Below are 72089 nucleotides of genomic sequence, written 5' to 3' on the forward strand. Positions count from 1 at the left end.
CAAAATGGGAAGAGACACCATTTCCTGGATGCACCGCAGCTGCCCTTATTTTAAGGGTCTGAACCGGAGGTTACAGCTCAACTCCGTTTTAGGAAGAGCATTACAGTGCAAGGTTCCACGCCACAACAGAGGTCTAAAAATCTACACGCACAAAAACTGGGTGTTTTCACAGGTTAGAATCTGGCTTCTTACATTTGCTTTGGAGGGTGTTCTCCATGTTTGTTCCTCATAGGGATTTTATGTGCCTATTTCCGTTCCCAAATACAATATGGTGAACACAAACAAAGGGCTCCTTCATTGTGACTTTTTCTGCAGAGATATTAAAACCCCTATAAATACTCGATAATCAATATTTCAAATACAATGTAAAGATGAAAGATGTACAATAATCCAAGGCTGCAGTAGGTTTCCTTCAGAACTGAGGACTTCAAACTGGGTGATGAGCACTTCCCTCCGCCAGAGGGGGCCTCTATTAATTTCAGAGGGTACTAAGAGGGTGCATGGTATTTAAAGTAGGATATGTATATTTAATGTTTTACATTTCTAGCAGGGAAAAAGTCTAAAAATGTGTTATTCACTGTAGCAAGGCTGGCTTTCCCATAGGAAATCAGCACAGGGTTACATTATAGCAATGCTTAACTCCAGTTAGGAAGCAGCCAGAAAGATGATTTAAGGACTAATTTTAATAGCAATTTAAAAACCAACTTAATGGTAAAGTCAGATTTCATATTACTATTTTGAAAATGACACTTTTAGAAAGTTGTTCTGATTAAGCCAAATTGGCTCATCTGCCAGTACCTAATATTTTCTGACTGCTGAATGGTTCCCCTGTGGTGGGCTATGTTTTGCTCCCAGACAGTGGACGAAAGGTTTGAGTGTGGATAAATGTTATCCACTTTAAGCAGGATGGCCTGGGGGCCCCTTTCTGACCTTCAAAGGATGCCTTCCCTGTAACTTGCAGATGTAGCTGACATCTAGGCTAGGGGTGGGCAGAATTAGTAAAAATTTGATTCTGTGGAATTCCACTGAATTACAGAGAGAGTCAGTGGAATTCCACTACAAGCGAGTGGGCATTTGGTGCCATTTCCTTAGCGCAGAATGCACCCTTGCGTCCAAAAATAGATGCAAGGATGTATTTTGCACTAAGAAAAAAGTGCAAACAAGTACCCCTCAGCCCCCTTACATACTCAGCAGTGAATACTACAAAGCATGTAAGGGCGACGCCACCAAGTGGTATGTAGTGGTTTCTAAACTTTAGATCCCATTCGCTGTTACTGTTCATGCACTTGGGTGTCTCAAGTCTTTAAGCTGAACTCCTTTGCAGAATCCACATACTTCTACATCATTGGTCAATATTTTCTTGGACTATTGTCAGAGGACAGTGAGAGTGGAAAGAACCGGTATGTTTTTGCCAGTGTCACTCCATGTTTTACTCATTAAATATCATAAGAAAGCTACGACTGGAAAATTAGAGAAAACAAGCACATTGTGTTCCAGAAAGGAATGAAGTACACAAAAAGGGCTGCCTAGAGAGCACAAGTTGCCTTTTTTCTATGTATCTTACACAGGTATATTACTACTGCCATCCAGAGTGCACATGAAGTCTTCTTTTAATGTCTTCCACACCATTTAATGTTCATGCGGAAGGAAGTGTTCTTTTGTCTCTTATAAAACCTCTATTTTTTTTATAAATAGAAATGTGTTTTAAATTATTACATTGACAGGCTAACACAGCCATGGAATATGTGTCACAATTTGCCTTAATTGTGTGACGGGTGGTGTCCCGTTCTTTGTGGCATTACAAGCAGTGCCTGCCACTCCTGTGACTTGATTTCCTGCACTCTGTAGCGTGGACCTCAACTGGCTTAGCATACAGGCATGTAAAGTGGAGAAGTGGCCTCTGGACTTCCTCATACAGCCAATGAAAAAGCAAACTTCATAAGGGCCCTATTGTTGTGACCCCCTGTCAAGAGTGAGCACGACCGACACTGTTGACAGGAGGTCATTTCAAGATGTCCTGCACTATTGTAACTGCTGTTGTGTGCTACTCCAGCGCACCTCACCATCACAATCCCTTGAGTCAGGGGGAGACTCTCCCACTCTAACCCAGGGGGCGTGACAGTGCTGCAACTGACATCATCGTGTCACTAATGCAATGACATCGTTTTTTCAGGACCGATACCCAGAAAATGTCTTCCTGATTTCCCTGCGAGGTCAGAGGAGCATGAAACCAGCAGTGCTCTCCAAGCTCACAGTAAATTGTGTCAAAAGGGAGGTGTCTCCTGGCCTGCAAAGCACCAGGTTATCGCAGTGGGATGCGATTGCTCGGCACTTCCACTACACCCCAGCATTTCAAATTTTGGGGAGGAGCTGTTGCCTCCCATGGGCACAATCAGTCAGGGCTGTTTCCACAACTAGGCAAGACTAGGCGGCCGCCTAGGGTGGCAAAAGGGGGAGGGCGGCAAAAAACATGAGTTTGAGAATATCTAATGCATTAATTCTTCTAGCCTGGGTGACAGAGGGAGAGAGTGATGGTAGTAAAAGTGAGGGGGCAGTATTTTTCAATTCTCGCCTAGGGCGGCAAAACACCTAGAAACAGCCCTGCAATCAGTCTTTCCGCCTCCACACTTTATTTTGTTTTGAAGGTTGTGATGCCTCCCTGAATTTACCAACTCTGTGTGCCCATTTTGAATCTTCTGTGAGGGTTTAGCCCATAGAGAGGCAGAATATTCACATACTGCTTGGAATCTATGCAGGCCAGTAAGGTGGACTCATTTATAAATGTAAAGTGCATGCAGACCGAAACAAAACATCCATGCACGAATTCACATAGGCAACACACTCATGTATGTATGGACCAGCATACATACAAACACCCTTACATATACAAACCAACATATCTGCCGACACCCCACACGCATAAACCCCAAACCATCATCAGCATAACTTCACATTTGGTGACCCCTTCCTAGCAGAAGTGCACATTGCTCTTAATTCCATACAACTGTTGTAGGGAGACTTTGACCAGCACACTGTGACCACAATCTCAGCAGGACTCTGGTTGGTTGTACATTATATTCCAATGGGCCAGGCCTGGCATTTGGCAGAGGAGCACAATTGTTCTGACAGACATCGCTTATTTTTGGCTAGTGCTTCCCAGTATGACCACGATGGAGGGTTCTAGACATGGAATGGAATTCAAGCACAAGCAGACAGATTGCAGCTGACAGATGGGAATTCTTTTCATATGAGGTTACAGTGACAGCCAGACGCAACCCTTTTCGGTTAAGGGTATGCCCAGACATGGGTCCTGTGCTTTCTCTGCCACTGGAGCAAAGCTACATGCAACTGACAAGCCCCAATCAGGGCGAAACTGGTCTTGGGCTGCTTGTGTTACAGGGAGGACCTGGCCTGGCAGTTTGGGCTGAACTGTTCCTACTGGAGCAAGATCAAAACTGATTTGCATATGGCTTAGTCCAAACTGAGGTGGCATGGTGGGAAAAAGAAGGATGGGCTGGAATGCTACCCCAAGCAATTGTCAGTATTTAGCAAGCATTCCTCCCATCACCATGTGTGTGTTTGAGGTTTCAATAAGTGCCAGGCCCATCCCTTGCCTCTTTCGATAGCAGAAACTCCCGCATGTACTGTATTACTCACTGTTTGGCATCTTTTGGCCATAGAAGCCTCAGAAGCACTGAATTATTTCTGCAGGACCGGCTGGAACCCCAACACTTGCAGCACTGTCACTGTTATGAGCAGGAGCCTCAACAGTCACTGCACTGTCCCAGCTTTAGCAAGAGCCTCAACACTCACTGCAACTACAGCTACACCGTCTATGCCTGAAACCAGAGCCTCAGTATGCACTGCTGCTGCACTCACTGCACTCTCTCCCACACTCACTGCATTGCACTTACCCAACACATTGCCCCGGCCCCCACACACTTCCCTTCCACACTCTAGATGTTCATGTACTCACCCACGGATCTAGCCATCCGCCCATGCACTCACTCTTACATCCATGCACTCAATGACAAATCCATTCACTGATGCGGCCCACACACTGCCTCTTCTTCCGCTCTGCTAGAATCACTGACCAAACCTTGTCACCCTACTTTGTCCCGAAACTGTCATTTTCCTTAACAATATCTTGTCTCTTAACAAACTGGCCTTGCTTCCCACACATTATCTTTGCTCCTTCCTTCTATTCATGCGTTCGCTCATTTATCTAGCTATCTGTATGTGCCCCATTCACTCCTTTACCCATCTATTGATCCATGTATACAGTCACTCACTCATTTATTCATCCATTCACTCACTCATCTATTTATTGATCTAGACACTGAATCATTCTCACATTCGTCCATTTGTCCATCCACACACACACATACACACACTGTCAAGGCGCACTTTCAATTTTAGGACAGCCTTTGCGAATACTTGTTATAAATGGGAACTAAGATTTTTCATTTCAATAGCGGTGTTAATTTATTTTTGAAAAGTGCTCTGTGACAGTTTTCAGACATTTCTAAACTGCTTGTGGATGTACGAAGGAAAGGCCACAGTAGAACGAACAGTCTATTTGTCAGAGATGGATGTCGAATATGGATTTGAATTATGACAATGTGATCTATTACCTTTCTGATCCTAGAGTTATATTTTATTGTTCAGGCAAGTGCAAATTGGAAAAACCTGGAGTGTTCTTACCTAACGTTTCCTTTCATTGCATCAAAAAGTAGAAAAAGTACACTGGCATAGTTTATTTTCCTTTGTGTATTTGGGAAGGGAGTAAATGGTGTTCACTTAATAACACACGTTTATTTTTGCAGTGTTTACATAATAGAATGCGGGGAAAGCACATTTTCGCCACTTTTAAAATATGAAAGATGACTTTTTTTTTGGCAAATCAGTATGTTCCATTTTTATGCAAGTAGTACGATAGTACCAAATCATTTAGCAGACTTTTTTAAATGTGTGTTGTTTGTTAAACTATGTATTTCACGTGTAAAATGATTTACAGGCACAAACAAGTGTGCATTTGACGATAAGCAGTGGATGCACAATGTGTTTTCTCATTTTGCCTTAGCGCAATAACCTGTCTGTGATAGGGGTTTGCAGAAAATGTATTTTCTCCATTCAGTATTAGGCAACTAGAATAATAATACAAGCTAGATCGGCCCTTGCTTTTTGCACCACTGCAGTTTCTGTAGTACAACCCTTGGTGGGTGGGGTAATCCTGCCATCGTTGCCCTTTGCCCCCTGTGTAAACGTTGTGGGGTCTTGTCTTTGATGTCTGACAAGTCTATGGAGAGACTGATATAAAGAGGTGGAGTCCCTCTGAGTGGACATAGAAGACCAGGACACGTCCTTCTTGTACATATCATAGAAGAAGTGTTTCTTTTGGGTAACTGTCGGAACACAGCAGTCTGAACCAAGTGTGCTCCGACTAGCAAGCTCTACCACGCTTGCCTTAACCATGCATATTCCTTAAACCATATGCGTGGTTAAGGCAGCGCGTGGTCTAGCTGCTGGAAGACGGAAGGAGGAAGACACGGTGGTGAGGTATGAGGGGCTGTTTTTTATTTTAGGGCTGGGAGGGGGTCGGAGTAGGTTTTAGGGCAGTGGAAGGGGTTGGGGTGGCTTAAGGGACAGTGCAGGGGGGTGGTGGTCGGGGTGGTGTAAGTTAGGGTGCAGGGTTTTAAGCCTTAGGGCAGTGGGAGGGGAATGGGTATTTGGGTTTGTTTTTAGAGTGGGGGGTCGGGGTAGGCTTAGGGCAGTGGAAGGGTTTGGGGTAGTTTAAGGGACAGCGCGGTAGTGAGGGGTCGGGGTAGTGTAAGTTAGGGTGCAGGGTTTTAGGCGTTAGGGCAGTGGGAGGGGAATGGGTAGTTGGGTTCGTTTTTACGGAATGGGGTTCGGGGTAGGTTTCAGAGCAGTGGATGGGGTTGGGGTAGTTTAAGGGACGGTGCCGGGATGGGGTAGTGTAGGGTCTTAGGCCTTAGGGCCGTGGGATGGGAATAGGTAGTTGAGGTAGGTTTTAGTGTTGGGGGTTGGAGCTTGTTTTAGGGCACTGGAAGGAGTTGGGGTAGTTTAAGGAACAGTATGGGCGGGCGGGGGGGTAGTGGCGACCTTAGCCACACATACCCCTTTACCATTCATGCTTATACCACAAATTTGCGTGGTAAGGCATGCATGGTAAAGGAATGCGTGGTTAAGACGCATTTGTTGTTGGGCTGCATGGAAGAGGCGCGCGTGGTAAAACCATTTGTGCTTCTATCATACAACCGTTTCCTTCATATCTTTAACATTGCAATTAGTCTTTTTTTTAATCTGGGAGTAGCCTGAAGGCCTTGACGAACAATGTGGAGTGTTGATAGTCTATAATTTTCTGATTGGCAGCAATGAAGTTTCTTGAAAGTGGATGTTATGCATTACGAGTACAAATGTATATTTACCTAAAATGCCCTACAGTACACTGATGCAAACCATAAATATATTGTTTTCTCTTGCGTCGTTAAAGTACATATTTTGCCATATATCTTCTACCTACAGGTGTTGTGCAAGTTCTTATACTGTTAACATTTGTTGCAGTGTACCCTTTCACTCTTTAGAGTGTAGCAGCACCATATGCAAACTATGAAATACATATTAAATTGAAACAAAATTTGGTCACCTAGCCATACACTAAAACTGAGAGTGTGTTGGTGAGCAATTCGGTTAAAATGATTTAGTATTAAAATTTCATAAGAATGGGCGAAATTGCTAAGCAGCTTTAACATGGGGATGCCCTATCCGTGAAAGAATCGAATATGTTGCATCCCACTTTTGGAGATTGCATTGGTTCCATGGGTACAGTAAGGTGGAACTTGAACATTAGACCAGTGCTTAAATTGTTTTTTAAAAAAGCGGCGGGCCCTCATCTGGAGGCAACTTGCAACAGCCATTGCCCCTGCCTGCGCTGCCAGTGACAGTCTCAACACAATGTAATAACCATCTCACACCTACAAGTATGGCATTTCAGACTATTCCATGTCCTCAATACTAAAAGAATGGCTTGGGTGGAAGGAGTTAGTCATTTTTACTGTATATTGAATGAATAAACAACTGTTGTTTTCCTCATCTCTAAATTAGCTATAGAGCTCCACCATGTGGCAGACTGTCATAAGTCCCAGTGTGGACAATTAAGTGCGGGTGTTGAACACCAGAAACCACCGGCTCAAATTAATCACTGCATTAGACACAGTTATATACCTTCTATAGAGGCATGTGAGGCTAACCTTGCCGTCAGTCCGTTAGAACGAAATAGAAATTGCCTCAGCTGGACACACCACTAAGCCTTGAGGTTTTCTTCATCAAGGTGGAGTCAATTTTAATGCATTCAGTACTTGGTGATTCATATAGACGTGCCAATGGTGTCACTCCCAATATCACGCTTGGGTGTGTAGTCTTTATAATTGTGTTACCTAATGTGGTATTGCCTAGAGATACTGACCAGTCAAGATTTGCATATTTTTAATAGGAAATGCAAGAGGGTTCATCTGTGTGGAAACTCATTTGTGGTTTCTGTAGTGACCTGGAGACAGGGCACTAGGACCCTGCAGAGGGACACTTGGGGACCTGAGGTCAACCGGACACCACATCCGGTCAAGGGTGTGGGGAGGGGCAGAAAGGGCACGAGAGGGAACGAGGGTGGACATAGGAACAAGGAGCTCGTGGACAGAAGAAAATAAAGTAACAAGATCACCTTTACCTGTGTCCTGTGTCTTTCTTGGGGACACGACAACTGGCGACGACAGGTGGGATCAACAGAAAGCAAAGAACGTCGTTTTCCCCGACACGAAGCTGGCGTGACAAACCAGGAGCCCACCCTGGTCCGCCGGACGACCAAAGAAGAATCGCGATGATCGACGATAATCACGATCATCGCGCCGACTGCACGATAAGGAGGGCCAGGAGCCCACCCTGCTCTGAGGAAGCAGTGAAGCTGAAACGGCGCGGGAGCGCACCCCGGCCGTGGAACAAGCAATGCGGTAAGCAATCGCAAGAGAAGCGAAATTTAAATAAGTGAAGCGCCGCCTGTGAGGAGAGAAGTGCCTGCACCACAGCGTGTAAGAATAAGACTGAAGGAGAGAGCGCGCGCGTTATTTAAATGAACTCTTGCGAGAGCGGCGGCCATCTTTAAGTCAGGCGAAAAGGGCCAATAAGAGCGAGGAACAGCGCGGCGGCCATTTTGGAAGGTCAGGCAGACTGGGAGAAGATCGAAACATCGCGAGATTACGGCGGCCATTTTGAAGTCAGGCAAAACGGGCCAATAAGAGTGAGGAACAGCGTGGCGGCCATTTTGAGGTCAGGCAGCCATTGGAACTAATAGAAAGAGTGAAAAAGAGAGGAAAAAGAGACAAAAGAAAAAAAACCATTGAAACAAAGCAGGATACGGCAGAAACAAAAGGCGAAATAAAAGAAACAAACAAATAAATAGGAATAAATAAATAAAGAACAAGGTAGAAGGAAAATGGGCGAAAATGAGGAGAAGACGAGCACGCAAGCCATATTCCGCAGGCCTCTACCGTTCAGCCTATCGGAGCCACAAGTGGGCATCCGGTGGGAGAGATGGATCAGGAAATTTGAGCGCTACATGAGCACCACGGATGTCCCGGATAACAAGCAGCTGCACCTGCTTCTGAATCTTGCAGGGGATGAAATAGAGGATCTATTGTTAACATTCCACACTGATCAGACGGCGGACTACAAAGGAGTGATAAAGTCTCTCACTCAGAAGTTTGACCCTCAACGAAATGTGGATTTCGAGAGATACACATTCAATGCTGCGTGCCAACAAGGAGAACAGAGTCTAGATGACTTTGCAACGAGATTAAGAAAATTGGTCACATACTGCGAGTTTGACAAATTTGACAATGAGCAAGCGATAAGACTGCGGATCATCGAAGGCTGTCAATCGATGGAGTTCAGAGCACGCGTCTTGAAGGAACCAACAACGCTGGAAAAGATATTGACCGTGGCTCGCACGGAAGCAAGGGTCACAGAGCACACCAAGCAGATGGAGCTAGGAAAAGAGAAGAAAGTAGCGGTGGCACATCGCGTCACTGGGAACTTCAAAAAGAAAGAATTCCAGGCGCAGACTGTACCAAAGAAGGGCGAACAGACATGCTACCGGTGCGGCCTCGAATTTCCACACGTCGGTGCCTGCCCTGCCATGGGTCAAAAGTGCAGGAAGGGCAACAGGTAAAATAACTTTTCAAGCACGTGCATGACAAGACAATTCAGAAGTGAAAGAGGCAGAACAATGAGAGCAAGGATGACAAGTAACAGGTACGCACGACACATGGAAACAGCAAATCGTAGCTCCTCTGACGAAGCAGAAGAAACGGCAGCTCCTGTGTCAGAAGCAAGATTATACCTCATGTCAGATGCACCAAGAGAAGGAAAAAAGACAGAACACATTCATCTTGTGGAAAAAGAACAAATAAAGAAGACAGCAACAGTGGACATTGGCATAGGGAGCCACCAAGCAAAGTTTGTACTTGACAGTGGAGCAACAAGCAACATCATGTGCATGTCAGAATATCAGAAAATGAAGGTGAAACCACAGCTAGCACCGTCAACAGTAGATGTGTTCACTTGGGGTTCCAAAAGGCCAGTAGAAAACATGGGAAAATTCACAGAGATCCTGACGTACAAAGACAGATGCTACCAAGAAGAAATACATGTGCTCAAAGGAGACATCCCAGCACCATGCCTGCTCAGCAACGTAACGGCACAGATGATGGGGCTACTAGCTATGACTTACCACATGTCGGAAACGAAAAACATTCTACAAGAATACCCTGCCATACTAAAAGGTCTTGGTAAGCTGAACGGGAAACAAATAACACTGCACATCAATGACGCGATTAAGCCAGTAGCTCAGCATCATAGACGAGTACCAATACATCTCCAACCACAAGTTGAAGATGAAATAACTAGCTTACTGGCGCAAGACATAATTGAACCAGCGGAAGGACCGACGCCGTCGGTGTCTCCGATCGTGGCCGTTCCCAAGAAAAATACCTCAAAGATTCGCATCTGCGTGGACATGAGGATCCCAAATACAGCAATTGCAAGGAAGAGTCACCCGGGGCCATACCTAAACGACATGATAAGCTGCCTCACTGGAGCGTGCCGGTTCTCAAAGCTGTATTTGTGCAAAGGATATCATCAGCTAGAACTAGATCACCAGTCCAGATACATCACAACATTCTCCACGCATCTGGGCCTATTTAAATACAAGCGGCTAAGCTTCGGAATATCATCTGCAGCAGAGATATTCCAGGAAACAATATGGCAGGTGATAAGGCCAGTGCGGAACAGCCTTAACTACAGTGATGACATTTTGGTATTTGGAAAGACAGACAAAGAGCATGACGCAGCGTTGCGTCAAGTGTGCACACAATTAGAGCAAGCAGGTCTAACATTAAATGGAGAGAAATGTGAGCTGGGGAGAGGTGAACTAGTGTTCTTCGGACACATTTTCTCTAAACAAGGGATAAGGCCAGATCCCAGCAAGGTTGAAACACTGAAGAACGCAACTGCTCCAACAGATGTTGCCGAAGTAAGATAATTCCTGGGCCTCGCTAGCTACTGTGCGCGATACATACAGGATTTCGCCACAGTGAGCACACCAAGAGAACTGACAAAACAAGGGCAGAAGTTCATCTGGTCCCAAGAATGTCACAAGGCGTTCGAAGAAATAAGGAAAGCAGTGATGACGGTGGAACACCTGGCCTACTTCGACCCGCTACTGTGCACTGAACTGACGGTCGATGCCAGCCCGGTAGAACTAGGAGGAATTCTAGCGCAGCACCTGCCGGGGAGAGACACACAGAGAAAAAATGTTGCGTATGCGAGCAAAAGCTTAACAGACGTCGAAAGAGCATACTCACAACCAGAGAAGGAGAGCTTAGCAGTGGTATGGGCATGTGAACATTAGCACATGTTTGTTTATGGCAAATCATTCACAATAATAACTGATCATCAGGCGCTAGTGACGATCTACGGCAGCCCATCAGCGAAAATGCCACCCAGGATTGAACGCTGGGGCATAAGACTGATGGACTTTTATAGCAAGATTATGCACAAGCAAGGGAAAGAACACAATTCGGCAGACTACATGTCGAGACACCCTTTGCCGCAGGTCCATGAGACGACATCAATGGCGGAAGAATACCTCAACTTCATACTGAAGCAAAACACTCCAGCGCCGACAACACTACTACAACTAGCAAAGGAGAGCAAGGGCGATGCCACGCTGCAAACAGCAATGGACATAACAAGAAAGCAGGGATGGAAGAACGTCAACAACAACTGCACCTGGGGAACAGGAGTATGTAAAGAAGAAGTGCTGGCTCTCAAGAAGATCCATGAGGAACTGTCAGAAACAGATACAGGGATAATGATGAGGGGGACGAGAATAGTGATACCAAGCGCACTCCGAAGACAACTGGTCAATGTGGCTCATGAGTCACACAGAGGCGTGGTAGCGACAAAGAAATTACTAAGAGAGAAAGTGTGGTTCCCGGGCCTGGATCGCATGGTAGAAGAGACCATAGCGACATGCCACCTCTGTCAAGTGATAGGACCACCAGCCAAACATGAGCCATTACATATGTCGGATCTTCCAAGAGCGGTATGGACAACACTAGCAGCTGATTTCTTTGGGCCCCTAGACACAGGCAACTATCTGCTTGTGGTCATTGACGAATACTCACGGTTCCCGATAGTACGTCAGGTCTCATCAACATCAGTCACAGCAACACTACCGATATTGGATGACATCTATGCAGCATGGGGCTCACCAGAGACACTGAAAACAGACAATGGTCCGCCATTCTCAGGAGAAGAGTTCCGCCGATTCATGGTCTATCTAGGGATAAGCCACAGGAAAATAACACTGCTATGGTCTCAAGCAAACGGAATGGTGGAGAGGTTCATGGGGAACATCAAAAAGGCAGTTCAAAGGGCAAAGATAGCACAGATATCACTTAGTCAAGCACTGTGCCAAGTACTACGTGATTACAGAAACACACCCCACAACTCCACGGGAAGGTGCCCAGCAGAACTAGTACTGGGAAGAACGAGCAGGACGAGGCTACCACAAATGGAAGCGACAGTGCCACCTGATCATAGAAGCATTGCAGATAGGGACAGAGAGGCGAAAGAAAAAATGAAGAGATATGCAGACGCCAGGCGACACGCCATCCCATCAAACATACAGGAAGGAGACATGGTGATTGTACGTCAACGGCAGCACAGAAAATCAGACAGCATGTTCTCCAAAGACCCGCTAACAGTAACAAGAGTAAAAGGCCCCATGATCACAGCGGAGTCAGAGCATCAGAGGATAACAAGAAACAGCTCCCACTTCAAAGGATTACAGTAGGAAGGGAAAGGAGAAGATGACACAGAGACAGCAGAAAAAGGACAGCAGGAGCATCACAAGGAAGAAACAAGAAACAGAGAGAGACTAGAGGAAGAGCAACAGACGGAGTTAGGCACAAGAAGAACATGCCGACGCCCAAAGAGACTAATAGAAGAAATGTAGTTCTGAGAAACACACTGAACTATGCCACGACAGACTTGCATCCATCACCTACCTACAGATTTGTTTGGTGTCACTTTCTCGTCATTTCTGTGACACGAGGGGGAGATGTAGTGACCTGGAGACAGGGCACTAGGACCCTGCAGAGGGACACTTGGGGACCTGAGGGCAACCGGACACCACATCCGGTCAAGGGTGTGGGGAGGGGCAGAAAGGGCACGAGAGGGAACGAGGGTGGACATAGGAACAAGGAGCTCGTGGGCAGAAGAAAATACAGTAACAAGATCACCCTTACCTGTGTCTTTCTAGGGGACACGACAGTTTCCTTCAGATCAGTGACTTTTTCCACTGCTAACGTACACCCAATTTTATATCATGTTGGGTTATGCTTGTCAGTCACGGTTCTTCTGTTCAATGGTAGATATGGGCGAAATCTGATAGAAGGCAGATTAATGCTGGTTCACAAGACCTCGAAGATGACAAGATAGGAGCTGAAGACCTGCTGGTTAAACATGAACCTCAAGATGAAGTTATTTCTAATCGTCAGCCATGGGTGTTGTGTTTATGATAAATGTTCCACTTCTTAAGGCACGTTTAATGCGTGTCAGAACAGAATCATGAACCTCCTGTCACAGTACAGAGTTCTAACACCTCTGTGCTGTAGTCGTTTATACATTATTTACTTTAATTGCATTTTTTATCCAGAATGAAGCACGAGAATTCTCGTGAATCGATGGTGCCCCTCAATCTGTCCCAGCCTGCCAGCCTTGGGCTGCCCATCCTACCTGAGGTTTCTTCTGCAGGCCCCTGACTTGCCTTAGGTATATTCATCCTACAATCCTTCTTTGAGTTGTGCCTACCACAGGGGACAGCAAAGAGCAATTATCTGCGCCAACCATCTGTCTGCGGCCTGTCACCCTCCTCATATAACCTTACCTGCAGTCATTCAAACTTCATAACACCCAGCAGGGCCAATCCCCTAAAATTTGCATGTAAAGAGCGTTTGCAACTGCACTAGCCCTGCAGGGCAATGAGCGTGTGCGTCACGTTAATGATTGAAGGTTTTGGCTTCTCTCTCTGCAATGTGATGAAGCGTAGCCAACCGTGCCTCCCGTCTCGCGCCAGACGTGAAGGCTCACGGGATACGACATCTTCCTGAAACATTACTAAATTGTATAGAGAGTGAATACTTTTGCTGCTCAAGGGGGTTGTCTGCCACTGTAAATAATTTAAAACAAAGCCTCGTGCTGTGGTTGAACAGTATTCCCGCCACCTCTTGACGTTCGTTACGTTTCCATTTACCAGCCACTTCCGTCGCCCTTCCAGGATCTGCTTGCCAAACACTCTCCTGATGACGTCTGCTAAACATATTAACCCCGATGACAGCCGGCGAAGGGGTTTCCCTTTATAGAATATAGCCGAGCTTGCTTCCCTGACGGAAGCGAAATTTGAACCGCGTTTCATCATTCCCAAGATTCCCTAACGCAGTTCAGGAAACGAGGAGGGTTAAATATGACACTCGTGTCTTTGTGGGCCTGGTTCCCACTACCAGGGCCTTCCCCTTGTTATGAGGAAAATTAAATAGTTTTCTATAAACATAAATGGTCCATTAATAAAACCAGGTGTGCAGTCGTTGTAGATTATCGTATTTGCCAAAGATGATTACATCTTTGCTCTTGCACAAACAGAAACGCATGAGCAAATTAGGGTTTATCACAGTTTGGTAAAATGAATCATGCGGAAAGCAATAGAAACCATCTGCAAAACAGCCTGCATGTGCCTGGTTATTACAACTGCTGTCTGAATTGCATAATCTTTGTCAGCTGAGCTGTCACTGTTGGTGCTCATTACTATGTGGTGTAGTAGTAGTGCAAGACAAGAGTAGATGAGTATGGCAGAATATTGTATTGTAGCATGTGTGTAGCACTTACTACCCCATATAGGGTCCTGGAGGGCTTAAACACACAGATAGCAGTCCACACTCTGTGGGGTTTGTGGTTGGTGGGGGGTTATTTTTGCTTTGCGACTAAATGGAAAAATGTTCATGTCCTGCATGATGACCACTAAGCTGCTGCTATTTTGTTATGGGATGCAGTGCCTGGCAGTGCGATATGTAAATGTAAATGAAAGATAGATGCACAAATTATAATGGTAATAAGGACTAAAACATTTAGGCAGCTCCGCAGAACCATCCTAGCCATAAGGGCATCAGGATGCTCAGTGTGTGTACACATAAAACGAGGGGGTTATCAGAGAAGGCTCAAACATCCATTTGGCAATATGCGGCAAGCATAGCCTTTTGTTGAATGAGTAGGAGGATGCCGAAAGGGAAATAACTGGAATTTTTGACATAAGCAGTCGAGTTTTTTTTTTCTTTAAGAAAGTATACTGTCTATTTCTGAATCAATACACCCCATGAACAAGGAAGGAAGCATTAGGCCTACACTATCTTTAATGGCCCATGTTCCACCAAATCCTCCGAGGCCAAATGAATCCAACATTTTGAAGAGGGGGGTTGAGCCCAAAGCCTCTCTCAAGCTCTCAAAGGTTACCATAGATGGATGTACACTAGTCCAGTTTGGATCAGACGCTGCACGTGCAAGAATGAGAGACAAAGCGATAGGTCGGTTGCTAACTTGACAGTGCAAGGGTGGATCAGCCTGCCTCATGTTAACTTTCTGTCTTAACCCCTCCATGTGAACCTAACACATTTCTTAGATACCAGTCAGTCAGTCACCTGTATTCAGCTATAATAGTTTTAAGAGCACAATACAATATATAGAAACATATTAAAAACTCCAAAATATTGTACACAGGATAAAGTGCCCCACCATACATTATCTGGATATTGTAAGTCATTGAGGAGTTCCAAGGCCGAACTAAAATAGGAGTATGCCAGGACCATAAAATCGAACATTTTGATCCAAGCATAGCAATTACATTTTCTAAGCAGGTATAAAGGAGCAATTAACTCCATATGTTTAGATTTTCAGAGCACACCTGATATAGCTGATCACTGCATGGCAGGCTTGTTTTAACCCAGCTGCTGTAAAAATACCATAGCCATTTTGTGTTATTAATGTTACCGAGTTGCAAAATTGAGTCCAAGCAGTTTTTTTAATAGTATTATGCACGGTACAAAACAGTGTAAAGTGCATTGAGGAGAAAGTAAACCAAGTTCCATATAATGGAAATGCGAACACAAAATGCATTATATTAAACATGATATATGTGTGAAATTGAAGCTAAAATGAGAGTTCAATACTTAGGGCCCGATTCCGATCTCGTTTGGAAAGCATTGCGACCGAATCGGTTCTGCAATGCTTTCCGGACGACTACGATTGGGGGAGTCCGACCGAGCGAGTACGATGTATCCGGATGCTTCGGATACGATTTGGTCGGGGTCCTATTGACTTCAATGGGAGCCTGTGTTCTGAACGCAAACACAGGCTCCCATTGAAAAAAGGGGTTGTTGGGGAAAATCATGCACCCTGTGGCGGGCACCCCATGCTGCCTGCCACACTGTGCATGGGTGAGAAGAGGGGACGCATGGGTAACCCCACGGGCCTGATTCAGAGAGTCCCGGGTGAAGGGGTGCCTGCTACGGGTCCCCAAAGTCCGATTCCAGCAGCTGATTTGTTCCGGTCAAACCGAATCGGAAAGGCTGTCCTATTTGTTCATCGTAGATGCTCGATCAGAAAACCAAGTCCATAGAGCTGTACAAATCGGATCCGGAAGGCTCGTCCTGTCCGAATGCCTTCCGGAACCGATTCGGTCAGCGCTAACGGTTTCCAGGCATCGTACTTGGTAGTTTGGAACTGGGAACAAGTCAGCCGCAAACAAGGGCTCCAGATCAGATTCTGCAAACTCAAATCCGATTCGGAGCCCTTCTGAATTACATCGGAATCAACCCCAAAGTCTATGAAAGGCTCCATCCCATTTGTGATTGATAAAATGGAGCACAAACCAACATTCTGCATGTTTTTCACCCTCGCATTACGCACTTTCTCACAGTGAGTGAAAAACAGATGTTTAAAAGGCCTTTTGATGTAGTTTCTATACACTCAGAGTTAGAAACATGGGGACCCCTAGAGTACTAACTGAAGTAATTGCTAACATGTTGTCTAGACTTAGGAAATCTTGAATGACTGGCATTGAGAAACTAGTTTATGGCTTCACCCAGTTTGCAAGCCGTAAATCGATGGCTGTACTTTGATCAACTCTTCCAAATAGCTCAGTCCCACTTGAGAATGACAAACATATGTTGACGAAGCTTGTAGAATGGCTAGAATTCTGCATTTAAAGTGGTTCTCAACATTCTGAAGTAGTTCAACGTTGATATACCCAAATATGCCTACACTATTTTGGCCCACAGAGATACATTTGCTCTTGTAAATTTGTAGTATGCCTTTAGCTGGTTTATGGGTTATTATGCTGCTTAGATGCAAAACGAAAGAATGATTCTATGTCTCCATGCAGTCGCTGAGACCTTAAATTAGCTAAGCGGCCTCAGGTTAATGCAGAATGAAACAAGATTCCTAAGTAAGTAAAGCTTTTCATTTTGGCTATCTGTACTACCCCTATATTGTGATCCCAGAGAGTCTTGCTCATCCAAGTTAACATAAGGAGGCATCCTGCTGACCTTCTAGAAATTCCATCAAGACAACTTCCACTCTCATTATTAGTAGTGAATGACATTATAGGGTAAAAATCGAGGCAATGTGGTTAAATGAGATATACCTTACTCCTGTACTTCTGCTAGGACAGCAGTATGGAACAGATTTGGTTGTTCTCACTTTGTTCAATTTTAGCCCAGATCTCTTCTCGGTATGTTGTACCATTAGGTGATGCTGTTGAAATTAATTTTATACTTTGAAGTTATATGTTAGTGCAGATAATTGTTTTAGTGAGTGGAATGGCATATGTGCTAAAAACTGATTGGATAAAAATGGAAAGCATTGATGTCAACTTTGTCTTGGCTTTGTTATGCTCTGAGGAAGGTGACGGGCTGTCAAACAACCTGGCTACCAGTACGACTACATCCAGGAAAAGACTTGAGTGATGTCCAGAAACTTCTGGATTTTAAAGCGCCCTCACTTGATCACCACAAATTAGCCATTGCTTTTCCCCATCTAGAGCACATGCCACACAAAGATGTCAGAGGTGGCTCTCTTTGCACAGCTTTTCCTTTTTTAAAGTTGCCCTCCTTGTCTGGTTTGATCTTCATTTTTAGTGATTCTGCCTTTGCTTGATTGGGCTTCACCACGTCTCTTCTTTAGAGCCGTGACACTTCAAATTTCTATTCAAGGACTCACCACCTAAGCTTATACATAATGCACAAAGCTGAGAAAGTACATTTATTCTCCTTCCAGTTTTTATTGATTCATCGATAGCATGGGCACATATATAGGGTACAGGGTAATTTAACAAATGCGATTATAAAATTCGCAAATATTGATAAAGACAATAGTTTTGTTGTGTGGAAACACACATATTTGGTATGTTTCGACAAAATGTTTTTATGTAGAACCCATGGCCGAACTACTCATTACTTCTTTTAGTGGAAAGAAGTAAAATAAATTAAAAGTGTGGCTCAGTGAATGTTTAGTGTAGAGGAGCAGAATATTATATAAATAGACGTTTGTGCAGATGGGTTGAACTTACTGTTATAAATGACGGATTTTCAAAACCACAAATGAAAGCCCCTTAAATCTAGAAATCTTGATACATAAATCAAAACCCTTCTAAGTGTTTGCAACATTTTCACTTATCTTCTTAAATGTCTTCTTCTTGTTGCCCTTCTTTGTCCGCATACTTCTAGCTGGAGAACGGCCTAAGCATTTCTGAGTAGTGAACAGGGAGGGAGACGATTGGTTTGAGATATTGTATGTGCATGCAAGGGTGGCAAATTTTCAATAGTTTAAAAAAAACAAAAAAAACATTGAAATATGGCTACCCATGCAGGCAGGTACGTGCACAGCTGCACGCATAGGCAGCTATCGTTGAATGGTTTCATAGCCCATGCAAAGACTGCCAAGGCACACATGTACATGCATATATTTGTTGATGAACAAGTAGCCACCCGGTAAAAGTTTTAAAGTAAATCAAACAATGGGTGCTGTTTGAAGTGCCTGTGCTGGTTTTGGCGCACTGCAAACAACAATTAAGGCCTGATAGCTTACAACTTACAAGTGTAACACCTGATTGGGAAGAGATGGAGATTTGAAGTTTGGGTTCCCTGAACTCAGAATTTAAAAATACATCTTTTAGTGGAGGCAGTCTTTAAATTGTGTGCTTGAAAATGCTAGTTTTAGAAAGTGGTACAAAAGGGGGTGGTGATGGACGGAGCATCAGAACCAATCAAACACTCACACCCAGTCAACAGATCTGGGTTCGATCCATCACCGTTCTTTAGTCCACTCTGCCACCCCAGTTCAGACATGACCATATGCAAATCAGTCTGACCCTGTGCCTCATGGGAACAGTCCAGCCCAAACTGCCAAACCATGCCTTGGTTCTGATGCTCTGTCCATCACCACCCCCTTTTTTACAGCTTTGTTCGCCATAAGTTGGCAGGGTATGCTCAGACATGAGCCCCTTGCTCACTTTGCCACTGGATTCAAGCAAGCCTGGCTGAAGACGGCTGAAATGCCAGAAACCGGTCCCAGGAAGCTTGTTTCCGGTCTAGGGAAGGCATGGCTTGGCAGTTCGGGCTGGACTGGTCCCATGAGGCACAGGGTCAGACTGATTTGCATATGGCCATGTCTGAACTGGGGTGGCAGAGTGGGCTAAAGAACGGTGATGGATCAAACCCAGATCTGTTGACTGGGTGTGAATGTTTGATTGGTTCTGATGCTCTGTCCATCACCACCCCCTTTTGTACCGCTTTGTACGCCATAAGTTGGCAGGGTATGCTCAGATGTGAGTCCCTTGCTCACTTTGCCACTGGATTCAAGCAAGCCTGGCTGAAGACGGCTGAAATGCCAGAAACCGGTCCTAGGAAGCTTGTTTCCGGTCCAGGGAAGGCATGGCTTGGCAGTTCGGGCTGGACTGTTCCCATGAGGCACAGGGTCAGACTGATTTGCATATGGCCATGTCTGAACTGGGGAGGCTGAGTGGGCTAAAGAACGGTGATGGATCAAACCCAGATCTGTTGACTGGGTGTGAGTGTTTGATTGGTTCTGATGCTTTGTCCATCACCACCCCCTTTTGTACAGTTTTAGAAAGTGGGCATTGTCTTGCTTTAACATTCTGTGCCTCTACCTGCCTGTTGAATCCACGTCTGGTTTAGACTGGCAGTTGAGCTGTATGTGCATTCACTCTAGACAGTAACACAAAGGGAAATGAGGTGTGCCCTGCATTTCCTGATGGCCCATCATCAGCCTGAAGGGTCTTCCTGAGCTAGAGTGGTGGGAGGAGTTGTCACTGACACCTGATTAGTGCTCTGCCTGTCCTCACACAAAGCTGTCTTCACCCCCTGTAGTGTGTCTGGAGCCTGGTCAGGGAAAGGCAGGGTCCTGTGCACTACAAAGACTATCCGTTGAAGTCTGCCTACTTCAAAGGCGGAAACTGGAATAAGTACTTGAGCTGTGACCCCATATTTGAAGAAAACTTCTGGACTAAGAAGAGATTCTGCCAAGAAGAAGAGCTGGAGAAGTTGTAGGAGGGGAACTGCCACTCTGCTTGTTGCTGTGTTGTGCTGGCCTACTGCTTGCTGTTTCTGTCTTGGAAAGTGAAAGGACTGGACTTTGTTTTCATCATCCTGCCTGCCAAGGTTCTCCAAGGGCTTGTGTGTGCTTGCATCCTGTTAAGAAATCTCAGGCCATCAAAGACTTCATCTGCAGCCCTTGAACTCCTCTGCTAGGAGTTCTGACTTGCCAAGTGGTGCCATTTCCAGTTCTGGGCCCTTGGAGGTGGCTTCTGCTGCAAGAAGAGAAGAAAATTAATGTATCGACCTTCAGTGTCTGTTTTTTATCACTGCAGGTTTGCTGTGCGGTTGAATACCCAATACATCATCGCGGTGTGCAGAAGAATCGATGCAGTACCTTATGTGTACCCAGAAAATCGCTGCAGCCAAAGTTCTGAGCACCATGTGTCTGACGTCCGAGGCACCTGCTCCGACTCCGACGCAGGCCCTGCTGTGCGACTGAAGTTTCGATGCATCACCTTCATCATGGCTAGGAAATCGAGGCAGCACCTGTTTCACCGCTGCCGCATCGACCCAGGGCAACCAAATTTTTCACACATTGCACCTGTGTGACAAGTCTTCATAGATGTTGCCCAGCAATAAAGAACAGAGACTGCATGTCCAAAGCTTGACGCAACACCTTGCCTCGCAGAAAGGAATCGACACATCACCTCCCCTGACAGCAAGGAATCAGTGCGTCACCTCCTCTGCACTGCAGCAAGGAATTGACGCACTACCTCCTCTGGCACTAAGGAATCTACGCATCACCTTCCCTGAGAGCAAGAAAGTGACGCATCACTTTGTTTTCAACACCTCACCTCTGCTGCGCATGTTTACATCTTTTGATTTTGACACCTCCCAGGTACTTCCATGTTTTCTATGAACTGAACTATTTTGACCCTTTTAAAAGTGATATCTTGGTATATGTAGCTTGGATGTTTGTCATTTTGGTCTTGTGTTATTCAGGTAAAGATTGGGTATTTTTCTAAACTGGGGTGGTGTCCATTTGTAGTGTTTTCACCGTGTTACTGTGGGTTTATGTACAAATGCTTTACACATTGCCTCTGAGATAAGCCTGACTGCTTGTGTCAAGCTACCAAGGGGGTGAGCAGGGGTTATCTTGGGTGTGTAACTTCCTTACCCTCACTAGAATAAGGATCTCTATTTGGACAAGGTGCAAGTCTCTGCAAACTAGAGACCCAGATTTCTAACACTGATCTATCACATAATGAGTGGCTTGGTACTCATTCAGTGATGTGCAAGAGAGAGGTTAGCATTGTAGTTCTTTCAGCTAGCAAGCTTCTAATACATGGGATGTTCTGTGAGGCCCTCCAAGGAGAATGGTGAAATGAATCAAATTAATTGCTATTAGAGGTTGCTAAATGTTCATATTTACCTCAGCATAGGCAGTAGAGGTATACCATGACCAAATCACCCCAAGTGTCCTCTCTTAGCAATGCACTGCAAAGGCAGGTTTCTCGCCACTATCAAGTTTAGGAGTAGAGATTGCCTCATACATCTATCTTGTGGAACCTCATACACCAGATACTTAATATATATCTCCTGCAGTACTAAAACTCCACTGTACACCTTACCTTCAACTCATTGGGAAATTTTTATGGTTCAATTTGGCTACTCTTATAATGTGTTCTGCATACCCTTTTAGTCAGTGAGCTGTACCACAAGCAGCTGCACTGTCTCAGTGCAGGGGTGTGCAATTGTTTTTGTGTTAGCAGTGTCTGATACGTGCATTTAACTCTGAATTTCTCAAAGATAAGGCATGAGCTGCAGACAGCAGTTCGGAATCAAAAACAGGCAATCATTGCTCCCTGTTTTTGACTTGTGCTTTACACAGTCCATGCTTTAACTCTGAAAATGTTTGAGTTAAATGTAAACAAAACAAGCATTTGCATAGCCAATAAGTCTCACGTTTGTGACCTTATAAGTGTTTAGCCATGCATTATATTACACATTACATTGCATTAGCCATTAAAGACATCAAAGTTTGTGGTAAATTAATGGCGGGAGATATAAATAATATGAAAAAAAAGCCATTAATTAAATGAATATGCAAGCACTGCAAGTAATTTTGCACAGGTCTGGTCGTGTGGAACTTAATAATGACCAGATCAGTTCTCCTTTGCAGCACAGAGTATTTTCAGATTGCTAAGTCTATGCCCCTGACAAGTGCCACGTTTTTCATTGTTATGTGAAATCACATCAACCACACCAACAGCATTTGTAACTGCAGATCAACAACTGAATAACATCCTGAAGGCATAAAATAATGTAGGGAAAATCCAGCAATGACATTAAGAGACCGCCAGTATTGTTTTAATTATTTACAAGCATTTTAGTTGCCTCTTATTTCAAGTTCCAGTTGAAGGAGCTCTGGCATAGAATAAACGGTAACTAGACATAATATCGAAAAAAAAATATCGAGTAGCAAGAATATCGAGTTTTTAATATCGAATGGACAGAATATCGACTTGCAAAAATATAGTGGTGAAGAATATCGAAAAACAGGTAAGAAATATCGATTGCAATAATATAGAAGTAAGTAATATCGACAGTCATAATATAGTTGTTAAAAATATCGAATTTTTTATAGTGTTTTAAGTGTTAGTATATGTGTTAAAAGTATGTATTAATATTGGAATGTATGTTAGAATATTTTTAAATTATTGAATTTTATGTTTTTTTATTTTTTTGTAATTTAATTCCGTAGCGGGTTGTGGGTTTATAGGGGAGTAGGGTGGGAAGTAATTTAATTATAGTACATTAAATAATAATTTATAGGAATTATTAATTATTTTTAATTTAATTTTGCGTTTTACTTCTGTAGCGGGTTGTGGGTTTATAGGGGAATAGGGTGGGAAGTAATTTAATTATAGATTATTAAATAATAATTTATAGGAATTATTAATTATTTTTAATTTAATTTTGCGTTTTACTTCTGTAACGGGTTGTGGGTTTATAGGGGAATAGGGTGGGAAGTAATTTAATTGTTATTAGTTAATTATTAATTGGTATTGCAAATTAATTGGTTGTTGATTAATTATTAATTGGTAAATAATTAGTATTAATTGGTAATTAATTTGTATTAATTGTTTCATTGATAATTATGTTAATTGTATTCATTTAATATTTGTAGCGGGCAGTGTGTTTATAGGGGAATATGGTGGCAAGTAATATAATTGTAAATAAATAATTATTTAATTTATTTGTGTATATTGTTAATTAATATATTTTTAATTTAATTTTGCATTTTACTTCTGTAGCGGGTTGTGGGTTTATAGGGGAATAGGGTGGGGAGTAATTTAATTGTTATTAGTTAATTATTAATTGGTTTTGCAAATTAATTGGTTGTTGATTAATTATTAATTTGTAAATAATTAGTATTAATTGGTAATTAATTAGTATTAATAGGTAAATTGATAATTATGTTAATTGTATTCAATTAATATTTGTAGCGGGTATTGTGTTTATACGGGAATATGGTGGGAAGTAATATAATTGGAAAAAAATAATTATTTAAATAATTTGTGTATATCCTTAATTAATATATTATAAATTAATTATTAATTGGTATTATTTGCATTTATTAATGTTTGTTATTGAAAAACAATTGTTTGTTAATTAATTATTAATTGTTAATTAATTAAACAAAAATGTATTGGTATTTATAAATAATCAATTCTTTTGTGATTGGTAATTAATTGTAATACTTGTTTTTGTATTAATAATTAATTAATTTAAAAATAAAAATACATTTATTATTTTCTCTACTATTGCACTTACTTGAGTGGGAATAGTAATTTTTACCCCTACGCTATCCAATGCTTTCCCTATTATTGCACTCTCTGGAGTGTGAATAGTAATTTTTACCCTCCCGCTATCCAACGCTTTCCCTACTGTTGCACTCACTGGAGTGGGAATAGTAATTTTTACCCTCCCGCTATCCAACGCTTTCCCTACTGCTGCACTCTCTGGAGTGGGAATAGTAATTTTTACCCCTACGCTATCCAACGCTTTCCCTACTGTTGCACTCACTGGAGTGGGAATAGTAAATGTTACCCTCCCGCTATCCAACGTTTTCCCTACTGTTGCACTCTCTGGAGTGGGAATAGTAATTTTTACCCCTACGCTATCCAACGCTTTCCCTACTGTTGCACTCACTGGAGTGGGAATAGTAAATGTTACCCTCCCGCTATCCAACGCTTTCCCTACTGTTGCACTCTCTGGAGTGGGAATAGTAATTTTTACCCCTACGCTATCCAATGTTTTCCCTATTATTGCACTCTCTGGAGTGGGAATAGTCATTTTTACCCTCCCGCTATCCAACGCTTTCCCTACTGTTGCACTCTCTGGAGTGGGAATAGTCATTTTTACCCCTACGCTATCCAACGCTTTCCCTACTGTTGCACTCACTGGAGTGGGAATAGTAAATGTTACTCTCCCGCTATCCAACGCTTTCCCTACTGTTGCACTCTCTGGAGTGGGAATAGTAATTTTTACCCCTACGCTATCCAACGCTTTCCCTACTGTTGCACTCACTGGAGTGGGAATAGTAAATGTTACCCTCCCGCTATCCAATGCTTTCCCTACTGTTGCACTCTCTGGAGTGGGAATAGTAATTTTTACCCCTACGCTATCCAATGTTTTCCCTATTATTGCACTCTCTGGAGTGGGAATAGTAATTTTTACCCTCCCGCTATCCAACGCTTTCCCTACTGTTGCATTCTCTGGAGTGGGAATAGTAATTTTTACCCTCCCGCTATCCAACGCTTTCCCTACTATTGCACTTACTGGAGTGGTAATAGTAAATTTTACGCGCCCGCTATCCTACACAGAAAATATTGAATATTTTTAATTAATATCACGTTAAGATATATGTATTAATTTTGTTTTTTTTACTTACTTTAATTATTCATTAAGTTTACTGTTATTTAAGTATTTATAAGTATGTGTCAGTTAATTATATGTATTATTTCATTTATTTAACATTACTTTTAAAACATTTAAAAAATTCGATATTTTGACTAACTATATTATTTACAACGATATTTTGGATTCGATATTTTTATAATTTCCTGTTTGGAGATAGGACTTCGATATTTTGGCATTCTATATTTTGGCATCGATATTTTTGTAAGTCTATATTTTTGTAGTCGATATTATGTCAGTGATCCAGAATAAACATCACACAGTTGCTGTAACACATCATGCACTATAGCCCACAACTCAGGCCTGACAACCAGTACATTCACAAGCAGAATGCTTCAATAATAGTTAATGAATGCACAGCATCACACTTGCCAGAGCATAATAAAAAGAGAACCAAGCGTTCATGTAAATTGTTCTATGTAACTTGAATCCAAGAGACAGCAAATCAAACTTAGAATTTAGAATCACAAACTGTCCACTGAAAAGCCATAGAGATCAAAAAAATCTTGAATAAAAGATAAATAACATGATAATCAAAAATCTCTGTGACAAGACGTTACACACTCCACCAACACCAGACAAGGCTTGCAAGTGGGGACAGCCCTTCTGAGAAGTCCTGAGTTTCAGAAAGCGATGAAACGTAACTGAAAAGCGTTAGTGATACCTAATAAAAAAAAATTACTAGTTCCAAGCACTAAGTTCAAATATAAACCAAGCATTAAACACAGCTATTTCATAGTTGATTAAGCAATGTGTATACCCTATCCCCCCTGAGCCAATACTAGAAAGGGCTGTTTGGGGAGCCTTCGAAAAGCTGGACAGGCCAGTTAAAAGTACTGAATGCAGCCAGGATAAACACACAGCTTGGAATTAAAATGGCTGACCTAGTGACACATTTATAATAATAACCGGCAGAGTGGAGGATGAGATAAGAGGAGCAGAAGAAGGAGGGAGGAAAACGAAGAGCAAGGAAGAGCAGAGGAAAAGGAGAGAACAAAGGGGCAAATTATCAAGCACTGCATTAAAAGTATCGCCGCTTTAGCGGCAGAAAACTGCCGCTAAAGCGGTGATAATGAGCTTGATAATATGCCGCAGAGAATTCCCATAGAAGCCCATGTTGACACCAGAACATGGACTTCTATGGGAATTCTCCAGGGCATATGATCAAGCCCATTATCGCCGCTTTAGCGGCAGTTTTCACCCGCTAAAGCGGCGATAATTTTAACGCCATTTGTTGATAATATGCCCCAAAGATAGAATGAGAAGGAGCAAAGGAGGAGATAAAGAGAAGCAAGGGTGGATGTGCTGGTATTTTATTGTTGTATTATATGTATTGTGCTTGCACTCTCTGCTACCCCAGTGCCCTCTCCGTTCCAATGTGCTGTGAGATGTTTAGGATGAAGGGGGCTCTGAAGCGACTAGTGACCGTTTCCCAGTGATTACTATGTGCTGCTGTGAAAATAGCCGTGGAAGAGGAGAGAGGGGATCAGGAGGAGACAGGAAGAGGGTGAAGGCAAGAACTTGTGCAGATCACTCACACCTGTACATTTCGGACCTGGAAGGGTCCTACAAATATGTGGCACCCACCCCATACTTACACTTTAACTTCCATTTGTATGCTCGTAAATCAAAGGTTCCACATACTAAGAACCAGAAGGAAAAATACTGCCAGCCTTCAGCCCTGGACCTGCAGGTTTATCTGGGTGCCTTTCGTGCAAAACCTGAAGAGGGCTAGCTGGCGGGACCCGAGAGACCTGCACCGTGAATGGGAAAATATCGTGTATGGACCATTTTGATGTTTTGTTTTCTTAATCATAACTGCTTCCTGCATTGCATTGTGATGTATTGAGATATTTGGGTGCTTCGTGATAATTTTTCTGTTCTTAAAATATGTTTGTACACTAGACTAATACAATGTTTCCTGCCAATGGTGTAATACTTGTTTATGGAGATGTCGCTACTTTTCCTCACAAATGCTCATCTTTTTTTTGCCTCCTCATTCAAGGAATCTGCCTCCTGCTTAGAGGAGATCCCTGTGTCACAGCAGCTCAAGTCCAGATAAGCTATCACCGCCTCTGACTTGGCGAGAGGCCTGATGGGAAAGGGAAATCTGAGTCTGTCAGGCAAAGTGAGTCTTATAAGGATGGTCTTGTTCGCTCTTCTTTTTCTTCTTGCTTGTCTTTCCTGTACTTCGTTATTAGAAAATGTTCTTTACTCAGTCAGACCATTTCACCTAATTGCGTGAGCAAGTGAAACCATAAACCATACCGACTGGAGACCAGACAGGAGGAGGGGCCATTGTGCGCTGTGCCAGGAGGAAGCGTTGTGATGGCCAACCAAAAGTGAAACCATAAACCATACTAACTGGAGACCAGATGGGAGGAGAGCCATCGTGCACTGTGCCAGGAGGAAGCTTGCGATGGCCAACCAAAAGAATCCCTTAGTGAAATAGCCTGGGATGGAACCAAGCGCCCAAAGGAGAGGCAATGCACCAACAACAAGCATTGGCATAGCTAATAGGTCTCGACTTTGGGACCTTATAAGTATAAGTATTCAGTTATGCAGCACAATACCCTTACTGCAACAGCATTAACTGTTGCATGGTTAAACACTTATAAGGTCCCAAAGTCGAGACCTATTGGCTATGCCAATGCTTGTTATTTGTTTTATGCAACACCTCAAACGTGGTGCTGATAGTTCCTTCGTGTCATTGATTGCAGTGTTCCATTTAAAGGTGAATACCCACCAGAATGAGGTTTGAAAACACAGCAGAGTGCACCTGTTTTCCTTGCACTGTGCTCTGATGTCCCGTGCACTTTGTGTCTCCCCATACATGCAACAGGCGATGGGCTGTGAGAGAGTGCCTGCGTTGGTCAGTTGGTGTGGTGCAGTCGAAAAGAGCTCAAAGGAGAAAGAAGCAACTGCATGCTGCAATCAACATGACACTCCTCTGGGCTGCTATGGGGCAGCCGAGCACACACTCCGAGACACACACACACTCTACTGCCCAGTGAGCTCACAGCGTGCTGCCTCTGAGGTGACTGAGGAGGAGGATTCGGGGAAGGGCAGACTGATAAAGAGCCCGAAAGACAATTCGGTTTACAGGGATATTATCAATCATCTCATTACTGAGTGGAAGCTGACACTGGTAATGCAAGCCAGGGTGGAAAAATGATTAGCATAAGAAGGTAAACCGTGAATTAAATGAGTAATAATTTGTATGAGTGGGATAGGGATCAGTAAATGAGAAAAAACATAAAGCCAGTGACGCAACCGTTTTTTTGTCTTTCTGTTTGCTGATCCAAATCCGATCGGCAAATTAAAAAAAAACAAGCCCGTGAGTTGTGTGCACGCGCGCCAAAAAAAGAAAAAGGAAGCGAGTGGTGCGCGCACACACAACGGCAAAAGTGAAAGCTGGCTGGCGAGTGGTGTGCGATGTACGCGCACAATGACGAGAGAGGAAAGCCATATGGCGCGTCTGCTCGTCACTGTGCGCATAACCGCACGCTCTGTGCCAGCCAAAATCATGTGGTAGAACTTTTAAAAGCCCACACACTAAATGTCTCGAAGAGCAGCGCATGCGCTGGCTCAGCAAGGCCTAAAAAGGCGCCATTTCCAAATGCCACAACAAAGAACCAATGGCAATCGATGTGCTTTGTTAAAGCCCATATTGTACATACATCAAGTTTTGCAGACAGTGCATGCGCGCTGTCTAGGCTCGACCTGAAAAGACTGACGCTTTTCTCTGTGTTGAGCCAAAGCAGCAATTCATACCGAGGCCACAACTCTTCTCTATGTGCTCTTAACTTCTGGAAGGGCCAACTCTTTTGTGTTTGCATTTAGGATTGGTTATCTAATATCATGACTCCGGTGTACCTGCTTTTGGAGCACTCTGGTCCAAAGTCTCCTGATTTCCTTCTACTGCTACAAACGTTTTCATTACTCTAAATTCAACAACTCTGTGTTAAAAAATAATGTCTATCTCCTACAATGCTACACTCTTCCTCACCCACCCCACCATCCACCCCATGCAACAGTTCTTAGCTATGTTTATCCCGCATGTTTATCTTTATTGTAACAATACCAATTTATTGTTACTGCTGTCTAACGCTTTGAATGACTAATATCCTGCTTTTTCACCTGCCCTTCAATTATACAATAAACACACTTGCTATTTCCTTTGTGACTGCACTCTCAGCTAATGTTGACTAGTTCCCATTCTATGATGTAGCTGTGTCAACCTACATCAATGCAGTTTCCACTTCACTCCTGAGTGTATAGTGTTATGATACTTGTTCTTTCACAGGCATTTCATATAAATGTGACTGTTTATGCATCTTGCTCTTATATTCTGTTTTTTTGGTTTAACCAACCCTATGTAGAGTGGGCCTTTTGCTTCTGTTTCTCCTACAATGCTCTGAAACCCATTTAGGGTAGGCCTGTGCGAAATTTAAAGTACACCACCATAATGAACATAGTTTTGAAAAATGTGCATTATGCTTGATGCGTGACATTCCCAAAATGTTGCCATTATGTGAGTTTTCATAATTATATGCCATTTCTGGTAAACATTTACTGAAAATACACACAAACAAAATAACAATAGTTACTGTTGTTTGGGGTGCTTTTGTTGCATGCGTCCTCGTGCCAAAAATTGTCTCAAAGACTAATTTCATACTAAAATATAGTACAGAATGACAAATTTGTATTTTGTGCAGTTACACATAATTTTGTGGAATTAAAGTGGCATTTTGCAAGAATTGCGTTAAAGCAAATTACGCAAATTTCGCACACCCTTTGTTTTGGGTGCAGTTTTCATTATATAAAGCAACAAATAAATGGATAGATAGATATAAATAAACAAACGGACTCAGAGGGGGTCAATTCAAACGCACTGGCCTGAACTCATTTGTGGGCGCTTTGTTTGAAATGTCGCATTGCTGTCCCGGACAAAGGCTGCTCATCGGCTCTCTGGCTAGCGTAATAAATAACGTAATGATATCTGAAAGTGGCGTGCTGAGAAATAATAAAAGAACACAGCGTCATCATTCCACTCATCACTGCACAGGTCAATGGGCAAAGTGAGTGAAATGAAAGAGGTCCGAGAAATAACTCACAGGCGACCTTCATCTTATAACGCGCACCGTGCTGTCTGCAGTCTGCGCAGAAACCCTTCATCCGCACACATCAGCTCATTAACCCTTTAATAGTCTTTCTTCACTGTCTTTTTTTTATATATACTGATAAATGATCTTACTTTATACAAACCTATGTCAGCCCTTCCGAGATCACCGTTTTCGTGTTAACCTTTTCTTTTGAGTCGACAATTATTGCCTGATTTGTTCTCGAGATTTCCGGGTGCGAAAATCACGCTTGACCTGAAAGATGGTTCTTGTCAATTTGTATCTTGGAAATATGCCCACAGAATCGGGTTTAGTGCTTCTATTATTGTTGAATCAACGGAACTAGGTCTCGCGCTGCTGCAGCACCCCTCTAATACGTTTTCCTCCAGGGCTCTCTTACACGGTTTTTCCTTTCACGGCACACAAGTTCAAGAACATGAGGGTATGTCGTTAGAGTCTCAGCCGTCTCCGAGGCAATTACTGTTCCTCTGGCTTCCATCGGGTGAATGGGCAACAACCGCAATGCGGACTTCAGTTGTCTTCACTGTCTATCCCATTGCACGACTTAAAATTAAGTCACGACAATTTGTTTTTCACTTATTGCTATTTGCCCAGCACAGGGACCCATGTATATCTGTGAGATATGAGAAAACCAGGGCCCCTCATCACATTCTGCAGGGGGCCCCGTCATTTTACATTACGTCACCGATTTGTATATAGAGTGAACTCTGCTTAAGGGAATTTGAGCACTTTACATTAGTAACAGATTACATTATCCAAGGTCAGATTACATTTTTTCAGGCTCACGGAGATTAGGTGATTGTCTCAGAATCACAGCATGTTGATAAGACACCTGGACTCGACTGGAACTTGGTTACCCAGGTCTAAAGTCAGACTCTCTGGCTCTCAATCCACATCTCTACATAAAGAATTGCATGACCTACTATTCTCATTTTGTTATGGAGAGGGAGGAAGTACTTTCAAAATCAAGGTTGAGCATACTTAGCACAGAATTGGTAGATGGAAATCTTGAATTCAATTTTAACCACACAGGGTGCATTCTTATCATGTTTATGCTAGTATAGAAGGAGACAGACCTCATGGAAATGGTGCAGAGTTTCACTGAATACAGACCAGTTCAGTCTGAACTACTTCTTCACCTTGGCGGCTCACTGCACAGCACTAAAGTTTTACAGAGTGGGTACCTTGCTTAAAACGCCTGCTTGAATTTTTTGAGAAAAAACGAATTCTCAAAGCGGGAGTTTGTTTATATCTAAAGTGAGAGTTTGTGGTCACATGTTGAGTTTTAGTAATGCACGTGGGGGACATTCTGCATTTTCCTGACCCAGAGCCAAAATGCATCGCATGGCAGACGCAGGCTGGGAAAATGAGCAAATGTCATACCATCCTGTGTAGAGTGGGACTATCATCACAGTGACCTGGCAGACCCATGGTAGACGGTCTCCTAGGTCAGAGGTTTGTTCCAGTGGAGCCAGGGCACAAGTGTGGGCCAGTGGTGCCAGGATAGGCTGTGACAGTGTAAATACACTACTTACCTGACTCTAAACAGGACCAGGAAACCTCAAGATTAGTAGGGCGGAAGCACTGATGATTTACTGAGATGATCCCTCTGGCCAAATACTAAAAAGGCTCCCTAGAACTACCCTAAACAAACACAAATCTCCATTTCAAGTAAATGAAACCACACTGAAATCTGTAATAGATGTATGAACATGGTTGTTCAGTCGTAGAATGAAACATGTAGCAGAAGCTACTTTAACATGCACAGCTACTCCATTAAATACACAGAAGAATGTAACACAAAATGTAGTAAAGAAAGTACTTTAGTGGAAAGGAGACAATCTGCCAAGTACTGCACATGCCTTGAACCATTGCCTAGTAACTGGTCAAGTCTTAAACAACTAGATCCATGCATAGTTAGTTCTGCACACTACATGGGGAGCTCTATTCCACTGGAGGACATACACCACCCCCTCTGGAAATTATGTACAAGGAGGAGGAGTTCATGATCCACCCAACCATCTAACACTATTCAATACAATTCCTCTGTCATGAGGCAAATAACACCTGAAAAGCAGGTTGGTTTAGGGGTTAATATGCTTTGCCATGACTGAATTCTGTAGCAGCAACATCAGGACTTGTTTAGGACAATTCTTCCAGCCTCTGAGCAGAGGATCCACAAAACATGGTCCCAACAGATGTTAACTATGTGGACAAGAAACTCCATGCAGGAGTACTCCATTTATTATAGAGCCACATCTGTGTCATTCAGCCACGGTCTACTCTTCATATCTCTTCTCTCATCATTCTACCTGTGCACATATGATGCCAACTCAGTAACCAGAAGAGTGAGGGAGTAATGCAGTCATCAGCTATTCATAAGCTCTCACTTAATAAAGGCTGTGCAACACTGCTCACTCCATGCTTGCAACAACCCTCTACTTCAAACTATATGGATATTCTTGTACCAATAGGTTGTGTCTAGTAACATACCTCCTCTTCCTTTGATCAGTCTTGGAAGATAAAGCTGCCCTCAAAGGATCTAGGTATGTTGAACCACTTCTGAGATGGCAGACCACTGGATTTCTAGCATTTCTCATAGTGTCCACTTGACTACTATTTCATTGGTCACTCTTGCAGCATACTCTGGTGGTGGTGCCTTAAAATAACCAAATGACAAATGATAACCACGAACAGTTAATTGTGAGCATGGTAAAAAAAAAGGCATGGGTACATGCTGACACCCAAGTCAGGTTTTTAGTATTAAAGGTGAATATACATAGTATGGGTATAGATTTATCACATCACTAGTAGTTGAGAAAATCCTGAATCCATGTCTGGTTTTGTCCATCTATGAATGTGAGAAAAGCCTAATTCAAAAGCATGAGGATTTTCACAACTAATGGGCATCTGTAAAAATACCGGCCTTGCACTTTATTGACAGGAGGATATGTGCCCAGGTAGGCATGGGTAGTAATCGATGTGATAATTGAAAGGGAGGGACCCTTATGCTCGTGTACCCTGTAATATCCCAATCTGTGTTTAATTTAATCTGTGATGTTTTATTGCATCCCACTGCTACCTGGGTGCAGTTCTCAAGCCCATATACCTACTTAGTTGAAATGAATGCGTGGGGTGCTGATATTCGGAAATAAGTGAGGAAATGCTCTGTGAATGTTTTCAGTTTCAGCACCATACGCCAAAACACAGGGAATGTAGCCAAGGTGATTTGCGTTAAAAAAATATATAAATAAATGCATAAAACAAAGGTTAAAGCTAATTTACAGTTAGGAAACGTCGTACACTTTTGTACACATTCTTCTTACATCATTTACTGCACTACATTAACTAAAACTCATCACTCTACCATGCAATGTGTTTTGAGAAATTATGTCATTTCAGATGTCATAAGTATTATACTGCTATGATTTCATATGCTATCAGTTATATAATATGTAAGGAAATAACGAGTGCATGGAGAAATGAAGAGTTATAGTTAATGTAGTGTGGTGATTGATGTGAGCAGAATGTGTACGATTGATGTGAGCAGAATGTGTACAGACAGGTGCAATGTGTAGTAAATTGAAGTTAGTGCATAAATTATAACTGTAAGTTTTATCTAGTGGTGTGCAAATTAGAAATTTAAGTTATAACTATAACTTTATATTTTGGGGGGCGTGGCTTGGAGGCTGGAGATGGTGGACGTGTGAGCCGAGAGCTCCGTGCCAGCCAGCAAATTTATCCTGATTTAACAGAGACAGCAGGGGCCGGGGGCGCTCTAGTGAGACCTGACCCACCTGGGGGTTGCAGACGATCGGCCTGACGGGTCGGGAGCCCGGGAGGAGCCGGTGGGAGCAGTGATCGGAAGGTGTGCACAAAACTGGAGCGCACACAAGATGGCGGCTTGATCCGGGAGAGAAGCGCCTTGCAGAGCGGCCCCAGGAGCTGTGGAGTGCTTCGGGACGATAGGCAGATGGAGGATCTGCGACCGGGAGAGCAGAACCACAAGTATTAGCAGACTGCGGCGAGGCGGCGTATGAGCCTAGCGGATGCCGCAGGGAAGTGCTGACGCGGCCGGAGCCCGGACCATGATTATCCGGCGGTAGGAAGCGTAGGCGGAGGCCACAGAAGGTATACACTTTATCGCCTGCCCTCGCAAGCATTGGTGGAGAGAGACGTGAGACACAGGTACGGGTTGAGATCGGGGCAGTGAGGCTGAGCCCTTGCAGTATTACCCAGGTCAGGACGCTCTGCATCCGGAAGAGAGGCTGGGTGAGGGAAGGGCCATAAAATCTGAAACGGGCTCACAGAAAGAAAGTCAGGCAATGGCTAGGTACACAGTGGGCATAGAATACTGGTAAAAAGGGATATGGCCCCCAATGGTAGAAAGTGTGGGCAACTCACGGACCCCACCTGGATAGGCTGCCGGTACCGGAGTCCGGAGTGTGAATATTGGTGGACACAGAGAAGGAGGCCGGGGAAGGGGAAGAATTAAATGCCTGAGGATCGTTAACGAGCTGTGATAGTGGCGGACGGTGGAGTCCCAGAACACGCATACAGGGCTGAACACTCTGCAGTCGGCAGAGAGGCCTAGGCGAAGAGCGGCCTACGGACCTGGGAGCAGGTATAAGGGAAGAACACGACCAGGAGTGGGCCAGGGATAGTACCATATCCAGAAAGGGAGCTGTGCCCCATACAGACGGTGGGTAGGATTCCTGTGAGAAGGTACAAGGTGGGGCATAACAAACATTGTGGCCAGTTGGCATGCCCTACCGGGCCCAGGTGGGAGAAAGAGGTCTGACTGAGGGCCCAAAAATTGCAGGCGCACAACAGCTCTTGGCCGGAGAACTGAGTGATTGGAGGAGAGCAACAGACCGGGGAACTGGTGCAAAGGAGGGCCTTGCTCCCCTGGGGGAACGATCAGGGGGAGTAGAAACACACGTGTGACGGACAACATGGAGCGAGATCACAAGGAGTGTTGTGACATTCAAACTCCTGAAGAGGCCAGGTGCCTGTTTCTGATAGCCCAGAGGGGAGACAGGTTAGAATCTCTGACAGACAATGATCCCCCTGCAAAACGGGAAAGCCTAGAGGGAAACAGATGGGACACTTCCTGGAGCATGAGAACTCAGCACAAGACCTACCACAGAAGGAGCCAGGAAGTGAAACTTCCGACAACCCAGTTCAGCAGCAATTGTCAAAAATATTGGAGGCCATCGCAGATACTATGGCAACACTCCACCAGGACATAAGCATAGTAGCAGTGGGCCTTAGCTTGCTGAGAGCTGAGCATGCCAAGCTGGCTGACAGAGAAAAGCTGACCGAAAACTCCCTGGTGGACATGGCGCCAGTGCAACAAGCACTGACACTCCAAATGGGGGACTTAAATAGCAGTCAGCAATCTGGAGAGGAGAGTAGAAGATGCAGAAGGGCGCAGCAGAAGGAACAATGTGAGGGTCATGGGATTGCCTGAGAAAGTGGAAGGAGACAATATGATTAAATTCATGGAGGGTTGGCTCGGTGATGTGGTGGCCCCCGAGGGCTTGTCACCCTTCTACACGTTGAAAAGAGCGCACCGAGTCCCGGCAAGACCTCCGTCCCCGGGAAGGCCTCCGCTGCCCATGGTGGCCAGACTTCTCCTCTTCAAGGATAGAGATTTTCTGCTGCAGAAGGCCCGCTCTGGAGGGCCATATCTGGTCACAAACAGTAAAGTGTCTCTTTTCCCGGATTACACCTTAGAGGTTCAGGGGCGGCGTGCTTTCTTTTTGGAAGTTGAAAGAGCGTTAAGGGATGAAGGGATCCAGTACTCACTGATGTTCCTAGCCGGCTGCGAGTTATGCTGGATGGGAAAACGCATTTCTGTGAGGATCCTAAGGCAGCATGGGACTGGATTGTGATTTACAGAGCCAAAAGACAGCCGGACACGCAGACGGTAGAAACATTGCCCAGTGACCGAGAACTGGGTAAGAGGCTCAGGAGACGACAGGGGTGGGGAACCCCCAAGAAACCAAGCCTCTCACAAATGGAGAGGGAGAGGGCGAGGGCAGAGGTTCTGAAGGCGGTGACGGATATGTTGCACAGCAGAAGATCGTCGACAGAGAGGGGGTCCGTCTCCAGGAGGGGATCTGATGGGTCAGACTTGTCCCGTACTGGTAGTCTTAAATTACCGGTGGTGACCCCGAACACTGCAGATGAGATTATTTAGTAGACTGGGAGGGGTCCTTTCCCTCTCCTCCTGCCTTCTCTCCTGTTTTTCCCTTTGTGGGGTCGGGCCCGGGGCTGGCTGGGTGGGCCCCTGGGTTCATGCTATTTCCTCCTTCCAGGGCTGATGCGCCGAGGAGGAATCTCCTTATTGTATACCGATTGCCTGTGAGGTCTGCCACGCTCCCCTTTAGGTCCTTACATTACTGGTTTGGGACCTTTACTTGCTGATGCATTCCTATCTGTTGTTTGGGCGGATGGCCATTGCCAGACCGTTCTGGGGTTGGGAAGTTGTTCTATGGGGATATGGGGATATTTTGTTGGTCTTTTCGTGTGTTGTAAGTGCAGAGGGAGGTGGGTAAATAAGGCAGGGGGAACTATTGAGCCGTAGAGTAGTAGGGATCGACGCGGGTAGGAGAACCAATCAAGATGTCATCCACACATACCGTACTAAAGTTCATATTGTGGAACATTAGAGGGATGGGAACTATGAGTAAAAGACACAAGGTGTATGCATATTTAAGGAGGAGAGATGTCCATATAGCCCTCTTACAAGAGACCCACCTGATTCATAGTGAAGTAAAAAAACTCCGCAGGAGATGGAGGGGTCGGATTTATGTCACTACCTATTCGGCGTATGCCAGAGGGGTGTTGATATGGGTGAGTCACGGGGTCCCATTTGACCACATCAATACCAAAATTGACAGTGAGGGCAGAAACGTTCTGGTGACCGGGAGATTGTCGGGGAGGGAGGTGACATTAGGGAGTGTGTATGCCCCCAACACTGAACAGGTGATGTTCCTTGGTACCCTTTCGGCTCAAATAACTGGCTGTGCGGGAGAGAGCTTAGTGATCAGAGGTGATTTTAACTGTGTTGCGGACATTACAGCGGACCTCTCGCACCAGCCTCTCCTGGGAGCACAGACTCATCCAGTTGCAGCAGGATTATGGGGTTGGAAAGAACAATGGGGTTTAGATGATGTTCGGAGGGTACAGCACGCTGAGGACAGGGGATACTCATATTTCTCCCCAATGCATCAAGTGCATACTAGATTAGACACCTTTTTGAGCACACCAGACTTTGGTGTATCAGTAAAGTATACAGAATATCTGGGACGGACCCAGTCGGACCTCAGTCCCTTATTAATGACATATCAACAACTAGGGAGACGTCTCCCAATTCCATTGTGGAGATTGAAGACGCGCCCTTCCGTGAGTCACTGGGGACCTTTATTGATACCTTTTTCCCAATAAATGCCAATTCAACATCATTGGTGTTGGTGGAATGGAAGGCATTTAAGGTGGTGGTAAGGGGACACTGCTTGGTCCAGTCGATTGGTGCACAGCGGGAAATAATGCAGGAGCTCTCAGACCTGGAGTCCAAGATCCGTCAGTTAGACAATATGCAGGGGAGGGATGATACCTCAGCGGTGCAACTCAAAGAAACCCAGGCATGGTATAATGATACACTAGAGAGGTTGAGATGCTAAAGTCATAGGGTGTACCTAGACAAAATGCAGAGGGAGGAGGGGAAGGCTGGCCGCTTGTTGGCATGGTTGATTAGACCGGAGAGCAGGTGGTCACCGAGAACGGGTGTATGACCCAGATGCTATCAATGACCTGTTCTGTAGGTACTATGAACGGCTGTATGCCACACCTGCACTGACTTCCCGCGCTAGCATTAGGGACCTCCTGGAAGTCTTATCGCTCTGGACGTTGGAGGAACAAGAGTAAGAGGAATTAGGAGGACCTGTCACCATGCGAGAAGTCAGAGTTGCGATAGCAGATATGGCAATTGGGAAAACACCGGGGCCGGATGGCCTCCCGGCAGAATTTTACGCCCGATACGTGGACCAATTGGCGCCACGTTTAGTGAACATGTATGCAGAATCCCTCCATCTCGGGGGGCTCCCTGAATCTACCCAGAGTGAATTGGTGATCCCTCTCCCCAAGACTAAGGAGACCAGAGCACTAGTCACAGAGTACAGACCTTTATCCATGCTCAGTTTGGACTTTAAGATCCTTAGCAAAATACTGACACTCAGACTGCTCCCGCATATGCAATCCATTATACACGCGGAACAAAATGGATTCATCCCCTCCAGAAACATCTCACATAATTTGCGCAGGCTGTTCTCTGTCCTCCTCCACGAAGTGAGGAACTCTGCGCCTGCAGCAACGGTACTCTCCGTCGACCTAGAGAAAGCCTTTGATACGGTCGGCTGGCACTTCCTTTTTGAGGTGATTATACAGCTGGGCTTAGCAGAAGGTTGGGTGAAATGAGTATAACTTTTTTACTCATCACCGACGACAAGGGTTTGGATGGGAAAAACAGTCCCCTCCCAGTACTCCATACTGCGCGTAACCCAACAAGGGTGCCCCCTCTCGTCTTTATTATTTGCTCTAGCGATTGAACCCCTGGCCAAACTGTTTAGAGAGGGTGGGGAGGACATGGGACTTAGACTAGATGGACTACATACCATCTCCCTCTATATCGACGATCTGCTATTGTACCTGAAGTCTGACGTGTCAGGTACCATAGCGGCTCTTACACTCTTGGAGAGCTTTGAATCCCTTTCAGGCTTGAGGGTTAATAAGAAGAAAACCTACCTCTTTCCATTGGTGGGACCGACGCCTAGACCAGAGAGGCTCCCAGCAGACATTAACTGGCCTCCGCATTTATTTATTTATTTATTTATTCTTTTTTCTTTTTCTTTTGCCAATACAAAAATAGAGAACAATATCCAAAACATTCAACCCAGATACGCCCCCCCACCCCCACCCCCTTTGCAAAAACAGCATAATTGACTCGTGGTGAAGAAAGACCTATTATATACAAACAATTTCTAATCATTTCTTAAGCCATAAAAAAGATGCATTATTCAAAACATCATCTCGTAAAGAAAGCTAACTTTTAGTCGCTATATTATTTTTACACGATACGTAAGATAGACAATATGGGCAGAATAGTGACCCTATCATAAATTCTATAGGAGTCAAATAGGGAAGAGCTTTCCTATCCTCAGATGTCACATACATTCCAAATCCATAAAATGTATAAGTCCTCATTGGTTGACCGGGGAGTGATAAAAAAAGATAAAAAAACATGAATTAATTAGAGATCCCGAGATGGTATCTACCCAAGCCAAGCAATTAAAGGTTCCCAGATAACAAGACCCTTCTTTGTCCCCCGATTACCCTTCCTGGCAAAGATTGCCTTCTCAGTGTGGCAAGTCGAGATCAGTCTGGCCAGCCATTGGGAGAATAGTGGGGGGGGTCTGAGTCTATCCAAGATGAAGATATACAGATACGTAGTATAGTAATTGCTACAAAGATGAGTGCTCCTCCGCTCTTTCTACTGATCTTGACTTGCATTCCTAGCAGAACAATCGTGGGAGTTAACTGAATATCTTGAGAGAGGACTTTCATTAAAAAGTCCTGTATTTTTCCCAGAAAAGGTGCAAGTTTCGGACATGTTGCGAACATGTGTATTGAATCTTCGCTAAACTCTGAGCATCTAAAGCAGAGCGTTCCTTTCCCCGTTCCCCATTTAGCGGCTCTGTTAGTTGTGACATATAAAAAAAAATGCGGTTTTATAACATTGTGCTTGCAATTTAGCAGACAGTAGGTCACTCTTGGCGGATTGCACTGCCTGATTAAAGGTGTTGTAAGGAATATTCAGCTTCACCTGCCATTCATTTGCTATGTTAAGCATATCGTCGGGCATTAAACTAATTAATGTGGCATAGATATATCCAATCCTGGATTTTTTCAGTTTATCGATAAGATCCACCTTTAAGAACCCGGCAGGCCCCCGGCCTTACGAGTCAAAAAGTCTCTTATGGCAGTGTATTTAAAAACCTCTTATTCCCTCAGATTATATTCAATTTTAAGATCCGAGAATGTTTTAATAGCTTCGGTAGTTATCAGGTCTCCCATTTTTAGGATTCCCGCTCTATACCATTCTTGAAGATAATATTTCCCAGAAATTGCTGGTAAATTAGGGTTGTTATTAATGGGGGAGTAATAATTCAGTCCGCCAAGCCCTAAGATTCTACGGATGTTACAGAAAACTTTATAAGTACCCATCAAGGTCTTAAATCTTACCCATTTGTAATATCCAAATGAGAGATGCCGCCAGAGACATCCACGGGCCTCTTCCCCAAGTAACAATTGAAAGGGAGATGGAGGACCTTCGGTTGGAAAGTATGACCGTTCTTGAAGCAACTCCATGCTATAGTGTAGAACAAAAGCCCAATAATAAAATCTTAGATTAGGGAGCGCCTAGCTGCCTCTTTCCCTGGGGAGGGAAAGCTGCTTGAGAGCTCGCCTTGGTCGAGAGTATGCCCAAACAAATTCGGAGTAAATCTGGTCAAATCTCTGAAACATTGCTTTACTAATCTCTAAAGGGATAGCCCTGAAGAAATATAGTAGTTTAGGGAAGTAGGTCATATTAATGACATTACACCGCCCCACGATAGTTAGGTGTAGATTATTTAACCGTTTGATTGCAATTTTGGTTTCTGCCGCCAGAAGAATCAGATTTTCTTCTTTTATCAGGTCGGTGTTAGTGGCAATGGTAACCCCCAAATATTTAGCTTTCTGAACAACCCGACTATCTACCCAGTTAATTTCATTGTTTACAATGAACTGAGTTTTACCTTTGTTAAGAGCATACCCCGAGATTTTCCCAATTTTTTTTGCCTCTTGTTCTAGTGCAATAACTGCGTTCAGAGGGTTGGGGGCCACTGCAGCCAGGTGGTCGGCAAAGACCATGATTTTAGTGTCTAGTCCAAATCTGCTCATCGCACAAATAGATTAGTTGTTTTCTATTGCTTTTATAAAAGGATCTATATATAGTGGGAAGAGCAGAGGTGAGCACAGACAGCCTTGGCGAGTCCCCCGTGAGATTTCGATCTTCTCCGTCAATAGCCCATTGATAGAGATATTAGCTGTGGGATTGAGATAAAGAGCTTGTATAGCTTGCACTGCCTTAGGCCCGAAACACATCCTTCTCATGACGTCCCAGAGGAATAACCAGGAGACCCGTTCAAACTCTTTTTCAGCGTCAAGCAGAATTAACGAAATCGGGTCTCCTGATACCTGAGCAGCGTCCAATAAAGTGATGGTCCGTCGGATGTGTTCCGTTCGTGCTTTTTCTGGGGATAAACCCGTGTTGCCACTGCAACACTAGGGGTTCCAATCTTAGGGATACTCTCATTGCAAAGACCTTAGCATATATTTTAGAGTCGCAATTAATTAAAGTTATTGGTCTATAGAATCCCATTTCAAGTGGTGACTTCTTTGGGAATATTACAATCTTGGCGTGGGACCAGGACACAGGTGGAGGTGCCCCATTAAAGATAGAAGCTACCAATAAGGTGAGGATAGAATTTAATTGAGGGGCGAATATTTGGTAAAGCTCTACCGGGATACAGTTGGCACCAGCCGCTTTCCCATCTGGTAAACTTGCCAGGGTATTAGCTATTTCATCCCATGTGGGAGGTTCCTGTAGTTGGTCATGATCTTCTACACTGAGCTCTGCTGAAGTGATTTTATCGAGATACTCAGAAATGTCTTTCTTTCTCAAATTTGATGACCCTACATTTTCCTCGGAATAGAGATTCTGGTAGAACTCGCAAAATGCTTTTCGAACCTTGGTTGAATCATTTGTGATCTCTCCTGTGTTAAGTTGGATTGAAAGTATTTCACTAGCAGACACCTGTTGTCTGGTTCTAAGGGCCAGTTGATGGCCGATACGATCACCGCATTCATATATTTTCTCCCTGGCGTAAGCCCATTTAGCGGTGGCTTTCTCAGCAAATATAGACCCAATTTCAGCCTTGCTGACTATTACTTCAAGGAGAGCGGCTTCAATTTCAGCTCCTAATTGAACTGCCAGAGTTAATTTCTCCTCTGCCTTTTTCATCTCATCTTGCAACTTCAAGATCTGTTCATTTTCTTTCTTGTTTTTCCTTATAGAGCATTTCAATGTTGTTTCAAATTAAAGGGGTAACAATGCACTCGTTGGACTTCATAATCCCACTTCTAGTTCGATTGATCCGGGAAGGTTTCACGCAAAAGTTTCAGGATGTAGTGCCTTGGGTCATCTCCCTCGATTCCTTCCGGGATGCCTAGCAAGCAGAGATTGTTCCTGCATTGTCGATTCTCCTGCTCCTCCATTTTCATCCTTATGGCCATCAGGCATGCTTCGTGAGCCGAGCCTTGTTCTTTTAGAGTAGTTACTTCAGTTTCTAGACTCTCTGTGCATCCTTCAACCATGCTGACACGATCGCTGATGTCGGTGCATATTTTATAAAGCTTTCGCAAACCTCCTTGCAATTTTTTAGCAGCCCCCTTCTCGATTATCGGACCGAATCTCTTCTTGGAATTCTTTGATTGAAGCTAGAATTGAGGCTAAAGAGGGTTCTGCCGTAATTTCTGGTGTTTTATATTTTCCCAGGTTGAAGTCTGATCAGCTTCTTCACCAAGGGGATAAGACATTTGTGAATCTGAATAGTCCCATTTGAGCTGGCTGCGTCTTTTAGATTGATTTCTGATTTTCGTCTGGCGCTGCACAGTTCCGGTAACTTTAAAGGGATCTTCGCTTGAGTTAGTGCCGTCTTTATCAGAGGTCGTCAGAGAGCTGTCCGAGACAGAATAGAAGTTTTCACCATTGATCTCTGGAGTCCAGGGAGCTTGCGGGCCGGGATTAGGTTCTAAACCAAGAATATGAACCGTAGTGCCTGTTGCTAGAGATTTTGTCCCAGTCTCTGGCTCAACTTTCTGCATGGTGGAGCCCGAGGCTAAGGAGGCGGAATCCGGAACTATCATTGACCCCAAGTCCGCTATGGTACTAGTAACATCTTCAAAGGGGGCTAAAATGCAAGGTAGGTTGGAAGATGGATTCCCAGAGGCCAGCATTCCTTCTGTTCTATTTTGGTCTTCCAGCTGCTTGCTTGAGGATTGAATTGCCTCAGTTTGTGCAGAGGGGCAGCTTTCTTTTAAAATGGTAGGCTTTTGATTAAGGTTCGGGCTCCTTTGTGTTTCTGAAAAAGAGCTATCCGGTTCGAACTCGGGGGGGAGTGTAGAGTCTAGTGTGGAGTCTGGTATAAGAGATGGTGCCTTGGGTCCAGAGAACATCTTTACAATAGGTGGTTGAGACCCCTCTCTTGCTCCCCACACTACCCTCAAGTCTACCCGTAACTCTTTTGAGGCTGTTAGCCTCTCTTTTACCTTTAATCAGGTTGTCTGACGTCGCCGCCTCCCCAAAAACAGTGCGGGCTTGAGCGGGTTGGACTGCCTTCGTCTTATTGCCTTTTCCGCTTTTAGCACCTTTGGACCACATAATTGAGCTCTGCTGCCGTCTTCTTGCCGCTAACACGAGCTTGAAAGTTATTGGAGTGAGCACGAAAGCAACAAAGTAGCACAATATCCAGTGTCTAAGGAAAGATTGTAACGTTCTTCCTAGAGCGACGACCCCGCAGAGTTTGTCAGCGCCCGTAACGCTTACACTAGCTTGTAAGTGGAGGCGAATCACTTGCCTCCTGCACCCTCCCAGATTTTGCATCGCTGGTCAGTCCGCATAGCCGATGGTTGATGTGTGCAGCGTGCGCGGCTGAGTGGCGTAGATTCACGCTGACACCATCTTGCTCCTCCGTCCTGGTCCCACATTCATTTAAATACCTTGGCATACAAGTCTTTCACACCACAGAAGACCTGAAAGAAGGGAACTTGGGAAAAGCCATGCAGTCACTCCGAAGCTGTGTGTCTTTCTGGGGCACTTTGCAGCTGCCCATCTTCACCTGGGTTTCATTGACTAAAATGGTAATACTGCCCCGGTTATTGTATTTTTTTGTGAATCTGCCAGTCCTGATGCCTCGTGGATGGTTTCAACCTCTGAACTCTCTAATACGGGATCTGATATGGGGAAGTGGGAGGCATAGAGTGTCTCTGAGGATACTACAGCACCCAATGGTGGAAAGGGGCTTAGGAGTTCCAAACTTTGAATTATACATGCTAGCAGCCCAGCTGCAATGGTTTGCACAATGGGTAGAGGGGATGAATGTGGAAGGAACTTGGCTGATGGACCTTAATGATACTCCTGACTTACTACTGGCCAAATTACTGAGGCCAATGACTGTCACTCCCTACAGGTCAGCGTTACAGTTTATAGCCTTCCAGACTAGGAAGCGATGCATGCGCAGACTAGGGGGCTTCCCATGGTACACCTCCTTGCTGCCATTGGTCAGGCTCCATCATGGGGATCCGGTGATGAAGTTCACAATGGAGCAAATGCATCATGGATGGAGGTAGGTCTGGATTCGGTGGGTGACTGCTACCAAGATGGCTCACTAATTCCATTCGCTGACTTGATGGATAGCAACGGTCTTCCTTCAGGACAGTTTTTACGATATGAGGCCTTGGTCCATACATTTGATCAGATGTGGGGCAAGGGAAGGGAGGAGCCAGCAACTCTCCCTGTGCTGCATGCATTGCTCACGCTGGGTACTGCAAGGCACCAAGTGAAGTTGCACCATGAGGCGTTGTTCTCCGCGTCCACTACACCATTGGGGGAGCTCCGTGCGAGATAGGAGAGGGTGATAGATAGAGAGCTTACGGAGGCGGAGTAGAGTAGGGTTCTTCATTCACCCAAGAAGATATCACGAAATAGTAGACTCAAGTACACTCAGTTCAACTACATACACATGGTCTATATGACACCCCATCGGCTTAATGTAAATTATGGTGGGAAAGTGAGGAATTGCCCGAGATGTGCCCATGCGGACGCAGACTTTATACATATGACATGGAGCTGCGGTATCATACATATATACTGGGTGGAGATTTTTGCCAAGATTAAAGACGCACTAGGGAGGGAGCTGGCACCCACGATAGAGACCTGCTTACTGGGGCTTTTCCCGCGACCGATTAAACGAAAGTTGGGGAATAAACTGATCGATTTGGCCTTGGGATTGGCAAAGCGACGGATAGCACTAGAATGGAAGTCCTCATTTGGGCCGAGGATATCCAGCTGGAACCGGGACGTTATTAGCTGGGCCGGAGCGGAGGACAGAGCCTTGAGTTGGGAGGAATCGAAGGGAATAAGGAGACAGCCCATAGCAAATTTATGGAGGGAAACCCTGGCTGCTTGGGAGAATCCAGAGCTAGAACAGGAAATGGGAGAGACAGGGAGAGATAGTGGGTAGGTCACTCTATGTCAAGGTGGACAGACACTCTGAGGTCGGGACGGGTGTGGGACCGGTGTGGGCAGGTAGACGGTAGCGCAAGAAATATAGTCATCTCTAAACAGAGACAAAGCTATACACTCGGACTGGGTCGGTAGCGGACAGTAAGGAAACCCCCCTAAAATGGTCGTGTATCCCTAGAGTTTGGTACCCTGTACCCCCCTCCAACCCTGCACAATGTTGGGTTATTTGTTCACATTTTAAACTTTGAAGTGTGATTTGATGAGGACAGTACTGAACCCTGGCCTGGGGCTGGAGCCCGGACAATGGGATGGGACTGAAAAATAGCAGTAGGCATTGTCCGGGGGAATAATGGGCATAAAACATTCTTGTATGGTAGATACGATCTAGAAAGAGTACAGATAAATCTGAATAAAAGAGAAGTGGTTGCTAGATGGGTTATCAGGCTGAAATGTGTATGGAAATGCCTACAGAATTTTGCTGATTAAGCAATGTAAAGTGAATACCTGAGAAAAATGTGTATACAAATGCCTCAAATTACAAATGCAAATAAAAATATGTTTAAGAAAAAAACTATAACTTTATATTTTCTCCAGTTTTTATAGTTTAAGTTGGGTATGTATAAAGAACAAATAACGTTTTCCTAACATTAGCTCACCTTTAACCATTTTTTTTCCATTAAATTTGAATAATATATTTTTTTTTTAATAAAAATGAATTTCAAATCATGGTGTTGAGTGTCATTTAATTGAGTGTTATCAAGTGCAGTGTCATAGAGTATAGTAAACTACAGTATCATACAGTGTTGTGTCATAGAGTCTCGTGTTGTGGAGTGGAATACATTGGAGTGGAGTAGAATGGAGTGGTGTTGCATATAGTGGGGTAGAATGTAGTGGCTTGTTGTACTGTGGAGTGACATGTCATGGAGTACAGTTGAGTGTCGTACAGTGGAGTATCGTCACCTGTAGTGTTGTGGAGTTGAGTATCATCGAGTGGAACAGAGTTGAGCAGAGTGTTGTAGAATGGCATAGAGCAGAGTAGAGTGTTGTACAGTTCAGTTTAGTAGCATATAGTGTAGTTCGGTGTTGTACACTGTGCTAAGAGTGTAGAAGAGTGCAATTTTATAGAGTTCAGTAGAGTGTTGTAGAGTGGAGCAGCGTACATTGAAGTGTCATACAGTGGAGTGCAGTTGGATAAACTGTTGTACAGTGTAGTTGAGCAAACTGGCAGAGCATAGACTGTTCTAAAGTGCCATATGGTGGAGTAGTGTCTTGTACGATACAGTGCCGTGGAGTGTAGTACACTCATTTACTCATCCTTCCCTGTTGTACCCAACGCCCCTCAGATGACTAATGCTCAGAAATTAGAGCAGACTGATAGGCCAGTCTTCTTTGAATTTGTGGAGATGTCTATGAAAGCCTCACTGACAGAGCTTCAGAAGTGTAAATCAGGGTCCCCTGACGACCCTTGGCCGGCAAAACAATACAGTGCCATGGCAGAGTGTGTTAATCCCCACTTAAATACCATTTGGAATTCCTCACTCAGACAGGGTATCTATCCTACAGCCTGGAACACTCCTTTCTTCTTCCTATTCTGAAAAAAGCCAGCACTGACCCCGAAATTACTAGCAACTAGAGGCCTATCTCTCTGCTCCCGCCCCGGCGAAAGTTCTGGAGAAACTAGTGCACCAGCGTTTATCGAGTCCAACAGCCTTCTTCATGAATCTCAGTCGGGCTTCCGCACAGGATTTAGTACAGAATCTGTTTTGATTGAAATGGCTGACGCTATACATTGGGCAGTGGATCGAGGCTCAAAGGCCATGTTGTTGCTGTTAGATTTATCTGCAGCATTGGGCACGGTGTCTCACCCAATCCTATTAGATCGACTAAAGGACATAGGCATCCAGGGAACAGTTATGAATTAGTTATCATCCTTCTTGTGTGACCGTAATCAACAGGTCCTGACTCACCCCTTCACCTCACTCGCCAAACCTCTTAAATGGGGAGTTCCTCAGGGCTCAGGCCTGAGCCCACTCCTCTTTAATGTCTATTTAACACCCTTGGCGGAACTTATCTCCAAAATGGGGATTAAAGTTACATCATACGCGGATGAGACTCAGTTACTGTTCACCTTTAGAGATGTGTCAGTCTCCACCTTTGACCCTCTAAAAGAATGCCTCAAAAACATCGCCGACTGGATGACCCGCAATTTTTTTTAACTTAACGCGGACAAGACCAAGGTCTTGTTTTTAAATCAACCCTCTCCTCCCCCGCCTCATGCATGGTGGCCTTCGAAACTGGGCAATGCTTCCACTCCAAGGGACTCGGTCAAAAATGTAGGTGTGAGATGGGACAAAGATTTGTCCCTCTCGACTCATGTTCAAACTGTCTCAACGGTTTGCTTTGGCATAATTAAAACTATTAGGAAATGTATTAATTTCCTGCCTGTTGCAACCCGCAAAACTGTGGTCCATGCTTTGATCACCTCGCACCTTGATTACGTGAAAGGCCTGTACATGGGCCTTCCGCTTGGCTTGATCCACAGACTCCAGATTGTTCAAAATGCTGCCGCCCATCTGGTCTGTGGCATCCCGCTTCAACACCACATTTCCCCTTACCTTAGGCAACTATACTGGCTGCCAATAGCCAATCGGATTGAATTCAAGACCCTGACGTTTGCCTTTCGCGCAGGTAAAGGAAGAGGGACGATCTATTTGAGGAGGAGACTCCGACCTTATCAACAAACCAGATCTTTAAGGTCTAACAACAAATGTTTTCTTTTCATACCCCGTTTTGCGAAAGCTAGAATGGGAGGCAGAACATTCGAGGTGGGTACCACCAAATTCTGGAACAACCTCCCCTTGCACCTTCGCACGATGCAGTCCGAACAGGAGTTCAGAAAGTCCATAAAAACCTGGCTTTTTAGTCGGCTTGACTAGTTCTGCGTGGCCCCTTATCCTGCCTACTGTCTGTAATAGCGCCGGGACACCCCATTTGGGGTAGCTGCACGCTCTACAAATGCCTTTATTATTATTAGTGCTGTAGCATACACTGGAGTATAGTGTTATAGAGTGGAGTGGCGTGTCATACAGTGGAGATATGACGTGTTGTAGAGTGGAGTATGTGAAACTTCAAAGAATGGAGTACAGTGTAGTGGCATAGAGTGAAGTACAGTGTTGTACAGTGGAGAGAGGTACAGTAGACTAGAGTATGGTACAGTGTGCTACGTGGCGTGGTATATAGTATTGTAGAGTGTAGTGGCATACAGTGGAGGTTCAATACTATAATTCAGGTGGAAGGTGGAAAGGAGGCCTGAAGAGGATCTGGGCACCCCAATCCTTGAGGCAAATTCTTCTCTACACTGTCTTTTCCCCACCCGGGAGCACGGGCATGGTAAAAGCAATGTACTCTCACCTGGTGGTAGTACAAAGCAGCTCCCGCCAGGTGGGAGCACAAAACGTTTCCCTGCACGCACTCTCACACTTTCAAGCCCATGTTATCTTTTTCAGATGCTCATATTTCAAAACCTACTACACAGAGTTACACATTTTTTTTTAAACTTTATTTATGTTTTGTAAACAAACAATAAAGAGATCTCTGCACTGATTACAGTTATCGTGAGTGTGAAAAATACATTTCGATAATAATGTCCCCCTGCCCTTGAACAATACTAGAGCCTGGCTCCAGGCAGCAACATCTCGTTCTTCATTACAGCAATATAATCCGTCAGAACCCATGTGAGCAAACAATGCAGCACTGATCCTCCCCAAATCCGTCTAGTTCATTAGAGCCCAACATTCAGCTTTGCCATATCAAACCCATGCGCTATCCATAGTCCTATACCCGCAGTGAAGGAACCCGTAGTTTCACCTCCACCCCAGGGCCCACCCGATCGCACTGCCTCTCCACTGCAAGTCCTAACCTACCCCTGTGGGCACTATTCCTGAGTTGGAGTGTGCTTGGGTGGAGCTCTGCAGATTCGCTATGTATGTTTTGTATGGGCCCCAGATGTCTTTTGGCCGGGCTATGCTGGGAAGTAGACTGGAGTAAACCTCGCTGTTCAGGCTACAGTACGCCATGGCCGTGAGCCACGCTTTAGCCGTGGGAGCCGTCCTGCTACCCCAGCGCCGCGCTATTTCCTGTTTCGCTAACAAAAAGCCCAGAGACACAAGCCTCCTAACAAACTTGGGAAAGTTGACCGTGTATCCCAGCAACGCCACCTCCGGGGTAGGAACCAGTGTGAGCCCCAGCATCTCCCCCAGGACCTCGTGTACCTGTGCCCAGTATGGTTGCAGTTTCGGACAGGTCCAGGTCATATGGGCAAAATCGGCATGAGGTGAGGCACACTTGCAGCACGTGTGGGGTCGCCTGGGATCAAGGGAATGGAGTTTATCCAGTGTCATGTAGCTTCTGCGGAGAAACTTATAGTGTAGAAGTTTGTGGCGACTATTGAGCGATATCCTATTTGTGACCTTGCAGCAGGCGGACCACTGCTCTTCCATGATAGGCCTACCCAAATCCTCCTCCCAGGCCATACGTAGCTTGTCATCTGAGCAGGGAATCTGTGCCACACATAGCCTGTACAGTTTAGAAACTATATGTGCACCTGTATCCTTGTCAATGAGGAGAGTAAGTGGCTCGAAGGAAGCCGATTCGAGGGGGAATCCCTTAAGTTTCGACCGAACTGTAAAATAAAGCTGGTTGAGGATGAATTTATCCATGAAAGTGGCATCACTGAAGCGTGCCTCTTCCGATACCGAGAATATGTGCCCGCCTGGGTATAATTCACCAATCCTGGTGAGGTTAAACTTCGGAAAGGTGCGTTGCACAAGTTTCTCGCCAGTGACCGGTAGCCATCCCTCAATCGGCAATGGGAGGGATGAGGAGTATAAAATGGGCTGTTCCAAGTAGCGCAATAGACTACTCCAGGCCCAGCTGGTGGTGGACACCGTTTGAATATCCACCGGACTTCTAGGCATGCCCCTGGGCAATACCGCGGACAAGCGACCCAGGAGCACAAAATCCGCCTCCGGACAAAGAAATAGAATCCGTGCGTCAGGGTGATACCAGGCATAGGCATGGGCACACTGAGCAATCAGATAATATAAATACAAATCCGGTACTCCAAAGCCGCCTCTGTCGTGCGGAAGCAGGAGAATCTTCCAGCGGATCCGGGGGTGTTTTCCTCCCCAGACCAATCTAATCAACTGGGACCGCAAGGAGGTGAAAAAGTTTTGGGTGAGGGGAATGGGAATATTATTAAAAAGATATAGAAATTTGGGGAGCCCTATTATTTTTATAATGGCGATTCTAGCCGCCATGGAAAGCGGAAGCCGCAGCCAACTGTCCACCTGCGATTCAAGCTTTGCAATCGCGCATCCATAATTAAGATGGATAATTTTGTCCGTGCTCTGGTGTATGTGTATGCCCAAATATCTTACCGATTCAGAGCACCACTCCAGCGGAAACTCACATTGCCAAGGGGAGGTGCCGCTAGTCAATGGGAAAATTATAGACTTTTGCCAGTTGATACCCAACCCTGAGTGGCGCCCAAAGCGAAGTATTTCACGTAGCAGAGGAGCCAGGTTCAACTGAGGCTCTCTGACATACAGTATGGTGTCGTCGGCATAGAAGGAGACCAACAGGGGACCAGTCCGGAACTGGAGACCTCTGTGCAGGTGTCGCTCCTGAAAGTGCCGGATTAGTGGGTCCATGGCGAGAATGAACAGTAGCGGAGATAGCGGACAGCCCTGGCGTGTGCCGCGTGTAAGAGCAAACTGGCACGACAAGGTGCCATTAATACGTAATCGCGCCGTGGGACGACTATATAAGAGCCGCGTGGTGGCAATAAAGCCAGCCGGCATGCCCATTCGCTGCATTACGGATAGGAAAAAAGGCCATTCTAATGAGTCAAAGGCTTTTTCGTTGTCGAGGAGAATGGTCGCCGCGGGTGTGTCAGGGTTTATTCTATGCAGTACTGTAAATAAAGTCCGCAAGTTCAATGAAGTCGAGCGATGGGGTACGAAGCCAGATTGAGCAGGTGCAATATTAAACTCCATCAATTGCGACAGTCTGTTGGCCACTATTTTGGCGAGAATCTTATAATCAATATTCAATAGCGAAAGGGACCTGTATGACCCACATAACGCCGGGTCTTTGCTCGGTTTTGGAAGCAGAACAATGACTGCCTCGCTAAGAGCGGGCGGGAGTGTCTCTCGCTCCAAGGCCTCAGCGTACACCTCAATAAGTTTGGGTGCCAGCAGATCCGAAAATGCCTTATAGAAATCTCCTGATAAGCCGTCGAGGCCCGGGGCCGAGGAGCCCCGCAATACTTTAATCGCCCCTCGAACCTCAGTCACCGTTATGGGCTCCGCCATGAATTCCTGCATGCCCTTTTCCAAAAACACTAGCGCGATTTCAGATAAGTAGTCTTCCCGCGCCGAAGAGTTATCACTCTATCTGGTCTTGTACAGTGCCAAGAAGTAGGCCAGGAACTCATCCCTAATCTCCGAGGGTGTCGTACGGAGCACCCCGTCTTCGCCCCTAACCTCAGCTATGAAGGACTTACTGTACGGCGGGCGCAGAGCCTGCGCCAACGTGCGCCCCGGCCGGTCTCCCTCACCCTAACGACGTGCAGTGTGGTATTTTCCTAGATATAGGATCTCTCTATCCGCAGCCTCCCTGTAGACGGACAGGAGGCGCAGCCGCCGAGCAAACGCGTCTTCTGACGCTGCATGTCGCGCCTCTGCATCTATCGATTCTAACTGCACCTCCAGCTGAGTGAGCGTCACGCGCAACGCCTTTAAGACCCCAGCATGCGTCGCTATGCAAACTCCCCTAATGTATGCCTTAAACCCCTCCCAGAGCACGGCCCAAGAATCCACCGAGCCGGTGTTGAGCGCAAAATAGTCCTCAATCGCCTCAGTGACCTCGTGACAGAATAGGTCATCCAGCAGCGCCCTACCCGGGAATCGCCACTGTCGCTCAAAACCTTCAGGGCGAGGAACATCTAAACACAGTAAAACCGGAGAGTGGTCTGAGTATGTTCTAGGGAAAGTCTTCAAAGTCCGGAACCAGGGGGATAGACCCGGGGAAAGAAGCCAGTAGTCAATCCTAGTCCAGGTGTTGTGTTGGCCTGAAAAATGTGTGTAGTTGGTGGTGTCTGGGTTGCGTTTGCGCCATATGTCAATCAAGGAAAATTGGCGACAGAGTTCTCTGAGGGCTCCCCGCGCCCTGGGCTTAGAGTCAGCGGCCTCTGAGGTACTGTCCAAACCCACATCTAGCAATAGGTTGAAATTGCCGCCCATCAGGAGCATAGCCGGCTCCAGGGTTGCGAGCTGGGCGGCAAGCGCGTGGAAGAAGTCCGGGGAGTCAGTGTTGGGAGCATACACACACACCAGGATGATCCCGTGTCCCATCATCACCCCTCTCACTATGCAGTAGCGCCCTTCCCTGTCGCCAATAAACTGCTGGCAATGAAACGGGACTCTCTTGTGAATCAGCACTGCCGCACCTCTAGCATAGTTACTAAAATTGGCAAAGTACCTGTGTGTGCCCCAGGACGCCGCAAATCGGGCGTTGTTAGTGGAGTGTAAGTGCGTCTCTTGGATAAAGGCAACATCAACTTGATGTCGATTCAGATAATGTAGCACTTGTCTGCCTTTGCGTTGATTATTAAGGCCCCTGAAGTTCCAAGACATTAATGATAAGTTTATGGGGTTCTCAGTCAAGCCTATATGAGCCATCTAAACATCAGACAAAGCAGTGGGACCCAGGGGACAACATCACCAACATATAGCGTCAAGTTCAGTTCACACCAATAAATGTTTCTGAGATCTAAACCACCTACCCCAACCCACCTCCCCCCGCCCAGCCATACCACAAAAACGTGAGGCAATCCCAAACCTGCAAACAAAAAAAGGAGCTCCAAACAGACTCGAAAGTTGCAGTCAAACAGTAACAAATGGAGCATCATGGCCAAAATGATTCCCAGCGGTTTCCACCAAGGGGGGGTGGCAACGACCCGACATCAACCCAGCAATGTAGAACAGTTTAACAAAAATCGACCATAGTCCCCATACTGCAATAAAATGAGATAAACAAAGCTCAGACATAGGCGCCGCCTTACCCAACCCCAGAGCCCGTGAACAAATCCTGGCTGGCCACCGATCCACTGGGTGGGGGGGACTGACCACCTCCGCCACCCCGTGGAGGGCTTTTATTCGGCCGGTAGGCGCGACAGAAGTCCTGCACCGCAGTAGGATTGTCAAATAGCCGAACCCGGCCATCAACATCAACCCGCAGCCGCGCCGGGTAGAGCATGCTGTATTTCAGGCCGAGATTGCGGAGCGCAGCCTTCGCTCCAGCGTATTTCCGACGGGCCTCTTGAACCATAGCGGTGAAGTCAGGGTAGAATGAGAGCTTTGAACCTTGCCAAGATATTTCTCCCTTCTCCCTGGCTAGACGTAGAGCAGTGTCCCGGTCCCGGAAGTTCATGATGCGGGCTATCAGCGGGCGAGGCGGGAGCCCCGGTTGAGGCCGTGGCCCCAGGGAGCGATGCGCCCTCTCAACCACAAAGCCCGATGTGAAGGAGTCTCTCCCAAAGATGTCAGTCAATAGTTTTTCCACAAACACGTCCAGCCGGCCCGTCGCTGTGGACTCCGGGACCCCAGTAATACGTACATTGTTGCGACGACTGCGCGATTCTAGGTCCTCGTTCTTAATGGCCACTTCTTTCAATATGCGTTCCATTCTATCTCTGCGCTTGGTTTCCTGCGCAGCGCCATCCTCAATGGCTGAAAACCTGGCCTCCGCCTCATCCAGTCGCCGATCATGGGCCTGAATCTTGGCACCCATTGTTTCCAGCGTTTTGTCCAAGGAGTCAAAGCGACTGTCTATGGATTTAAACCCAGCTCTCATCTCTTGCAACCAGTCTGGAGATGGGGCACGAACCGCCGACCCACCGGGCATGCCCCCGCCCTGTGCCGCCATGTCAGGGGGCCTCTCCGATGATTGCTCAGCCAGCTTTTCGAACAACAGCGCTTTCTGCTTCGGGTCCCTACGACCCATGCCCCAGCACATACGACTGGACTCCAGCCAGCCCTCTATGGATCAGCGTCGGCTACTTGTCGAAATGGCACCAGATCAGCCAGGAAGCCCAGTTCACAACCACTCGGCGCGGGTCTCCAGATGTCGCAGCCACACCCGCAGCACCAAGCTTGCCCCGACCCCAGTGAGCCTTGGATGTAGGTCGCTGCAGTGTGCAGGTCAGGCCGCCCGGAGACACCCCTCTGGGCCGGACTAGGGATCCCCTGCGCGGCGACTCAACAGCCCCAATGGGCAAGGGAGCAGGAGATCACGCCGCTCTCAGCTGTGTAGGCCCATCGGATTCCGCCGTGTAACAGGAGGCCAAAGCGCAGGGTCAAGGAGGCCAGACCGCCCGGCACTAGGAGCACAAAGCTCCCCCAGAGAAGGGCCCGGGGTACGGGGCAGGAGCGACCCAAGCGCCTGGTCCAAACCGGGAGCCAGCCCGCCCCCCTCCACCACGAGCAGGCAGTCCCGCTCCCCCCCGACCCCGCTCGTCCGAACAGCGAGGGATCCGAGGGATGGAAGCGAGCGAGGCCGCCCCGGCGGTGCCGGTCTACTGCCGAGCGCCCGGCCGGCCCCGTACCCGCAGCAGTGGGGGAGTCAGGGCAGATCCCGTCCAGACCGCGCCCAGGTGTCCAAACCCCCCCTCCGTAGCCCCCCCAAGGTACCTGTCTCCGCGCCGGCCGCCGCCGCTCCGAGAGCCGCTCAGGATCGCCGATCTAGGCCGCCATCTTGCATCCGCATGCCATTGGGTCCGATCTTCCTCCAGGCCACCGACGACGAAATCGTGGCCCAACCGACATCGGATCGTGCCTCGGGGGTCAGGGGGTGTAGCGGCAGCGCCCGCCGTCCATTACTCGCGTCAGGATGCCGGGGACATGCGTGATTGTGCTGGGCCGACGGCGGGTGCTTCAACACCGTGCGGCCATCTTAGCCCGCGGCTCGGCCACGCCTCCCACACAGAGTTACACTTAATTAAAAAAAAGCACACATTCTGAGTAAATTTCTACATTCATGCCAACTTTCATGCAAATTGATGCAGCGTTTTGTCCCTATCTGTCGGCAAAACGTCCTATGGGAACTAAAATGCGAAATGGTGCATTATTTTACCCCTGTGATCTTGTTTTTTACATGGGCAGAATTTCAGGGAACTTATCATGTCAAAATCTAGCTGACTGAGTTAGCAGATTGCCAAGTTTTTTGCAAATGTGTTTACAGGGTTAAAAGATGTAGGCAAATCAATAAATGCCTTTTCAATTGAAACACCATCTTCAACATAGCTATCACCACTGTGTAGTAATAAATGCAAATTTCATACATGTAAGTGAAAATGCAGTAAATAATAACCATACAAAATTAAAGAAAAGTAATAATATTGAAGTGTTGAAAAACAGCTTTTATCATTGCCAATCAATGTCAACAAGAGCAAATAGAAAGTGTGCGTCACCAGAGAAAAAGCAAAAATTATGAATAATATTATTGCATATGATGGACATGTTGGGAGAATTAGGCCAAGAGATAAAAAAAAAACCTTGGACTAATGACCCAACTTAAATTAGGTCACTAATGGAAAATCTGCCAATAATCCTGCTGGGAGTGGAACCACTATTAATTTAGAGTTGTATCCATCTGTGAATATTCACCTGTGTCAGATCATCTAGGTGCAACAATATTTTGCCAATAACCAGGTTTAAGCAATGTACAAAGGTGTGGAGAATTCTGATGAATCAAAATATAAAACATAGCCACAGAATTCGATGAAATTCCTACCAAAATCTCTATCCCGGAAAGAAGACAGAAAAACTTAAAAACCTATCCCTGTTAATCAAGGGACCCTACACAGAAGGCCCATGGAGTGGAATATTAGAAGGGGGTACTGTAAGTTTACCTCTTCAATAAAAATACACTTATATTTACTGCATGTTGTTGGAAGAAAAATATCCAATGACATTTCTGATTGTTGGAAATTCCATTGTACGCGTTGTCCATCGTCTCTTAATCTGCCGATAAATTGGCCCTTTTTCCTGAAATCCCAGAGTTCCCTTCATCTACATGACAGAGGTAAAAAATCTGCTGGTGATGAAAATGGTATTTCAACCAGCTAGAATTTAAGACTTATTCTCGAGAAAAACGTATTCAGTTGGAAAAAAGTGATCAGTGTGTAGACGTGCTATGTTGAGTTTGGGCAGTGCTTCAATTATAAAAGTAGCACAGAAAGGCTGTTTCTAAAACCTAACTTAAAGCAAGAGAAGGCACAACATGACTTTCAATTGCAGGGAAAAGAAGTACTAGAATATAGGCTGTTCTGACCATGTAGGAAAGGTGAGCAGACATGGCTAGACTCTGCAGCTCTGGTGTCACCAGTGTCCCCCTATGCATAGCAGCAGATGCCTGCTAGACAAAAGGGATGTTGAAGAACTGTTGAGTGGAAACTAACATAGAACGGCCAAGAAGGATGTGAGAGGTGCCGGAAAGAAATATTTTCTGTGAATGAGCTGAATACCTATTTAATGAAAATTTAAAGTAACAAATTGAATTGTTTGTTTCAAAAGAACACAAGACAATGCTTACAAAGATGAAAATCTAGGAAAGCATTGCATACAAATGTAATGCTATGGGGTCTAAGACTTTCTCTAGCAAGGACCACAAGAGATCAGATAAGCGGTTCAGATTATTATAGCGAAGAGGCAAAGTAAATTAAAACAAGCATTGGCATAGCCAATAGGTCTCGCCCTTAGGACCTTATAAGTGTTTAGTTTTCCAGCACAATATCCTTTGTGCAACAAAATCAAGTGTTGCATGGCTAAACACTTATAAGGTCCCAAAGGCGAGACCTATTGGCTATGCCAATGTTTAGTTTCATTTCCAGCCACGGTCTTATGATAAAAGGCTTCAAATGGTCATTCTGACAAATAAAGATTTTAAGTCTTTCGTTTCTGATGTGAATGGAAATAAATATACTATGTTACGTTTTTATAATTTAGCCAGCTCACTAACACAATGATCCATGATTTTTATGACTGCCTCAATTGTACTATAGCTTGATTTATGATTTAAAGGAAAAGACAAGGCAAAAAAAAAGTCAACACCATTAATTTCTATAATGCAATGCACCCACTGATAAATAAGAATTTCTAAACATTGTACAAGCCATTCACATTTCTATGGGCATACAGTAGCACTAAAAGCAAGAAAACATGCACATGTACAGAAATGTGGCAGATCCTATACAAAGTGAAGCGCTCTGTGATTGCAATCTTTTCTTACAGTATTGCTGCATGAGATTTTCTGGTGATTCACATAATGCATTAAACAGTTTTTTTAAAAGAGATCAAAGGATCATTTAGGTCTCAACAGCTATCAATCACTACCTATCAAAACCTGTACAAATTCATTCTATATGCAAAGTGGAAAGATACTAAGTGGACCAGTCTAAATAGGGCATGCCCTGCCTCGTTGCATTGAAGAGCACATTTCACTGTGTCCACTAGCCGCAGGCCTTGTCCGGGACACTACGCCCTATGACAGTGAATGAGATGTTTCCAGTGGAGGAGCAAACCTGTGCCTGCACTGGAAACAACGCCTTAGTGAAAGCCAGACCAACTGTTTGAAGCTGCCAGTCAGTGTGCAAGCTGTAAACTGGCCTGAGTTTTAAAGGGGGAAGAGATCTGCCTGAGTGCTTAGTGAATAGCACTGTGTCTTTATGACAGGCTGAAGCATCCAAAGAGCATGTACTTTCGTTACAAAAAAACCCCCAATAAATTGGAAATTAAAATGGCATTGTTTCAGCAAAGTCAAAACATCAGAAAACACACACAGAACATCATATCTGTAGTTCTACAAAAGGACTACTTGATACTCCATTACCAAAACCTGATGGAAATAAAAATGTGACCATGTAACTATCCACAAAAGCTATATCCTTGATTTACTACTCATCCAAGCAACAGGAAACCATGAACAACACATGAAACCCAATGTCCAAAAGATGTTGACCCAAAGCCTATTCTCTCCGTACGTCTTCTTGTACGTTTTTGGAAGAAATGATAACATGAGGCACTTCAGAAAGCTAATACTTAAAAGTAGGAGACCTTTCCCAGGAGCAGTGTATGTCCTGTGGAACCTAGACCTCCTGGTTTCTGGAAAGCCTTATACAACCTCACCTTCTGGAAAGCCATAAAAATAAGGTGATTCAGACAATGAGCTGAGACCACACAACACCCAACATCAAATTCTGGCTTTTTTCAAATCACCTATTCATATGGCTCCTGCACACAACATACACACAAAGCTTCCACAGTGCACCAGCCCAACACTTTCATTCTTGTACATCTGCCCTCCACGTGCAGCCATTGGCATCTCCACAGCACTCGCACCCATTAACATCTCCACAGCACTCGCACCCATTAACAAATGTACTTCACATCACATGCTCCAAAAGTCAGTACTTTGTAACAGCAGACAACAGACAATGAGAAGAAACACAGTAGGACTTAATATGGTACATGGAACACCTGAATGATACTCAGAAATGGGACACAGAAAAGAGATGGACAAGGGGTGAACAGAAGGCAAAGGAGAGAAACCAGACCTGGAAAAACAGACATTTCGGGTGACAGGAGCACTCGGCAAAAACCAATACAGGCTTGGCATCTCCAAGCACACGAAATAACAGGTGTTAATAGTACCCTTTGACAGAATGCAATTTGCGAGTTGGGGAATGTGGAAGTCTGAGTTATCCCTTAAGAGGATTCAAAGTTGGTACATCCCTGCATCAACATGCATGACCAGTGAGCATTTAAATCACTAGACCGTCAATTTTACCACGTTCTTGTCTATGTCATGGATTCAGAAGGCGCCATGACACTGCGTCTGCCGTGCTTGTCGACTGATTGCAGGCCTGTGCTTGACACAAACAGATCTATCTGTCCTGAGATCGTCGATGTAGTTTGGCAGTCAGTAATTATTAGACTTGGGGGTCTCTAGTTGGCACAGGTATGCACTTGTGACAAATAGGGACCCTCGCCTCTAGTCAGGGTAAGGGGGTACACTCCTAAAATAACCCCTGCTCACCCCCTTGGAAGCTTGGCACGAGCAGACAGGCTTATCTCAGAGGCAGTGTGTAAAGCATTTGTGAACACATACAGTAATCAAGTGACAACACTACAGATGGACACCACCCAGGTTTTATATCAAAAATAAGTATTCTTTATATAGACTTACCACAAGACCATTAAATGACAAAAATACACAATACTGTTACTTTAGATAGTAGAATTTAACTTAGTTCTCTTAAGTTCTTAGATGCGACACTTTAAGTCAATTTACCTTTTAGATGCGACACGCAGGGCAACGAAAGTGTTGCAACTGTGTGAAACGTTGAAGATTTTGGTGCAAAGAAATAAAGACGTGAAGATCTTGCAGACGCAGTACGCTTCTCCGATGTTGCGAGAAGACTCGAGTCGATGCTTCAGCTGCAGCGGCGACACACTTTACGCGATGCGACGACAGCGGCCCTGGCAGCGGCACTCTTCTCCGACGTTGCGAGATGCTTCCGCTCAATGCGATGCTGCAGCGGCGACACCCCTTTACGTGATGCGACGACAACAGCTCCGACGGCGGTACACTTCTCCGTGGATACGAGGCGCTTTTCTTGATGCGGTGCAATGCGACAACTACGATGGCTGCGATGGCGACACGCTTCTTCCTCAATGCGAGACTCTTCTCTTGATGCGGTGCAATGCATCAGCTACAATGACTGCGATGGCGACACGCTTCTTCGGCGTTGCGAGACACTTCCTGGATGATGCGAGACGCTTATGTACACCGTTACTAACGCACAACCCTTCATGTCCCTCAGGTTTGCATTTCTCGAAACCCTAATTATTCCTGACGCCCTTCGCCATGCTCTCATGTCCACGGATTGCCTTGTAAAACAAGCAACTAGATCCACATATTTGGAAATGAGAAAAGAAGCCTCGCGCTGAACCCACCATTATATTCGGTGATAACGTGTTCTCTTTGATGGGCCGAGTGCTCTCTGAAAGGAAATCGATTTCCCTGTCTAATTTGCAATAGGTTAGAGCTCGCGCAATTAAGAGCTTGTTAGGAAGACCGCAGCGTCGCTTTCCGAAGCAGGCGCGAGCGCGTATTTTAGGTGGTTCATAAATGTAGCACTGAAGTGATATCTTTCCAAGATTTTTCTCAATCGGATTGCACTATGCAGCCGAAATAACGCTTTGCCAAGACTCCGTGCCCTGCCTCATACAGGAATTAGATCCCACAAACTGAAACTTGAGGCGCAATTCACGTGAACTGTGTGACACAGTGATGCTTTCTGGAAAGTGAAAGTAATGGCCAGGGATGCGGTGGAAGAAATAAGAAAGTCAGATGGCGAGCAGATGGCGGCTGCGCGCGTGCACGCGAGCATGCACGCAAGCTTCAGGCCAAGAAAAGCTTGTGGGTAGCACTTTCAAAACCCCCTTACTAAAAGTCGAGCAACAGGGCAAGCGCTGCTCTAGGCTCGACCTAAAAAATGTTCAGGCTGTGAAGTATCCCATGATGTCTGACACTAATGCACGGTTCTCAGGTGTCCTGAGAGGCTTTACCCGGTTTGTTCCCCAGAGCAGCTTTTATATAGCTTTTGTCAACCCCTTTATTACACTCAACATTAATAATAAACAAGCACTGGCAAATCCAATAGGTGTTTCTTATAAGTGAAAGCGCCTTTACATTGATTGGTGAGTTTGTGTGTGGTATTGTGAATGGGCAAGTGGGTGAATGCAATATGAGACATTAGTTAGATGGATGGATGCAGGCGTGCAAGGCAGCAGCGGCCGAGAATTGGGGCTGGGTTTGGGGGGGATTCGCCAGACGACCACAAGGGAAAATTAAATAACTACTTAATTAATGTTCCCTTGTCATCGTCTGTCAAAATCCCCCCCTTTCACCTGGCCTCTCCACTCTTACCTGCACGGGTCGCTGCTGGTGCAAGAATGAGTGATCGAGTACATGGAGTACATGGATGAGGTGTTATTGAATGGATAGACAGATCAATTTATCTACCCATTTGTTCATTCTTTGATCCTTTCACCAACCCAGAAAACAACCCACATACGCACTACCTCTCTCACTGCTTTACTCATTTCTCTCTAACTCTTTCTTTACCTCTACCCCTTTTTTACATCTATCATCTCTCGTTACTACTCTTTTTTTGCTCTCTTTCTCTTGTCTATTTCTCTTGTTCTGCACTGTCTTCTCTATTTCAACTCAGCCTCCTCATCTTACTTCTCTTTCTATCGCTCGGCTTATATTACAACTCTCTGCTTCATCCTCTCTTTATAATTCAGTATCTACCGTTCCTCTCTTCCTTTAACTCACCCCTGTCTCCCTTCATCACCTCTCTCCCTCTCTTGCTTTTTCACTCTGCCTCCCTACTCTCTTTACTTGTGCTAGTTTCTTGTGCCACTTCTCATTTTGACCCTCTCTTTGATTGCTCTCTCTATGCTCCCCTCGCCACCTCACCACCTCACCGCCTCACCCCCTACCTGCCTACCTTTATCTATATCTGCTTCTACCTCTCCCTCTAACCCTTTACTCCTTTCTGCTACCTATCTCATCAGTGTAACCCAAAGTTTCCTCCTCTCTACAATTCCTTCACCAAATCTCTAGATCTCCCTAGCTCACTCTAGACCTTAACCATCTCTCTATTTCTCGTTATGTACTGTTTCCTCTTTCTACCTCACTGTATCTTTCTTTCTGACTACCTCACCTTGGGGCATATTACCAAGAACAGCGTTAAAATTATCGCCACTTTAGCGGCAGGAAACTGCTGCTAAAGCCGCAATAATGGGCTTGATAATATGCCCTTGAGAATTCCAATAGAAGCTCATATCAAGCCCATTATCGCCACTTTAGCAGCAGTTTCCTGCCGCTAAAGCGGCGATAATTTTAACACCGTTCTTGATAATATGCCCCCTTATTCTCTTGTCTTCTCTCTCTAGCTGGCACTCTCTCTCTCTACCCTATCTCTGTTGCTACCACCGTCTACTTCACTCTCCCTTTACTTCACCTCTCTCTCTCTACCATCCATCTTACCTCTTTACACCTTTCCTGTTTCCAGCCCACCTCAATTTTTCTTGCTCAAGAGAGATCACTGTCTAGTCAGAGATGTGTACACACGCAAAGATGAGAGGAAGGAATGGGCACGGCAAAACAATTAAGATGAAAAGTATCAGATTTCAGCCCATGGAATGGTGAAAATCGCAGATCTGTGCTTTGATTTACACTGCTACATGACGAATGCCAGCTGTGAATCAGGATTTATTTTTTATTACAAATATCCAGAAAGTAAATCAGCAATTCCAAGTGCTGTCCCATATGTCTTATTTTAATATTTCTCTAAGTCACCCCCACCAAGTATTTTCAATAATGGGAGACAGAGGCTAGTTAGACATTATCTTCCACATGAATATTAGTGTTCCATTACAAAAGAAATCCTCAATCCAAGCCTAAAATGTGGCTTGATCAATGGCTGTTCAAGCTTACTTTTGGCGCTACTTTGCTGGCCGATGCCAGACAGGTTGTTCTTTTAGCTGTATTTGTGTACCACTGCTTCTGAAAGTTTAAAGTATAACTCGATATTGTATCGCATCACAAGGGATTGAATTATCAGAAAACATGCAATAAATTAAACGTTGTTTTGAACAGGGGGCACCAAAATGTGTCTTGTCTGGGGCCCAAAAAGTCCTTAAAAGGGCACATTTGATGGGGCAGGCTATCCAGAAGAACAAGGAGGTAGCAATGGCAATGCCTATGCGAGATCTATTGAGTTTGCCAATGTTTGTTAGCCATGTTGCAAATGGCTAAAAGTAAAGAAAAAAAGCTTTATGGCAAAGCCGCGTTGACTGCATTATACCGTTTCTTTTTTACTTGCAGCTATGCTGCACTGAAGTCAGCGATGCAATAGTCTTTACTGTAACGTCTCAGCATATAGTCTGGGGTCGCAAGCGCAGTTCAGATCTTTGCTTGCGGCCCACTGTTCAAAATGGGCAAGCATTTATTTACAAGTTAATCGACGTGAAAGAAAGCAAGTAACTGGGGTGTCCTGCACAGTTAACTTTTGTGCCACATTAATTTTTTAAGACATTCTGCAACTGTTAGGCCACATTCATTTTTAAATACATTCTGCAACAAATGTGTAAAGTTTTAAAAAGTCTCTTTAACAATTTCAAACAGGTATTCTACCCACATGAAGAACTGCTTGATCTTAGTAGTAGTAGTAGTACATCAGACTAAATCAGTGCAAATATTTTTTTTAAGGAATAGTTTGAAAACATGAATTTTGAAACGTTCTTGCTTCCACTCACCCAGACAATGCAAATAGTGAACTAAGAGACAAGTCACATATGTGTACCCTGTGGATGCCCTGGTTTGCTATTCTACATGGACAGCATTTTAGTAAAATCAAATGTTGGAGACGTTTTCATACAGCGCACATCCTGAAGGTATGTATACCAAGATCATATTATATGTAATAATAAAGAACAAGTATTGGCGAAGCAAATAGGTATTGCCTTTGCGAAATCTATTGTCTTTGTCAATGTTTTATGTACATGTGGCAGATGACTATAATAAACATGTTAAATAAAGGAAAGAGCTCTCGACTTGGGGAACTGGGTTTGGCATCGGTGTCGGCTCAACATACTGTGATCCTGGTCAAATCATGTAATCTATCCATTGCCATAAAAAAGTGTCTTTGTGCAATACAAATGGTACTCTTATTAAGCACTAAAATATTTTATAGAACTTTAAAGTGCTTTTAATAAAAGCTGCCTGTACTGTGAAAAAAGGTGAGCCATACACATTTAAGATGTACCAGTGTCCTAGGTGAGGAGAAGAGGAAGAATGGGAGGGAGAAAGCCTGTGAAGGGATAGAGGAAGGGGCAGGAGGCGCAGCGATTAAGGAGGCGGCGCTCGCACTGCACCACAGGGAGCGTTGGGATGGCAGATGGTTGGTACAGAGTGGGGGAATATCGGCCAGACTGGCTCTGAGTTCAGGGTAGTAGTAAAATATAGCAGTAATTGGTATTCAGTGGGTGTCCTAGAGCTTTTGGCCCCTGTGCCACTGCACCTGCTGCACCATTCAAATCATGGCCATAGTGCATGCAAGGTAAATGTACTTGTGACTGTCTGTTTAGTAGTAAAATATAGCAATAATCAGTGTTCAGTGAGTTTGCTAGAACTTTTGGCCCCTATGCCACTGCAGCTTCTGCGCTATTCAAATCATGACCCTAGCGCCTGCAAGGTAATTGAACTTGTGACTGCTTGTTTACTAGTAAAATATAGCACTAATCAGTGTTCAGAGGGTTTCCAAAAGCTTTTGGCCTTTGTGTCACTGCAGCTGCTGCACCACTCAAATCATGACCCTAGTGCCTGAAAGGTAATTACACTTGTGACTGCTTGTTTAGTAGTAACATATTTAACATATTGCAATAGTCAGTGTTCAGTGGGTTTCCTAGAGCGTTTGGCAGCAATGCCACTGCACCTGCTGCACCATTCAAATAATGACAGTTGTGCATGCAAGGTAATTGCACTTGTGAGTGTCTGTTTAGTAGTAAAATATGCTCAGTGGGTTTCCTAAACCTTTTGGCCTCTGTGCGACTGCACCTGCTGCACCACTCAAATCATGACCCTTGTGCCTGCAGGAACAGATGAGGAAATAGTTCATAACTAGCAATACATGTGTTCCAAAAGAGGCACAGTTGCAGTCAGAATACATCATTATTGTGTAGCTATACATAAACACAAAAGCTTTAATTAAAATTAAACTTCTCAAAATCTCCAAAACGAGGTGACACAGATGTCATAAAACAAGCATATGCTTTACACATCAAAGTGAAAACGGAGCATTGTTAACTTGTGTTAGCATGTGGCTGGCTCTTTCCTGTGAAAAGATCTTATCCTGTGCTTGACAGTGAATGGGCCATAAACAGTGCAAATTGCCCATGGTCACCATATGTTAGGCTGATGCTGAGACTGACGTGGTTTTGTACTTTGTTACTTAAAAGGCAGTTTCACAAATTAAATGGACTCATCAAAGAAGAGGGATTTTGCTGAAAAATGTGTTACATTTAAAACTGTTTCTGCAAAAAATTCAAAAATGTATTTCATTTAAGTGAGAACTGTTTCATCTTGGTAGCAGACTAAATCAGTGCGGACCGCAAGTGCCATCTGAACTTTGCATGTGGCCCCCCGTTAAAAATGGGCAAGCATTTATTTACCAGTTAATCGATGTGAAAGAAAGCAAGTAACTAGTGCATCAGACTAAATCAATGAAAGCTTTTTTTGTGAGTGATAGTTTTCAATCATGATTTTAGAAACATTCATGCTGCTTATACCCACCCTGACAATGCCAATATCCCATGAATGAGGCAAATATTTTGTGCATCTGAAGAACAAGATACCTTTTGAGTTGGCGATGTCTAAGATAAAAAGAATAAAAATAAAGAACACAGGCAGTCTCAATAGAGAAAGTACGTGGCAGTCCTCTTTCCTGTAAACGCTCCCACTTTGAACTCAGTTTACAACAAAATTAACACCTGGCTCCCTTGAAGACACAGCATGACATTTGACCTCGGTCTTTGAATGCCCAGCAAAAGGGATGAGATAAGAACAAGATGTACAGGCCGATTTATTACAGAAAATGAGTTTGTGGAAGAATACTGTAAACACAGCTTTGGCATGGGGAGGTACTTACTCGAGTTGTACAGGCTGAGGCAAATAAAGCCAGCAGATGGAAAGCCAAAGACAAGCAACGGGCAGAATGACAGGTCAACTTTCGGAAACTCCCCAAAATGTCTTACGCATACCACACAGCTGGGCTGTCTGGTAGGGTGCAACCTAAAAAGGAGAGGTAACAACAACGAAAAATTCACTATAGCATATAACAATAGCAGCAGTGAGGCACTAGCCTATAACGTCACTCAAAAACTTACATTTAATGAAAGTAAGCAGAAGAACTTAACCCTTTTAAACACATCCACCCATTAAGCCACTGTTGGCGACCATGCCGACATTATATGCTTGAATAAACTAGCTATACCATGACATCTTGGCCAATTACTCAACAATGTCAGATTCCTTCTTTTGAAGCAGAGTGATGTACACTCTATGCAACACTTTGAACTAGATTAGCTTATGCTTTAGATTGCAGAACAGCCACTCAAAAGCTCGGTCTATATTTCATTTGTCAGGGCCTCTGCATCAGATTTTGGACCTCACTTCTAAAAGGTTTGCATAGAATCATGGGTTCAGCCTGGACCACACCAGCTGTTCTTGATCAAGATACCACACATGAACAAAAGGCATTGAATCCTTACTCTTGCCATCTGGTCTCAACTAATCTCCTCTCACACAGCACTGCCATGTACATTACTCCTGCTTGTAAAGTTCCTGCTGCAATAAAAACACATGTTGTATCCTGAAAACACATTGAGCATCAGAATGTAATTGTGTTCTGATGTAATCACTTTAATGGGGCTTTCAAGCACTATGCTAAGTAGAGATTGTGCCAGCAGGGTGCGGTTGTTTTAATAGTACAGTAGCTTATTACTTCCATTTTTTTCTGCACTAAGATTACCACTGGGGCAAAGGAGGCGAAAGGAGACGATTGCACAGTTTTATGAAGCAAAGTTACTAGCGAGCAAAGCATTTCTTTTTGAACAAAGATCACTCCACTTTATAGCCCACCAAGTGAAGATGATCAGGCCATAGGAAAAATACAGGCTTGGGTACGTCTGCCATGCAGCAAAATGGCATGCCTGCACAATCCTAAGGCATGGGGCTGACATGCATTAAATACCCATATAATAATAACTTGCATTGGGTTGCAATTTAGCATAATAATGCACATTGCAATTGTGAGCTTTTTTGCAGCAACGCCCTTTTTTGCAGTAGTTTGTTTTAGAGCAGCAACAATTAAAGTTTGTAATATTCTATGCTGACAAACTACTAAATCGATGTTTGCTGCTGCAAAACAGCACAGCATAAAATGGAGCAAAATGGCACGCCATCACGATATGTCATGTTCTACTAGGTGACTCCAAATAAGCACCACAGAGTCAGTGTATGTGAAATTATCTCTGGTGATACGTGGAAGGGTAATATTCAGTAATTCCGAATGATTGGGGCATTTCCATACATTATTTTTTCAGGTGTAGCTACAGAAAGCAGCTCTAAATACAAGATCTATAGTTACCACATATAGGACAAAACACAACATACACAATACAAAACATGCACGTACTTCGAAACCAACATGCAGAAACGGGATTTTGGACTGCCCTCTTCAGACATTGCCTTTTTTGGGTGACCCACTGCTTCCAATCGATGTCCATAATGTATTGAATCTCCCACAGCACTTTGCATACATACATTTTCATTTAAAATAGTCCTTCATTTGCATACAGCTAATAAACAGAAGGAGAGCACAGTAAAAGATCGGGGCTACAAATAAATGTGAGAAAAAGTGATGACAATAAGTGCAGCAACTAGCTTTTAAGTTGATGGTGAAGACCTAGAATTGGTGGTCAGTTTCTGCCTTCGGGGATCAAGCATCAACAATATAGGTCCCAGCAGTCACGACATACTACACAGATGTAGTCAAAATTATACAAGCGATGGTATTCTCTGTGACACTGTAAGGAGGTTGAAATTGAACATGAAGAAACAGGACATGAAGGGCAAATGCCTTTGGACAGGGGTGCTGGAGGAGAATTCTCAGATTCCAGGTCATCCAGGAGAACAAACAGATGTATCCTTAATCAAATCAATCCAGGACTTTCACTCAAAGATGAGATGACTGGAGTGATACTTTCATAATTCAGATTATTAATGTGAAGACTCAATGTCCTGCAAAAGGATGTGATACTTGGAAAATTTGCACAAAAAGAGGAAGAGGACAACCGGAAGTGTGGTGGATGGACTCATTCACAAAAGCAATGAATGCACCATGGAGGCATATGAAGAACCAAATAGAAGACAAGGCAGTCTACATAGGGAGCTAGTAGTCGTTATTGACTCGATGGCACCTAAGAAGAAGACCAGGCCGTTGCAGGAGTGTTATACAGACAACTTCATATGGCATTGACATGACAGCTTTACCGGCAGCAGGATCACAGAGCTGTTGTCAATCATTGCGCTTGAACTGCAGTTCTGAAAAAGTGGGCCGGACAGAAGTGCATTCTTATTCGGCAAGACCTCCAGAAATCTTGGCAAACACAAGATGAGATCTGCCAAGCTATGCAGACTTGGCCTGTCAGAGCTGTTGCCCCAAACCTTCTCCCATGTTCCTGCAGTGACATTCCCAGTGCAGCAGGGGTGTAACAGAGGCTCCTGCATCCCCTGGGGTGCAGGAGGGCCCCCAACCCTTCAGAGGCCCCCAAATGCTTCAGAGGAGCCCCATTTCACCCAAGACTAATGCATATTTGTGAGATATGGGATACTCAGGGGGCCCTTTTCACATTCTGCAGAGGGCCCCATAATTCTATACTACGCTACTGGCCTGCTGCCCATTTTCCATGCAATGAGCGTAAGGTGGCTTTCTCACAAGTTCTCCTCAGCTATGGTTTTTGTCCCCCTTCAGAAGGAAGAACAGAAGCCATGTGTCATGCCAGTTCCATATTACGCAGGATGGCAGGCTATGTGAATGCCTGCAGGGACACCAGTCATGCCCTGAGGATAAAACAGGTAGAGTTGGGGATGTCAGCATGCAGAGAAGAATGCACATTTTGCCAATTCACTATGATACAAGAAGTCAGGCAATCTGACTAAGTAACAGCATAGATCTGACAACAAATCTCCCCTGCTTAGTGCTTAATTTGAGCTGGTTGTTGACACAGGTACTTTCTAATGGGACTGAATCTCATAAACGGGTGTCTGCCACTATCACTTATTTTGTAGCACCTTTATTCACATTCTTATAATCTTTGTTGCAATGCATCTGGCAGCACAGGCTGCCTCAGCCTTTCTTGAGGATTTCACATTTCACACGTTTTACAAGGTTACTGGTGCAGTGCTTATTTTGAGCAGGTGGTTGCAGGTGGGGCCCACTGGCACTAACTTCTGGGAACCACGAATTATTTTCTATTAGCAGAGCAAGAGAGACAAAATGAAGAAATAAGGAGAAAGATAAATGTAGCTAAACTGTGTCAAAGAGAGAAAGAAGGGATAAAACACATCTTGTAAGCGTGAAAAATACAGGGACAGAGAGAATGTGGTAGTGGATGAAATAGAGGTATAATCAGCACAACACAAATTTAGGGGCTTATTTACAAGCCCTTTGCACCGCCGGTGCATCACGTTTATTATGGGAAAATGTGACATACCGGTGGCACAAGGGGATTGTAAATAAGCTCCTTAGCATTCACAACCCTCACATTCAGCAGCGCCGGCGGCCAGCTTCAGTGAAAAACTATGAGTCTTTTCACTTATTCTTTTATAAATTAAGTACTAAAGTATAAAAATGTGCATTTACATTGCAACTACTTGTTTGGAGCCGCTGCACCATACCCCTCCTAGCTGTCGAGCCCCAATCAGAAGTGTCACTGGCCCGACTTCCATTACAGTCAGCCATAATGTCTCTGAAATGTATAGCCCTGTCACCATGGCAGGACTGGGAACAGCAACCAGCCCTGGCAGGTTGCTGCTTGACTGGCCCTGGAAGCGGGGTGGGGGGACGGTGCTAGCAAGAACCATCGCTCCCGCTTTTCTTACAGGGAAGCCGACATTGCAGTACTGCTGCAAAAATGGCCTCCAATGATAAAACCGCCCCCTCCCGCGGGCCCAAAACCGGCCCCCACCCTTCCAGCCCACCGGGGAAATGCCTTGGTCCCGCTACGGCCAGTCCGGCCCTGCCTGTCATGCTTTAACACTTGTAGGTTGTGTTGAGTCCCATTTTTAAGGCGAGGTTCCTCGTGCGCTAGTACCTATTGTGAAATCCACAGGCATAGTGTTGTAGTGCTTTAGGTTGGGCAGATCTTGTCCTGCACATTAACAAGCATTTACAATGCAATAGGTTTCACAATTACGAGAGTTTGAGCTATTGGCATTGAAAATGACAATGCCTTTTATTTATGTGCTGTTTTTAAAACAGATAAATAAAAGTAATTATAATTTACAATGCCAATAGCTTAATCGCTTGCAAATGCGATACCTATTGCATTGAAAATGCTTTTTCTGTTTGCACCTGGCGCACATGCTTAAATATGCCCCATGGCGCAAACAGGAAAAGTGTGCCCTATCTAGAATTGAGCCCCAGGTTTGAGAATGAGCTGGTCCTGGCAGAAGTATTTTATATTGCTGCTTTTATGTGCTAGGCTACTGCACAGCTCCTGTGGATATGGAGGGGAGGAAATGGATGGGAAAGCAGAGGACTGCTGGCCCTCTGCACACCAACTTTGTAGGACTAGTAATCCTCAAAATTGCTCCGGTAGGCTGGTGGTCCCAATTGGTCTGTTATGGAAGTCCTATTTCAAATCCCAAAGGTTAGGGTCAAAAGTCATGTATGGATGGATGGGTCATTATCTAGACTCAGGCGGAAATATTTCAAATATGCTGATTCGCTTGTGTTGGGCTGCTGCATGGCTTTTGGGGCGGTTGTCCTTTGAACAGAACAGGCAGGTGTCATGCCAAACAGCATTGAGACTGGGTGTTTGTCCTGTGACTGGGTGGCAAAGGCTACACTGTGAACAACATTAGTTGCCATAACATACATAACCTTAGAGGAAATTTACCATACCCGGGGAATGCAGCAGCAGTTCAGATACCTACACTTGTTTTAAACAAAAGTGATATTTTTGAGAAAGGGAAGGAAAACAGAGCTCTTCGTTGTCTTTTGCCGTATGTTCTTCTTGCAACTGTTCCAAAGCCAACAACTGTGCCAGTCTCGTGTGCAAAAGAGAGCGGCTGATAAATGTACTGCGTCACAAAAGTGTGTACGATAGCTCAGAAGGTGCTACGGTTTGTTCAGTGTGTGAGAACGCAAATGCAGTAGCACCAAGGGTTCATGCTGTAAGTGAACTACTGCACCCCAATTGTGGCTATCTTGTATTATGAATTATAGAGGCGCGGGCTCATTTTCCTTGCTTGCCTTAGGACGTTTGCTAAGCATTTATGAGCAGGTACACACAAATGTCAAGTTTTCTGAGAACGGCTCATCCATTTCCG

This window comes from Triturus cristatus, chromosome 4_2, assembly GCF_964204655.1.
Source record: "Triturus cristatus chromosome 4_2, aTriCri1.1, whole genome shotgun sequence".
NCBI lineage: Eukaryota > Metazoa > Chordata > Amphibia > Caudata > Salamandridae > Triturus > Triturus cristatus.